This window comes from Mauremys reevesii, linkage group 6 (assembly GCF_016161935.1).
Source record: "Mauremys reevesii isolate NIE-2019 linkage group 6, ASM1616193v1, whole genome shotgun sequence".
Lineage (NCBI taxonomy): Eukaryota > Metazoa > Chordata > Testudines > Geoemydidae > Mauremys > Mauremys reevesii.
Genome location: NC_052628.1, coordinates 121190359 through 121261937, shown reverse-complemented (window position 1 = coordinate 121261937; position 71579 = coordinate 121190359). Strand labels below are relative to the sequence as shown.

Genomic DNA, 71579 nt, shown 5'->3' with positions numbered 1-71579 from the left:
GGCTTTGCACGGGCTGCCTAACGGGGCAAACTTGTTGTTTAAAGCTTCAAACGGTACAGACACTAGGGCAGGTCAGGCACTTCCCCTTGAGCCTCAGCCTGGATGGTCTCTGTGCTCAGAAGTGACCCGTGGTTCAGGGATCCCCCCCCCGCAGGACTGCATCAGCAGCCCTTACTGTGGAGAGTCCTCAGGGGCGGAACTGGCTTTCCCTTAACCTTTGCCCCCAGGTCATCTTTCCACACTTTTAAATAGCAACGGAAACTTTTCCTGGGTGGCACTTGGCCTCTCTAGGTTCTTATATGGCTCCCCCATCACTGGAATATCTGAGCACCTGCTAATCAGCAATGAATTTATCTTCACAGCACCCCCATGAGGCGAGGCAGGGAAGTATTATCATTGCCGTTTTACAGATGGGAAAACTGAGTCACGGACAGACTAAGCGACTTTTCCGAGGTCACCCAGGGCAGTCTGCACCCCTAGCCAGCCCCATAATCACACAGACCTCATTGCCCACTCCTTTCTGAAGGCCTTGGTTTGGATGCTGGTTGATTTGCTCCTTTCATTTTAAGGGGATGGTTTTCTACTGCTCTCAGGCAGCCTGCGGTGCCCCAACAACGTTCTGGGAACACATTACTGCAATCAATTTGGGGGCCTACCACTTTACAGAAGGCCTGGAATGCCAATTTAAACAAAGACACCACACAACCACTCACTGCCCATGCACTAGCGTGCGTGTGTTGGGGGAGGGTCATTGCATTTCTGTAACGCCAGTAATTGGCATTTTGCAATATGTGAAAGTTGCTGGTTTTCTTAAAGAACAAACACGGGCACAAAACACAACATAACTCATTTTAGCACATTCGATGCATGAAACAACGCTGAGCTGTCAGGACCTGTGCGCCAGGAGAAGGGAAATCCAGTGGCAGCTACACCAGAGCTGGGGGTCGGGGTGGGTTAATTCTTTTAAGGCACTGTTTGTCCTTTGGCTTTGCACAGACAAAATAATGGGGGAGGGGAGGGAAGTGAGCCGTAGTCAGGAAAACAACTTTTAATAGAAACACAGGTTTGGTTTCTGAATGTTTTGCCTGGGAAGTACTGGAAGGCCAAAGATAGTTAAAAAACTGCTGATCTAAGGATAATGTACAATATCAAACTAAGGTTAAAAAATTCAAGTAACCCATAGCCAGAGAGAGGGAGGGAGGACACATAACAGGCCTCCATTTGCTCCCATTGATCTCCCTGCTGCAAAACTTAGGCCCTGATCCTACCCACACATAGGCATGGCCTTAATTTTATGCACATGAGTAATTCCACTGATGACAACTGGATTAGCCAGGTGCATAAAATTAAGGATATACATAAGTGTTGACACAATTGGAATTGGGACCTTAGCTGGGTATATTCTATGCACAGCATAGTTATTGTTATTTTAACTTTTGCTTCTTGGAATCAAAGGCACCGACCAGCATCGGAGATCAATGGCTTACAAAATATTTCTGCATTTTTATTTATTTTTTTTAAAAAAAGCCAAGTCTTTTCAAGTCACAGGAAGGGAAAGAGGGGTTCTGGGAAAATTTTTCAAAAGTGCCACAAATCCCAACATCAAGGGGAGTTAGGCGTCTATCTCTGTGGATCTGGGGGTCTAAGTGATTTAGGAGCCCAAATCCTACTGAAAGTCAGTGGGACTTAGAGGCTTCAAAGGACAATATTTTCAGAAGTGCCTAAGACAAGAAGAGCGCAGCAGTTTGTTTCTTTCCTTGTAAATAGACACCAGCTCTCGGTCCCCCGGGCCTCAGCCTCGGATGGATCAGTTACAAGAAAAAAGAAACCACCACCCATCTACAAACACCTCTGAGCATCAAAAAGTTTGTCATGGAAAGGGTCAGAAATGGAACTGCTGTAAAATAGGTGGCACCACAACAATCCACGTTCTAAACACCTGCCCCTTGCCCCATGGGGCACAGAACATGCCGCAGCGCAGGCTAGACAATCACTCTATGTCTGAAATAGGCTGTAAACTCTTCAGGGCTGGGTCTCTGTCGTTGAACCTGCAACTGTAGTAAACTTGCAGAGTGACAAGTGATGAAATCAGCAACAACATTTGTACCCAAAACCTTAATTTCCCTGGTGGATGCAGCAGCAGAAGGTTCTTATCCTTAGGCTGGCAGCACCTGGGGGCAGAGGCTTCTTTCTGTGCAGTGTTTGTACAGCACCCAGCACCAGGGGCCATGACTGGCGTTGCTGCGCACCATGGCAAAACACAGAATACACAACAAGGACCATTTGCCAAGGTGTTCATAGAATATCAGGGTTGGAAGGGACCTCAGGAGGTATCTAGTCCAACCCCCTGCTCAAAGCAGGACCAACCCCAAATGCCCCCTCAAGGATTGAACTTGCAACTCTGGGTTTAGCAGGCCAATGCTGGAACCACTGAGCTATCCCTCCCCCACCCTGCTGTTGGTCTCAGCAATGGGAACAGGACCCCAGCGCATTTCAGGGGACGGTGCGCCAGTCGCTGGCCTTGGTGAAGGACCCCTGGCCCCCGGGGACACAGAGATGGGACCTGCCTTTCCAGAAGCAGCGGCTAATTCTGGGTGCCCAGGCTGCCACCCCGCCCAGGCGCTGCCCGGGCCTCCCAGCAGGGCCCGGGCTGCTCAGCACCGCTCAGGATCGAGCCCCGAGTCTGACCCCCAACCCCAGGCTGCCCCCGCAGAGTCCCACCGCCGGGAACCCGCCCGACCACCGGACCCGCCTGCTGCGAACGGGCCCGGCGGGCTCCCGGGGCGGCCGCACGTGGGGGGAGCCCAGCACCCGCCTGTCTCTGCGGCCCCCGCCCGGGGGGGGGGACCGGGCCCGGGCCCCGCCGCCTGCAGCCCCCGCTTACACGCCAGCCTGGCTCAGGGTCGCCAGCCCCTCGCGGGGGATCCGCCGGGTGACAAACACCTGCATCAGCCCGCAGCCGCCGCGCTGGCCCGCCCCGGCTTATCCTGGGCCGCGCCCCCCGCGTCCTCTCCCCGCCAGCGCCGCCTCCTTCCCCGCCTGCGTGGAGCCAGGAGCCGCCGGCGGGTGGTTTGGAGGGAGGGACCTTTGCCTCTGTCGGGATCGCGTGATGCGCGCTCGGATCACGGGCAGGAAGCGGCGAGGCTGGACGGGAGCAGCCCCCCGGGGAAGAGCTATTTGGGGGGGGGGGGCTTCCATCCAAATTCTCTTTGCTGTTGTTAAAGATCCCCCCTCCTCCCCCGAGAGGGGAAGCTCATTAAGATGCATCCCTGGTTCATAGTAAATGAAAGCGATGAGCCCGCCGAAGGCGTGGCTGGAAGGGTCTGACGCCCCGCTTCACAATGATCAAAGGAAGCGCCGTGGGACGCTGAGAACTGCAGGCTGGCGAGCCACGCATGGAGCGACTGCTCCAGCCTGTTTTAGGAAAGGGAAAGGAACAGCTGTTTACCTCCAACAATAACATTGTCGGATGCAGAAACCAAGTCATCAAGTGACAAGGAATCCCAGTTCGATTGCTCCAGAGTCCAGAGCATGCACTGATCGGCTCCGGGGTTCAAAAGGAATCTCCCACCACTACAAACGATTGGTCAGTTGAATAGGTACATTAAGGGTTAGTTGTTTGTTCCTTCCTCTGAAACATCAGGTATAGGCCAGAGACAGGTTATCAGACCACTTCTGTGCTTCACACTCTAAAGCTGCAAACAAGTCAAGAGGAGATATTTGCATTTCTTTATGCCATCCTTAGTTTCAGTAGCTCACTGGGAAAGCTGGCCCAGCTCTCCCTGCATGCAACAATGATGGGTCAGCAGGTGGTACCTTGGCAGAACACAGCAGGGATTTCTGAACCCTGCTTCTGGGGCAGTCCTGGGCAATGGTTCTGTGTGTGCATTAACTTGCATTTATGGTGTCTTTGCTCATATGTGAGCAGCATGTGCTTCTTCAGCTGGAGTTTGAACCATGGGATGCCTGCCAGAACAGTCATAGGCTGTCACAGGGTTGGAAGGGGCCTCAGGAGGTCATCTTGTCCAACCCCCTGCTCAAAGCAGAACCAATCCCCAGACAGATTTTTGCCTCAGATCCTTAAATGGCCCCCACAAGGATTGAATTTACAACCCTGGATTTAGCAGGCCAGTGCTCAAACCACTGAGCTATCCCTCCCCCTGGAACACCAAGTGATAGGAGCTAACTGACTAACTTCTGCCCTGAGCAACCCCACTGCTTACAGAGTGGGGGCCAGGGATACAAGGCAGGGTAGAATTTGCTTCTACACAACTATCTAACGGATGAATTCTGGTCTTAGCAGCAGCAAAATAACTGGAGTTGTCTCTAGTAGCTTCCATGGAGTTACTCTGGATTCACACTGTTGTCAGTGAGATCAGACTCGGTCCCCAGTGAACCTATTTAACTAACCAGCAAACAAACAAGTAACAACAAGTTTTGCAGGCGGCCATTGCCTCATGATGTAAGGCCTCGGTGAGAGAGGTCTGATTGGATCGCTGAGCTGCCAGCTTAGATCCTGCACAACATGGCCCAGTGCAGAGCCGGCTATTTCATGGACCATGTTGGCGCTATCCTATTGATCAGCTGGCACCTCCAAAATCACAGTCAGGAGCAGCATTTCAGTTGCCCATAGGGAAAGCAGAGCTCTGCACACCATCAATAAAGGGCAAAACAGCAGAAAGAAAATACATCTGGTTGGGGAGAGGCAGGGGGCGTGAAACCCCCCCAGCTGCTTTCAGCCCAGAGCTGTTTGAAGACACCAAAGCAGCGTGCCTTGAAAGTCAGTGAGGAGAGGATGCTGCTAAGAGAAGCAGGAGCTCCCTGGGGATTTCTCAGCTAACAGGGCCAGCCCTAGATAGATACCCTAATTGTGCAGCCACACTGTGGCAGGCCTTTGTTTTGTCAGCATTTGTCCCAGCATGCAATGTAGCTCATCCCCCTCTCGATGGCCTGACTCCCCCTCCTTTGAACTGCGCAGTCCCAGCCCCCTCCCAGGGGTTGAAATCTTCCCTGTCCGTCTGCTCCCTGCTTATGACACTACCACAGACATGACAAGTGCCCTGTCCCCCCCCCTCCTTCCCATCTCCCTAATGAGCATCCTCCTCCTGCCCAGTCCCAATCTGCCCGAGGCTCCCTCACACTTTCCTTTGCACCGGGCTCTGCAAAGCTGGCATGCGAACGTCATTGCTTCTCAGTGCCTAGGAGCTGCAATGCGCTCAGCACTGATAGCAAGGTGCGCCTGGGCCGGCGGGGCGTGAACACATGGCATTCAGGGATGGAGACCTTCACAAATGATTTCACTCATAAGAACATAAGAACAGCCATACTGGGTCAGACCAAAGGTCCATCTAGCCCAATATCCTGTCTTCCGACAGTGGCCAATGCCAGGTGCCCCAGAGGGAATGAACAGAACAGGGAATCATCAAGTGATCCATCCCGTCACTCATTCCCAGGTTTTGGCAAACAGAGGCTAGGGACACCATCCTGGCTAATAGCCATTGCTGGATCTATCTTCCATGAACTTATCGAGTTCTTTTTTTGAACCGTTATAGTCTTGGCCTTCACAACATCCTCTGGCAAGGAGTTCCAAGATTGACTGTGCATTTTGTGAAAAAAATACTTCCTTTTGTTTGTTTTAAACCTGCTGCCTATTCATTTAATTTGGTGACCCTGTAGTTCTTGTGTTATGAGAAGGAGTAAATAACACTTCCTTATTTACTTTCTCCGCACCAGTCATGATTTTATAGACCTCTATCATATCCCCCCATAGTCGTCTCTTTTCCAAGCTGACAAGTCCCAGTCTTATTAATATCTCCTCCTATGGAAGCTGTTCCATAACCCTAATCATTTTTGTTGCCCTTTTATGAACCTTTTCCAATTCCAATATATCTTTTTTGAGATGTGGCAACCACATCTGCACGCAGTATTCAAGATGTGGATATACCATGGATTTATATAGGGGCAATATGATATTTTCTGTCTTATTATCTATCCCTTTCTTAATGATTCCCCACATTCTGTTCGCATTTTTGACTGCCGCTGCACATTGAGTGGATGTTTTCAGAGAACTATCCACAATGACTCCAAGATCTCTTTCTTCAGTGGTAACAGCTAATTTAGACTCCCATCATTTTAGATGTATGTTTTCCAATGTGTATTACTTTGCACTTATCAGCAGTGAATTTCATCTGCCATTTTGTTGCCAAGTCACCCAGTTTTGTGAGATCCTTTTGTAGCTCTTCGCAGTCTGCCTGGGACTTAACTATCTTCAGTAGTTTTGTATCATCTGCAAATTTTGCAACCTCACTGTTTACCCCTTTTTCCAGATCATTTATGAATATGTTGAATAGGACTGGTCCCAGTACAGACCCCTGGGGGACACCACTATTTACCTCTCTCCATTCTGAAAACTGACCATTTATTCCTACCCTTTGTTTCCAATCTTTTAACCAGTTACCAATCCATGAGAGAACCTTCCCTCTTATCCTATGACAGCTTACTTTGGTTAAGAGCCTTTGGTGAGGGAACTTGTCAAAGCTTTCTGAAAATCTAAGTACACTAAATCCACTGGATCCCCCTTGTCCACATGCTTGTTGACCCCCTCAAAGAATTCTAGTAGATTGGTGAGGCATGATTTCCCTTTTAAAAACCATGTTTACTCTTCCCCAACAAATTATGTTCATCTATGTGTCTGACAATTTTGTTCTTTACTATAGTTTCAACCAGATTGCCCAGTACAGAAGTCAGGCTTACCGGCCTGTAATTGCCATGATCACCTCAGGAGCCCTTTTTAAAAATTGGCATCACATTAGCTATCCTCTAGTCATTTGGTACAGAAACTGATATAAATAGTAGGTTACAAACTACAGTTAGTAGTTCTGCAATTTCACATTTGAGTTCCTTTAGAACTCTTGAGTGAATACCATCTAGTTCTGGTGACTTATTATTGTTTAGTTTATTAATGGGTTCCAAAACCTCCTCTAATGACACCTCAATCTGCAACAGTTCCTTAGATTTGTCACCTAAACAGAATGGCTCAGGTTTGGGCAGAGGCAGCTCTAGCTTTTTTGCCGGCCCAAGCATGGCAGTCAGGCTGCCTTCGGCGGCTTGCCTGTGGGAGGTCCCCGGTCCCGCAGATTTGGTGGCTTGCCTGCGGGAGGTCTGCCGGTCCCGTGGCTTCGGCGTACCCGCCGCCGAATTGCCTCTGAATCCACAGGACCGACGGACCTCCCGCAGGCGCACCGCCGAAGGCAGCCTGACTGCCTCCCTTGCAGGGACCGGCAGGCTGCCCCCCGCGGCTTGCCGCCCCAGGCACGTGCTTGGAGTGCTGGTGCCTGGAGCCGCCACTGGGTTTGGGAATCTCCCACACATCCTCAGCCATGAAGACCGATGCAAAGAACTAATTTAGTTTCTCTGCAATGGTCTTATCGTCCTTGAGTGCTCCTTTAGCATCTCGATCCTTCAGTGGCCCCACTGGTTGTTTAGCAGGCTTCCTGCTTCTGATGTACTTAAAAAAATGTTTGCTATTACTTTTTGAGTCTTTGGCTAGCTGTTCTTCAAATTCTTTTTGTGGCCTTCCTAATTATATTTTTACACTTCATTTGCCAGAGTTTATGCTCCTTTCTATTTTCCTTAATAGGATTTAACTTCCACTTTTTAAAGGATGCCTTTTTGGCTCTCACTGCTTCTTTAACTTGGTTGTTTAGCCACAGTGGCTCTTTTTTGGTTCTCTTACTGTGTTTTTTAATTTGCTCGTATATAAGCATCCCCAGAATGAGATGTGTCTCTGAAGCTTAGCCAGCCTTATCCCACTCCTGAGCTATGTCCCCAGCAAACCTTCTGGCTCCCTTTGCTCCATCCCCCAGCAGAGTTCAGACTCTCTCCTGTGTTGACCTGTCTTTCTGCTGCTAGTTTCTCCCTCTCTCTAGCCTCAACAAGCTCCTACCAGACACCTGCCCATCCCACCGTGACCTGTCCTCGTCAGGGCCCAGACAGTGGAAGTAGTCTGTGAAGGTGCACCAAGACTAAGCTGTTGAGCATTTAATAAACATTTAATAAATCCACTGGACTTCTAGCTTTAGGCCAAGTGCTGTAGAAAGATGCATGTTGCTCTGCCTCTGATAATGTTCTTGCTACTACAAATGAACAATAGGCTACCAAAAATCCATAGCCTAATGGATGATGCTATAGTTATGCTGGGAGGTTGGGTGAAACCTCACTGAAGCTGGTGGAAGTAACCGTTGCCCTTCTTTCAGGATAAATGTAAGAAACAACGAAGCTCCTTTATGGAACCATGTTTCTGAAACAATAGGAGCCACCACCTAAAGCACAGGCACATGGCAAGACTTGAGTAGAAGCTGAGCCATATGGCTCAAGGGGTTTTCCCTAGAGACTGACATAGTGAATGCAGGGGTTGGGGCACAGGTTGGTGGAGGAAGGGAGGGAGGGTGTGTGTGTGCGTGCATGTGTGTGAGCGAGCGAGCGAGCGAAACAACCAACAGAAACACACAGAAAGACCAAAGAAGCTCCAGACACTGCCAGAGCAGTGGTAGCAAGATCAAGAGAAAAAGCTAAGAGAGAGCTTTTGGGCTGAGTGCTGACCAAAAGAGGCTTGTAACTGTGTCATGCTGTTTGATTCTTGCTGTGTTCAGGGAAACAGGACTTTGTATGTAAACAGGATTGCATCAGAGAAGCACCTGACTCCACCAGCAGTTTCTCCTCCTAATGGAAATAACCAACTAGACCCTGAAAACTAGCTAACTGCTTGAGTCAAAAAGAGGTAACACTATACATGCACCAATTTAACTAGTAGATGTCTCCATTGCACCCATCCCAGCCACTCTCTGTGGTTTGTCTCCTAGAACTGGTTGGAACATTTTTGACAACATGTAGCTGTTTCCATATAGCTTTTGTCAGAGGCAGTGGGTGAGACTCATGCTTTACAGCTGTGGTTTGCAAACATTTTTCATTTGTGGACCCCTACAAAATTTCATATGGAGGTTTCAACCAGAAAATGGACACTTTGACGCCATTCCAATAAGTAAAAAATGTCCAGAAGTTTTCATCCCAACGTAGAGACCAACTTTCAAACCTTGAAAGTTGCTTCAAAAGAGAATTGTCATCCTCCCACCAGCTCTCGTGTCTAAACTTTAGTGACCTAACATTTAATGTACTGATGGTGCGCAGACTGTGATGGACACAAACCAGGCAGGTGAATAATACATTATGTTGTCAGCAGGCAACACAGGCGAAAACACAGGTGAATCCAAATCAACCTGCCTTTGTCCAGAAAGAACCTACGAAGAGGGAATGCACCAATGAGTAATGAGCCAAATTCTGTGCTGATTTATACACCGCTGAAGTTAACAGGAAGTCAGCAACTGTAAATCTGCACAGAATTAGCATTAGGTCACCTCAGACATGGCTGGACGTTTTAAATAACGATCCAAGAACTGGGACGCGAAAATAAAAAATCCATCTTCTTTAGAAACTTCTTGCTAGTTCAGGCTGATCTGGGGTTAGGTTGCTAGCGTAGAAGCTGAGAGACTGAGGAGCATGTCTCTGCTGTGGGGAGGGGGCCTTGGATCAGGCACTTAGGATCTCTGTGTCTCTATTTCTTCAATGGGGATAATGGCACTGCCCTGTCCCCCAAGAGTGCTGTGAGGTTAGATCATTACAGATTGTGAGGTGCTCAGAGACTACAATGATGGGAGCTGGATGAGTCCCTTAAACAGATAGTGAGTCTCACTCCAAATATTCCAGGAGCTCCTTTGGGGTCAGGCTTTTCAGTGGCCGCTTTCCTTGCGTGAGCAGTTCTGTTGACGTCCAGGGAGATTCCTCTGGGTTAGCAAAATAGGCAAGAGCTCGGGCTTTCCAATAGAACCTCAGGAAGTGCAGCCAATTGGGTTTGGGCACTTAACTCCTTTGAATGTTCCAAGCTATATCTCTTCAGATAGGTTTCCTTTATGGTGGTGTGTAGAGGACACACACTGCATGCCCAGCTAGCACGGGTATAAACAGCAGTGTAGTTGGTGAAGCACTGTGCAGGTGAGTACAGATACGCCAGAAGAACCCTAGGGTTTTGGCCATAAGAGTTAGGGGACTTGTAAGGAATCTGAATCTCCCTACACGAGTGGTAAATTATTGAGACAACAGCCCATCGAAGGGTTTATCCTACTTGTGGACTGGTCAACAGTGGAACACATCCTGTTCCCTTACTCAAGTGAGTAGCCCCAGTGAAGACAGAGTGATCACTTGCACCAGGAAGGGGAAGCAGGAGTTGGCCACTGTGCTCTGCTTCCAAGCACATGGCTTAGGAATAGAGCGGGTTGACAAATTGATTTGCCTTGATTTAGCTGGTTGAGATGGGCTCTAGGTTCTCCTCTAGGATTCAGTAAAACTACAACTTGTCCAGTCCACCCTCACCTTAAAACTCCAGTGGAGGCATAGCCTGGATGTGCATGAGACATTCATTTTGCACACACACTGAAAGCCAGACTGGCCCACTCATTTTCACCACTTTACCCCTTACACTTATTTTCCAGCACACTGAAATCACACATGTAAGTTACACCACTGTCTAAAGTCATTGATGCATTTGCACCTCCCTCGCCCCCGCCCCTATGTGTTTCTCTTCCTCAGACAACACCATCATTTTAGTCCTTTTTACACGCTGTGACTGGGGAAAAAGAAGACCTAGTAATAATTTCCAGTCGGAGTATGATGAATCACATCTACTGTCAGTAAAATAAATATGCAGCCACTGAGAAAATACACATGGTGACTGGGGACAAATGAAGCACATAGTATGAAAAATAAAACCCTTGAGAATCTTACTCTTGATGCAGCAGATGTAACGTGCTGCACTGAAATAAGACACTAAGATACGAGGAAGAAAATAGAAGAGGTGGGTATAAAGATTTCATTTTGGTTAATTAGGAACTTCAAAACTTTTGCAGTTTGGCAACCATCTTTTTTAACACAGTAGAAATGGAAAGGTCTTTTCATATCGTTAATGGACAGTAGCTTTCAGAAGTTTCAGCGTAACAAGGAGAACATAATCTGAATTCACAAAGAAAATTAAACTAAAAAAAAAAAAGTACCAAGGTTGATAACAATGTTATACATTTTATTTCTGGGAACGTGCCCATTCTAAAAATGCAAATTTCCTGGAGATCTTCCCTGCTGATTGCCTAATGCACAATAAGACTACAGACAATTTTAATGAACCCTCTCCCCCTTAGCAAATGCCAAGTTAGCTTTAAGAAAAAAGGTCACATTCGAAAGCGATTGCTTATCTCTTGGTGACATTCACGTCCAGCAACGAGCAGAACATACTCGCTGTAACCAGCTGCTAATGTCGGGGGGTGGGGGAGGGGGCAGCACCCAACGCTGTGGGGAGACACGGCACAATATGTAATACATATGCTGAGCTGCAGCACATTGGTAATGGGAGGAGAGGGAGATGGGCTGCTGGCTCCCAAGAACTGGACACAGGATATCTGAGACATCAGTAGACCTGGCCTATTCTTTCTCTCGGTGAAGAAAACAATGGTGCTCTCGCCCTCCAACAGCTTGCCGTGGGACCTCCGCCAATCAAACAGCTCCAAGCAATGGCAGGCTGCATTCATCCAGGCCAGGGGCGGTTTGCAGGAGGGTGAGCACAAGGAGAGTAAGCGCTTTGCGTTCCCCCCCTCAGAGTGGCACCTCCTTGCCCATGGCTTTTCCCTGAAGGCCTGCCAGTAAATTGCTGGCAGCTAAGGCAGCCATGGCGTTCCGGGTAGCCACCGTAGCGCTGGCGATATGGGGGAGAATAACTGCAAACAGAAAGGGAACAAAGTTCAGAGAGATCATTTCTCGGTGCCGGGACCTGCAATCGCAATCAAAGGGCCTGCCCCGCTGTGAATTTATTTCACCCTCTCACCAGCATTCATCACCCACTGTGCAGATGTCCCCTGACAGCGCTGGCCCTGGCCATGGGAGAGGATCGGCTCCCGGGACAGGCTGCACTTTGCTCCTGAGCAACAGCCCATTGGGGACACCAGGATTCCATTGACGCTGGATCTTCTTAGGGCCCTGACCTGCACTGCTGAACTTTGCATGGGAATACACCAGGCTAAAATGATTCCAGGAGGACGTGTAAGGACAGGAGGGGGGAAATACAGATTGTTTGACAGAGGTGGGGAATTGTTCTCTTCACAGAGGCCTCTTCACCCCTTGTAACTGAGCTGGATTTGCGAGGGGGGGCTGCAAGCCCGGAGGATTGAAAGGGCACTGCCAGGAATGGCCAGCTTAAGACCAAACCTACTAGCTGTGTTTTGTCTGCATGCAAGTCACATCGACCCGCCGCTCTGCCTGCCTGCTCTGTCCGGGTGAGCTGGCAGGGGATTGAAATTTACACAAATCCTGCAGGGTTTTAAAAGGATTTTTAAAGTTAAGATGATGTTTTAGTCAAATCCTGCCGGATTCTTATAAATGTCACTCCCCTGGTGGCTCACAAGACCAGAACAGGCAAAGCGACTGGACGGATAAGAACATAAGAACAGCCTTACTGGGTCAGACCAGTATCCTGTCTTCTGACAGTGGCCAATGCCCGGTGCCCCAGAGGGAATGAACAGAACAGGGAATCATCAAGTGATCCATCCCCTTTCGCTCATTTCCAGCTTCTGGCAAACAGAGTCTAGGGACACCATCCCTGCCCATCCTGGCTAATAGCCACTGATGGACCTGTCCTCCATGAATTTATCTAGTTCTTTTTTGAACCCTGTTATGATCTTGGCCTTCACAACATCCCCTGGCAAGGAGTTCCCCAGTTTGACTGTGCGTTGTGTGAAGAAATACTTCCTTTTGTTTGTTTTAAACCTGCTGCCTATTAATTTCATTTGGTGACCCCTAGTTCTCATGCTATGAGAAGTAGTAAACAACACTTCCTTATCTACTTTCTCTACATCAGTCATGATTTTATAGACCTCAATCATTTCTCCTTTTAGCCATCTCTTTTCCAAGCTGAAAAGTCCCAGTCTTATTAATCTCTCCTCATACATTGGCCTCATTACCACTACAAAAATGATTTTTCCTCCCTTGGTATTCTACAGTTGATAATAGCCCACTTCCACTTTAATTATATTGCCTCGTTAGCACTGACCCCCCACTTGGTAAGGCAACTCCCATCTTTTCATGTACTGTGTATATATACCTGCCTACTGTATTTTCCACTACATGCATCTGATGAAGTGGGTTTTAGCCCATGAAAGCTTATGCCCAAATAAATGTATTAGTCTCTAAGGTGCCACAAGGACTCCTCGTTGTTTTTGCTGATACAGACTAACATGGCTACCACTCTGAAACCAGACTACAGTTAGTAGTTCTGCAATTTCACACTTGAGTTCCTTCAGACTCCTTCAGAACACCTGGTCCTGGTGACTTATTACTGTTTAATTTATCAATTTGTTCCCAAACCTCCTCTAATGACACCTCAATCTGGGACAGTTCCTCAGATCTGTCACCTAAAAAAAATGGCTCAGGTTTGGGAATCTCCCTCACATCCTGAGCCGTGAAGACCGATGCAAAGAACTCATTTAGTTTCTCTGCAATGGCCTTATCGTCCTTGAGTGCTCCTTTAGCACCTTGATCATCCAGTGGCCCTAGTGGTTGTTTAGCAGGCTTCCTGCTTCTGATGTACTTAACATTTTTTTTGCTATGGATGGTATAACATGCACAGGGACATTCCTGGGCCGCAGGCAGGTACACACGCCGGTTGGGCTGCACATGAGCCTGGCTCCTGGGGGTGTGCAGGGAAAGGAGACGGCCTGTGTGTTTATTTGTAATGCTCTTGGAAAGTGGCAGCCTAGGAGAATGCATGCCTCTGTTTAGCTACTGCCATGCCAGAAAAGGTTCCCATTCAGCTAGGAAGAGCTTTGAGTGAGTTCCATGGCCCAGCCTCTCCTTGGGCTCACTTCTGGGATGACCAGTGAAAATGCAAACTACTGCTCATTGTTATCATTATTTGTAATACTGTGGTGCCTAGGAGCCCAGCTGCAGACCAGGGCCCCACGGTGCTAGGTGCTGTACAAACACTACAAACACAGGACAAAAAGACAGTCTGTGCCCCAAGGAGCTGACACCTGGCGGTTTGGTATGATGTGAAGCTCTGTTCCCTGGACATGGCAAAGCTACTGCACTCTTTCTGCACAGGCCACCTAACTGTCACCATGTGGTAATGACTACCCAGCTGGGCTGGTTTTAAATTGGCAACTAAGGCCCAGCCTAGACTAAGGAAATAGGTCATCCTTGACACCGTGCGGGCCAATGCTTTTAGACATGACTTTACGCCTCATGTAGACAGAGTTCAACACCTTTAAAGATGGGTTGACAATAGCCAGTTCATGCTATTTGTCAAACATGATCTACAGACCCAGGGCCGGCTCTACTGTTTTCACTGCCCCAAGCAGCGTGCCGAATTGCTGCTGTGGACGGGGGGTCGGGAGGAGGAGTCCGGAGGGCGGCACGTGCATTTCTGCCGGAAGACAGAAGCTGCACCGCCGCGGACAGCTGAACATAGAACCTGCCGCCGAATTGCTGCCACCACGGAAACGCACCAGCTGCCCTAACGGCACACGGACTGCCCCCGCCATCTGCGGCGGCAATTTGGCACGCTGCTTGGGGGCAAAAACTCAGGGACTGCCGCCTCTTGCAGATTGCCGCCCCAAGCACCTGCTTGGAATGCTGGTGCCTGGAGCCGGCCCTGTACAGACCTGCCCGGCACAGATCCCACGGCTCGGTTTCCCACTGCCAGGCCAGACCCTAGCCCCCTGAATATTAGCAGACGGGGCGGTAGCTGTTATCGCTGTAGGTAAGTTCATGTAGCAGTTTCCCTTCTAACACGTATCTCCAGTCTCACGTATCTCACTCAGAACTTACTGAAGCTTCTGGCTTTGGGGCTACAATGTTTTAGGTTTGGTCTCTTCTTGCATGTGATTTTTTGTTTTGGTAGTTTGAGCAAACCCAGTTCAGCCATTTAAGGAGAGGAGTAAAGCAAATACATGTCCCCCACTGTAAAAATATCCTTGCCACCCTTTTCAGCAACGTTCCCACTGGAACATAGCGCAAAGGTGATGGAGCATAGGGCGGGGACTAGCTTCCTGTAAGTTGCCATGCGGGTTAGGGAGCGCTCTGGCACTCTTTGTATAACACTGTTTTGATGGCCTTGTTGTACAGCTCCTGAGGTTGGTGGGACCAGAGCTCTGGTGTGGGCCTTTTAAAGGCATGGGAGCTGTTTTTCTGGTGGTATCTTGCTAAATAGTTCCACAATATGGAATTTACACGTCATTATGAATTCTTTGCACTCCAGCAAATGTCTGCAGAGTGAAGCACTTGCTTTTGAATGGTTTTTTCCCTCTTTTTCCTCATCTTTTTTCTTTTAAAAACCCACCAGAAATTCCAGAGAAAAATATGTCACTGGAACACGAGGGTTGCCCCGCTGAGTCCTCCGACAGTCAAGGTGGTCCATGCAACCTTAATTGGAGAGGAAGTCTAGTCCAGCGGCTAGGGCCCTAGCTTGCACTTCTGGTAGACTTAAGTTCAATTCCTTGCTCTACCACAGATTTCTGGTCACTTAATCTCAGTTTCTCATCTTGACAATGGCACTTCCCTACCTCTGAGGGATGTTCTCACAATAAATACACTGAGGCTGGGGATTGGGGGATCTGTATCATAGCTAGTTAATTCAACCTCCTTGTGTGGATGCATTACAGCACATCGATAATGAATATAGGCTATGCAATTTGCCAAATAAATGCAATAGCCTAGAGCTTTAGATACACACTTTGTAGTGTTATGTTTTACTTTGTGTATGCCAGACAAGTGAGGCCCATGGACATACACAGCAAGCCATACTTACACATCCAGTATCTGTCTTAGAGCAAGGGTGAAAATGTACGGGCACATCTAAGCCACCAAATTTGTAGTTAACTGCAGGGGCGGCTCTAGGAATTGCGCCGCCCCAAGCAGGGCGGCATGCCGCTGGGGGCGCTCTGGCGGTCGCCAGTCCCGCGGCTCCGGTGGACCTCCTGCAGACGTGTCTGCGGAGGGTCCGCTGGTCCCGTGGCTCCGGTGGACCTCCCGCAGGCACGCCTGCGGATGTTCCACCAGAGCCGCGGGACCAGCGCACCCTCTGCAGGCACGCCTGTGGGAGGTCCACCGAAGCCGCCTGCCACCTTCCCGCGGCACGCCGCCCCAAGCGCGCGCTTGGCGCACTGGGGTCTGGAGCCGGCCCTGGTTAACTGCCTCCTTCCGTAATTTGCCCCTAAAGGACTTGCACTTCTGTTGATTGAAAAGAAAATACAGTACACTAGTATTGACCAAATGACTAAATTAGAGGGAAGGTCAAAGGATCAAATCCTCATGTGATGTAATTAGCTGAGGATCTGACCCTAAGTCAGTACTGATTTACTGGCCCTTTATGACAATGAAATTAGTGGTCATAGAAAAAGAATAGGGAAAATGATAAGATATACAAGGGTGTATATAGCACAAACATTGTGTATGATGTTGTACTTATTATTAAGAAATAATGTGATCATGGAAATCAAGACTGTTTTAATGCAGAGTTAAAGTTGTGTCTTTATCCATGCACCTTGGGGTAAACTGGTGCAGCACCATTGACTACAGTGGAGTTATACTGATTTATACCAGCTGAGGGTCTGACCTATTATTTTTTATTCCAGGATGCACATCTCTTAAAGGAGATTAATTGATATGCAGAATCCACAGGATTGTAAAGATCACTGGAAAAACAAACATGCAGAAATGAACCCCTGAGCCAGCTGGAAACTGGAATTTCTATTTTGTGGGAAATTCTGACATTTTGAAATTTGGTTTCATTCTGAATTGGTCAAAATTTAGAAATTCTGCCACAGAACAGAAATTAAAAAAAAATGTTAATTTGGAAACATCCAAACATTTTGTTTTGATAGTGTCAAAACATTATAATAACACAAAATATTAATTAGTATACATAGTAGTAATTATGAGCTACAAATCTAATATAATATTACAATTGTGATTTGAATATAATATAAAAGTTTCATGGAAATGGATCAAAACAATAAAGTCAAAATGAAACATTTTTACCTTGCTGAAATGAAACATTTTGACAATATTGAAATGAACTATAAAAAGTCTGAATTATTACTGTCAACTTCCTCCTGTTGTCAAAATTCACACGCTCTCCCAAAACATTTTCATATCAAGGCAGCTGCCTTGTCCGAAGGAATACTGTTCCATCGAAACAACTACAAACCAGCGCAGATATAGGCTGCCTGCTCTAGAAATCAGGCCATAGTTTTAAATTCCCAAATCACCATTTTCAGCCACCGCTCTTCAGGCGGCAGTAGCAGCTGTCAACACAGACTCACCACAGTTTTTAAGTTTAAAAAGAGGATGATCTGTAGGCAGAGGCTCGGGCTCTGTGACATCCAGACCAGCAGCTGCAATCTGACCATTGACCAATGCCTGGTACAGGTCTTCCTGGTTCACTACACCGCCCCTGTTGGGAAAAGAAAAACAAAGTATCTATCAACTTCTGGACATCTTCTCTGTGTAGCTGTTCTAGCAGCTAAGAGCCTTAGTTATCTGGTGAAAGCTTTAACAACGGGGTTGGATGAAGTTGGAGTGCACAGCAGGCTGATCTTAAAGGCTGCTTTATAATAAACTCTGAGGCCAGGGGCTTACAGTTCTGTCCTCCGGCACGATTCATACTGTATTATGTGTGGGATCAGCTTATCTAATGAGACCGAATCCTCTGGATGGGATTTGCCTGTGTCATGATACATCTCCCTCAATCAGCGTGTTGTCGGATTACACCAACGTAAGCCCTTTATTTTTAATAATTGCTTGAAAGTTGATTTTATTTTATTGAGCTGGGCTGCTGTCAGAGTTGGGAATATAAATCTTGTCTCCCTCTATGATCATGGAAGGATTTGTGTCAGAAGTTTATGTCCTCCAGTGTGACGTCTGTGTGTTTATCTTGCTGAGCCTTGGCTCTAAGCTGTTTCTTTCCCTCCTGTCCTACCTCACCTGCTGGTGTTGATAAAGATGGCAGTATCCTTCATTAGGGAGAAAAGACCGGTGCCACAGATGCCCTGTGTTTCAGGCGTTAAGGCACAGCACACAACGATGAAGTCCGAATGCCGAGCCAATTCCTCCAGTGGCACTATTCAGAAGAAAGCAGAAAGGCTGCAGAGATTAAAAAAAAAGGCACATACCATTGGAAAAAGCCTCGGATTTATCTTTGCGCTGCGTTGACCAGAGTCCACAGATAACAGACTGACCTAGAAAGAGGTTTCTGACCAGAGGAGCGAGGCTCCGGAACAGCCTTCCAATAGGAGCAGTGGGGCAGACAATCGAACTAGTTTTAAGATGGAGCTTGATAAGTTTGTAAATGGGATGATATACAGGGTTGCCGTCAGAGGGATTGGACTCGATGTTCCAGGAGGCCCCTTTCAATCCTATGGCCTTAGTCTGAATATTCTTGGGGGCCCAACATATTTGACGTTTACTGTAAATTCATGTAAACAATTTCCTCCAAGTGGGACTGGTTAGTCCAGTTTAAGGTAGTTATTGACCTCCTCCGAGTTCCACAGGCCTGCAGCTTTCTGACAAGCCCTCCCCATCTGCAATCAGCGTACCCAGAGGCGGTTTGTGGGGCCCTGGGCCAGAGCACATGGGGGCTCCTCCCCACCCCTTCGGCCTGCAGTCTCCCCCACTCCTCCCCCCTCAGTGGATGTGGCTAGTCAGCAGGTCACAGTTCAAAATGCCCAGCTGAGAATGGGCATGATGGCTAGTTTGGGAGACATACCTCGAGGTACAGAGCAAGTTACACCAATGAAATGCATTAAAAGTACATTTGCAGAAAGAGCCATTTTACTGTTTTAGATTCTGCAGTCACAGCAGTTGGGGGCAAACTCTTTCTGTGTGTATTGTCTGGATAATACGGCATGGGGGTGATTGGTCGCACTTAATTACATCTGTGCTCAGTGACTTCCCTGGGCTTTGAATCAACCATGTCATTTGCAATATGCTGACGTGACGGGCTACCCCTTGGAAATGATACAAAAAGGCTTGTGGCTAAATAAATAGGGAGGGAAAAGCTTTTAAACCAAACTGCTTCTCTGGAGTTAAGGGACGTCACCAGCTCTCATGGTTTGATCTCGAGTCTCCCAAAATTGAGTGTTTTTCTTAAAGCCCCAGCTCCTGGAGTCATGTGTTTCCATGAGAATCTCAGCTTTCATTTAAAAATGTTATAAAAAGCATATTTCCGGGTCTCACGAGTGTGGAAAAACATGAAAAGGCGAGAGACCCTTACAGGCTCAGAAACCACAACGCAAATAAAAGGAATCCGTTACTTATGATTTTTAAAATCTCATCATTTCTATGCCAATCTCATGTTTTTTTGGGGGGGAGGCCATGGCTTTAAATGGGGGTGTTCTGAAAGGATGGCTGGGGGAACCGCAGTCTACCTCTATTTTTAATCTAAACTAAAGCCACCACTGCACAGCCCATACACATGCAAGGCAGGAAGCTCCCTAGCCAGGTAGTTAGGAAAACATTCTTTCCAGCAGTTCAGGCTTTGCATTGGTGAGGTGGGATTCCAGCTGGACTTCTCCACTGTCTGAAAAACGGTCTGTTCCATCTTACCAAACTCGGCCGGGATCTTGGTGGCCATGTCAGGTCTCGGGCCAGTGTCGGCATAGAGGAATCTCTTGACTCCAAATGGCTTTAACCGGGCCGTGACAGCTGCTCCTAAAAAGTGGGAATTACAGCCATGAGTTCCACCTTATCGCTGCTCATCTGCTGTGCAAATTCTCCCCCTCTGCAGGAGAACCAGTGTGCAGGGTGCAGGAATCCCTAAGGTGAGTTTCCTTTACATCATCACGTTGTGGAGAGGGATTTTACTGCCCTGTGGGATAAGCAGGTGTCCACCTCCCTACACCTGTGAGGGGTCCCCCAAATCTGCATGGATCTCAGGACATCCATGGAGGCCCATGGCAGCAGTCCCTTCCAGAAACCACCCCTCAGCCCATTCCCAAGGGAAGAGGGACTTGCTGAGTGGAGAGGTCACTGTAGAACGACCGGGCCAGATTTACTGAACACAGGGGAATAATCTGTTCGGTGTCGAGATGGGATGATGCCATGAAGAACAGGCATCCACATGCCAGTCTGGGACCTCTTCTCGCCCAAGTGTTTTGGCTGAGGGGCTTTCTGCGGGACTGGTGGGAGATGAGAGCAAGCTGCTGAGCCCCTACCATAACTTCCAGCCCTGATTGCAAAGGACACTCCTGTGTCTTGTTTAGTAACCAACTGGATTTGGTTAGTGCTGTTATTAAATAGTCTGGCAAGTAACCATGCCCCAGGAAGTGCATCCATTGTCCTACTTTCTTGTGGTGATGGTAAAGAAACCTAATAACAATCGCCTTTCTTCCTCCATGCACTTTACAAACACCAACTCAGTCTCATGACAACCTGATGGGGTGCGTAAACAAACAGGATTAAGTCTGCTGTCCACAGTCCAGATGGGGAAACTGAGGCAAAGAGGCGACATTTTTAAACCTAGAGACACAACTCCATATTTAGGAACCTAAAAAGTGGCCCAATTTCAGAGATGCTGATCACCTGCTAATCCAATTGATGCCAATGTGCAAATACAGCAAATACTTTTATTGTAATCCTAACCTGCTCTACACTGTGCCGTGAGGGCAAAATTCACCCCTGTGGATTTAATAGCGCTTAAGTGGAATTTAGTGGGTTTTGAAAGGATTTTAGCAGATCGAGGGATGAAATAGCCACAGAGGCTAAAAGGTTTTCCACTGCCCAACACTTTATGTTGTCAATTAGAAGCAGAGCTGAGTGAATAATTGATGTTTTGGTCGGGGGATGGGGGATCTGAAAAAATTGGTTGGTTTCAAACCACAACTGAATTTTTTCAGTATTTCTCATTGTGGGGGGAAAAAAACCCTGAAAAAATAATTTTGGGGTCACCAAAACATTTTATTTGACTTGAAACAATTTTTTACCAGTTTTCCATTTCATTTTGGGTCATTTTCAGGTGCTTTGAATCTTCCTTTTTGTTTTTATTTAATTAGCTACATTTCTAAATGAAACATTGCTTCAAACAAAAAGTCAAAACGTGTTGTTTCAAAATGGTCAAAATGAACCATTTCAACTTTTTCAGGGGAAAAAAAAATCATTTATGGTTAAAACTATTTGCCAAATTTGACCACAATTCTCAAGTAGTTTCAGTGCCTCGTCAAAATTCATTTTCTGTGGCAAATGTATTATTTGCCAAGCAAATTTTACCCGGCTCTACTGACAAATGTGCAAAGTGTAGACTGCCACATAAGAATTCTTCATTCGTTTACACCAGCGGTACTGACATTTTACAGGTATAAATGAGGTCTTACGATGCGAGGTAGTAGACTATCAGACCTATATAAAATCAGTACTTGAAATCTAGATCTATCCACCACTGTCGCATTAGAAATGTATAAGCAACAAAGTGGAAGCACTTAATGGTGTTTTTATTAGAACTGATCCAAAAAGGAAAAATATTCATGAAAAGTTTTGTCAACAGGTTTCCTTCATTCTCAAATGTTGAACACATTTGAGGAGGAACATTGGAAGAGGAGAATTTTGCAAAATGTGCCAATTTTTTAAAAATTGGCAAATTCTAAAATGTTGGCCAGATCTACTTTTTTATATTCATGGCTATAAAAACAGAAATGTAAAAAAAAGCAACCTCATGATTTTTTAAATTGTTGACACTTTTCCAAAATACTCAGATTTTGACTCTAACTCTGTTTGATTTTTTTGGTCTCTTTTCATCCATTTGATTTTTTAGCAAAAGAAATCAAAATATAGACCATTTTGGCCAGCTCTGTATGAAAACTCTACACAGATTTTGCAACTTACCTATTCTTCCAAGTCCTAGAATCCCCACAGTGCTGTCTGTCAGACCATAGCCACACATCCACAGAGGCTTCCAGGTTCCCCAGCCACCGCTTTAAAATATCATTGGAAGCTATTTCAGGCATACACAGTACAGCATCCACCCTTCCCTGACACTTTGGAATGTGAGGCTGTTTCTATTTAGCTCTGGTTGATCATTTAACAGGAACTGCCAGACTGGGTCAGACCAAGGCTTGAATTAAGTCAGTAGTCCTGTCTCCAACACTGGCCAGGAGGAAGTTGCAAGAACGCCTATAGCAGGCAGCTATGGGATAACATACCCCCAGGGAAAGTTTCATCCTAACCCTCATTAATTAGTGGTTGATTTTTGCATTGAAGCAATAATAGTTTATATCCCCCACAAATCTTAGATTAGCCATTGTTGAGAGACAAGGTGGGGGAGGTATTATCTTTGATTGGACCAACTTCTATTGGTGAGAGAGACAAGCATTCTAGCTTACACAGAGCCCTACTTCAGTTCTATGTAAGCCTGAAAGCTTGTCTCTCTGACCAACAGAAGATGGTCCAATCAAAGATATTACCTCCCGCACCTTGTCTCACTAAGGTCCTGGGACTGACACAGCTACCAAAACACTGCATACATCATTAACTCGGAACAGTCTTGTTCTCCATATACATTGTGTGAATCCCATGCTGCTGATGTTGTTATTCAGACTAGCGGGATCAAAGCTAGCTTGGGTATGTGTACATGAGCTGAAGTCACACATCTGACTGCGGCGCAGTCAGGGTGGGCGTTAGCAAGTGCAGGGCACGATTCGAACAGTTTCAACGGGGCTCCAGCAGGAATGACTGAAAAAAAAATAACATAAAAAAACATGTGGGGCTTGTATTCACCGGGCGGCACTCCTAGTCTTCGGAGGCGGGTCCTTCACTCGCTCCGGGTCTTTGACGGCACTGAAGGACCTGCTGCTGAAGTGAACCCAAAGACCTGGGGCGAGTGAAGGTCCTGCCGATGAAGTGCTGCCGAAGACACAAAGAGCCGACAGGTGAGTAAAAATTAAAAAGGAGCCTCTAGAGAGGGAAGGGATTCTCGGCCACTTGCTCACCCTGGCGGCCCTGACCCTACACCTAGCTCCAAGTGCCCCTAAACATAGGAACCCTAAGCCTAGTCCCAAGTGCCCTACCCATAGGAACCCTAACCCTAGCTCCAAATGACATACCCTTAGGAACACTAAACCTAGGGCGGAAAGCCCTACACATAGGAACCCTAACCCTAGCTCCAAGTGCCCTACCCATAGGAACCCTAAACCTAACTCCAAGTGCTCTACCAATAGAAACCAAAACATTACGGTGGGGCGCCCTACACACAGGAACCCTAATCCTAGCTCCAAGTCCCTACTCTTAGGAACCCTAAGCCTAGTCCCAAGTGCCCTACCCATAGGAACCCTAACCCTAGCTCCAAATGACATACCCTTAAAAACCCTAACCCTAGGGAAGGAAGCCTTACCCATAGGAACCCTAAACCTAGGGCGGGATGCCCTACCCATAGGAACCCTAAGCCTCTCAACAAGTGCCATACCCATAGGAACCCTAACCCTAGCTAAAAGTGCCCTACCCATAGGAACCCTAATCCTAGCGGCAAGTGCCCTACCCATAAAAAACCTAAACTTAGCTGCAAGTGCCCTACCCATAGGAACCCTAAACCTAGGGCGGGAAGCCCTACCCATAGGAACCCTAACCCTAGCTCCAAGTGCCCTACCCAGAGAAACCCTAACCCTACGGCGGGGCACCCTACACACAGGAACCCTAATCCTTGCTCCAACTCCCAACTCTTAGGAACAGTAAGCCTAGCTCCAAGTGCCTTACCCATAGGAACCCTAGCCCTAGCTCCAAGTGCCCTATCCATAGGAACCCTAACCCTAGCTCCAAGAGCCCTACCCTGAGGAAGCCTAAACCTAGGGCGGGATGCCCTAACCATAGGAACCCTAACCCTAGCTGCAAGTACCCTACCCATAGGAACCCTAACCCTAGGGCGGGGAGCACTACCGATAGGAACCCTAACCCTAGCTCCAAGTGCCCTACCGATAGGAACCCTAACCCTAGCTCCAAGTGCCCTACCCATAGGAACCCTAAACCTAGGGCGGGATGCCCTACCCATAGGAACTCTAAGCCTAGCAACAAGTGCCCTACCCATAGGAACCCTAACCCTAGCTCCAAGTGCCTTACCCATAGGAACCCTAAACCTAGGGCGGGATGCCGTACCCATAGGAACCATAACCCTAGTTCCAAGAGTCCTACACATAGAAACCCCAATGCTACGGCAGGAAGCCCAACCAATAGGAACCCTAACCCTAGCTCCAAGTGACCTAACCTTAGGAACCCTAACCCTAGCTCCAAATGCCCTACCCTTAGGAACCCTAACCCTAGCTCCAAGTGACCTACCCTTAGGAACCCTAACACTAGGGCAGGAAGCCCAACCAATAGGAACCCTAACCCTAGCTCCAAGTGACCTACCCTTAGGAACCCTAACCCTAGCTCCAAATACCCTACCCTTAGGAACCCTAAACCTAGGGCGGGATGCCCTATCCATAGCAACTCTAATCCTAGCAACAAGTGCCCTACCCATAGGAAGCCTAACCCAAGCTACAACTGCTCTACCCTTAGTAACCCTAACACTAGGGCGGGAAGCGCTACCCATAGGAACCATAACCCTAGTTCCAAGAGTCCTACCCAGAGAAACCCTAACGCTAGGGCGGGGCGACCTACACACAGGAACCCTAAACCTAGCTCCAAGTGACCTACCATCTAGGAACCTTAACACTAGGGCAGGAAGCAAAACCGATAGGAATCCTAACCCTAGCTCCAAGTGCCATATAAATAGGAACCCTAACCCAAGTTCCAAATGCCCTACCCATAGGAATCCTAACCCTAGCACCAAGTGCCCTACCAATAGGAACCCTAAACCTAGCTCCAAGTGCACTACTCATAGGAACCCTAACCATAGCTCCAAGTGGCCTATCCTTAGGAATTCTAAACCTAGAGCGGGATGCTTTACCTATAGGAACTGTAAGCCTAGCAACAAGTGCCCTACACATAAGAACCCTAAACCTAGCTCCAAGTGCCCTACCCATACGAACCCTAAACCTAGGGCGTGAAGCCCTACCAATAGGAACCCTAACCCTAGCTGCAAGTGCCCTACCCAGAGAAACCCTAACCCTACGGCAGGGCGCTCTACACACAGGAACCCTAATCCTAGCTGCAACTCCCAACTCTTAGGAACCCTAATCCCCAGCTCCAAGTCCCCTACCCATAGGAACCCTAACCCTAGCTCCAAGTCCCCAACGCATAGGAACCCTAATCCCCAGCTACATGTTCCCTACCCATAGGGAGCCTAACCCTACCTCGAAGTCCCCTACCCATGGGAACCCTAACCCTAGGGCAGGAAGACCTACCCATAGGAACCCGAACCCTAGTGCGGGAAGACCTACCCTTAGGAACCCTAAACCTAGCTCCACGTTCCCTACCCATAGGAACCCTAACCCTAGCTCCATGTCCCCTACCCATAGGACCCCTAACCCAAGCCCCAAGTCCCCTACGCATACAAACCCTGACCCTATCTCCACGTTGCGTACCCATAGGAACCCTAACCCTAGCTCCAAGTCCCCTACCCATAGGAACCCTAACCCTAGCTCCACGTTCCCTACCAATAGGAACCCTAACCCTAGCTCCAAGTCACCTACCCCTAGGAACCCTAACCCTAGCTGCACGTTCCCTACCCATAGAAAGCTTAACCTTAGGGTGGGAAGACCTACCCATAGGAATCCTAACCCTAGCTCCACGTTCCCTACCCATAGGAACCGTAACCCTAGCTCCAAGTCCCCTACCCATAGGAACCCTAACCCTAGGGCTGGAAGACATAAGAACATAAGAACATAAGAAAGGCCGTACCGGGTCAGACCAAAGGTCCATCTAGCCCAGTATCTGTCTACCGACAGTGGCCAATGCCAGGTGCCCCAGAGGGAGTGAACCTAACAGGCAATGATCAAGTGATCTCTCTCCTGCCATCCATCTCCATTCTCTGACGAACAGAGGCTAGGGACACCATTCGTACCCATCCTGGCTAATAGCCATTTATGGACTTAGCCACCATGAATTTATCCAGTCCCCTTTTAAACATTGTTATAGTTCTAGCCTTCACAACCTCCTCAGGTAAGGAGTTCCACAAGTTGACTGTGCGCTGCGTGAAGAAGAACTTCCTTTTATTTGTTTTAAACCTGCTGCCTAATAATTTCATTTGGTGACAGCTAGTTCTTGTATTATGGGAATAAGTAAATAACTTTTCCTTATCCACTTCCTCAACATCACTCATGATTTCATATACCTCTATCATGTCCCCCCTTAGTCTTCTCTTTTCCAAGCTGAAGAGTCCTAGCCTCTTTAATCTTTCCTCGTATGCGACCCTCTCTAAACCCCTAATCATTTCAGTTGCCCTTTTCTGAACCTTTTCTAGTGCAAGAATATCTTTTTTGAGGTGAGGAGACCACATCTGTACACAGTATTCGAGATGTGGGTGTACCATGGATTTATATAAGACCTACACATAGGAACCATAATCCTAGCTCAAAGTCCCCTACCCCTAAGAACCCTAACGCTAGCTCCAAGTCCCCTACCCATAGGAACCCTAAACCTAGCTCAAAGTCCCCTAGCCATAGGAACCCTAACCCTAGCTCCAAGTCCCCTAACCATAGGAACCCTAACTCTAGCTCCACATTCCCTACCCATAGGAACCCTAACCCTAGCTACAAGTCTACTACCCATAGGAACCCTAACCGTAGCTCCAAGTCCCCTACCCATAGGAACCCTGACTCTAGGGGGGGAAGACCTACCCATAGGAACCCTAACCCTACCTCCACGATCCCTACCCATAGGAACCCTAACCCTAGCAACAAGTCCCCTACCCATAGGAACCCTAACCCTAGCAACAGGTCCCCTACCCATAGGAACCCTAACCCTAGCTCCAAGTCCCCTACCCAAAGGATCCCTAACCCTAGCCTTCAAGTCCCCTACCCATAGGAACCCTAAGCCTAGCTCCACGTTCCCTACTCACAGGAACCCTAACCCTAAGGCGGGAAGACGTACCCATAGGAACCCTAACCATAGCTCCAAGTCCCATACCCATAGGAACCCTAACCCTAACTCCAAGTCCCATACCCATAGTTTCCCTAACCCTAGCTCCAGGTTCCCTAATCATAAGAACCCTAACCCTAGCTCCCAGTCCACTACACATAGGAACCCTAACCCTAGCTCCATGTTCCCTACCCATAGGAACCCTAAACCTAGCTCCACGTTCCCTACCCAGAGGAACCCTAACCCATGCTCCAAGTCCCCTACCCATAGGAACCCTAACCCTAGCTCCAAGTGCCCTACTCATAGGAACCCAAACCCTAGCTCCAAATCCCCTACCCATAGGAACCCTAACCCTAGCTTCAAGTACCCTACCCATAGGAATCCTAACCGTAGTTCCACGTTCCCTACCCATAGGAACCCTAACACTAGCTCCACTTTCCCTATCCATAGGAACCCTCACCCTAGCTCCAAGTCTACTACCGAAAGGAACCCTAACCCGAGGACAGGAAGACCTACCCATAGGAACCCTAACCCTAGCTCCATGTCTCCTACCCATAGGAACCCCAACCCTAGGGCGGGAAGAGCTACCCATAGGAACCCTAACCCTAGCTCCACGTCCCCTACCCACAGGAACCATAACCCTAGCTCTAAGACCCTTACCCACAGGAACCCTAACCCTAGCTACACGTTCCCTAACCATAGAAACCCTAACCGTAGCTCCAAGTCCCCTACCCATAGGAACCCTGACTCTAGGGGGGGAAGACCTACCCATAGGAACCCTAACCCTACCTCCACGATCTCTACCCATAGGAACCCTAACCCTAGCAACAAGTCCCCTACCCATAGGAACCATAACCCTAGCTCTAAGACCCTTACCCACAGGAACCCTAACCCTAGCTACACGTTCCCTAACCATAGAAACCCTTACCCTAGGGCAGGAAGACCTACCCATAGGAACCCTAACCCTAGCTCCAAGTCCCCTACCCATAGGAACCCTAACCCTAGTGCGGGAAGACCTAAACTTAGGAACCCTAAACCTAGCTCCACATTCCCTACCCATAGGAACCCTAACCCTAGCTCTATGTTCCCTACCCATAGGAACCCTAACCCTAGCTGCACGTTCCCTACCCATAGAAACCTTAACCTAAGGGTGGGAAGACCTACCCATATGAATCCTAACCCTAGCTTAAGTTCCCTACCCATAGGAACCCTAACCCTAGGGCTGGAAGACCTACACATAGGAACCATAATACTAGCTCCAAGTCCCCTACCCATAGGAACCTTAACTCTACAGCGGGAAGACCTACCCATAGGAACCCTAACTGTAGTTCCAAGTCCCCTAACCATAGGAACCCTAAAGCTAGGGCGGGAAGACCTACCCATACGAAACCTAACCCTAGCACCAAGTCCCGTACCCATTGGAACCCTAACCCTAGGGAGGGAAGATGTACCCATAGGAACCCTAACCATAGCTTCGAGTCCCCTAACCATAGGAACCCTAACCCTATTTCCAAGCCCCTGACCCATAGGAACACTAACCCTACGGTGGGAAGGCCTACCCATAGGAACTCTAACCATAGCTACAAGTCCCCTGCCCATAGGAACCCTAACCCTAGTTTCGAGTCCCCTAACCTTAGGAACCCTAACCCTGTCTCCAAGCCCACGACCCATAGGAACCCTAACCGTAGGGCGGGAAGACCTACCCATTGGAACCCTAATCCTAGATCCACGTTCCCTACCCATAGGAACCGTCACCGTAGCTCCAAGTCCCCTACCCATAGGAACCCTAACCCTAGCTCCAAGTCTCCTACCCATAGGAACCCGAACTCTACGGCGGGAAGACCTACCCATAGGAACCCTAACTGTAGTTCCAAGTCCCCTAACCATAGGAACCCTAAAGCTAGGGCAGGAAGACCTACCCATAGGAACACTAACCCTAGCTCCAAGTGCCCTACCCATAGGAACCCTAACACTAGCTCCAAGTCCACTACGCATAGGAATCCTAACCCTAGCTCCAAGTCCCCTACCCATGGGATCCCTAACCCTAGCTCCAATTCCCCTGCCCATAGGAACCCTAATTCTAGGGCGGGAAGACCTACCCATAGGAACGCTAACCCTAGCTCCACGTTCCCTAACCTTGGGAACCCTAACCCTAGCTCCAAGACCCCTACCCAAAGGATCCCTAACCCTAGCTCGAAGTCCCCTACCCATAGGAAACCCTAACCCTAGGGCGGGAAGACCTACCCATAGGAACCCTAACCGTAGTTCCAAGTCCCCTACCCATAGGAAGCCTAAAGCTAGGGCGGGAAGACCTACCCATAAGAAACCTAACCCAAGCTCCTAGTCCCCTACCGATAGGAACCCTAAATCTGGGGCGGGTAGACCTACCCATAGGAACACTAACCCTAGCTCCAAGTTCCCTACCCATAGGGACCCTAACCCTAGCTCCAAGTCCCGTACCCAAAGGTTCCCTAACACTAGCTCCAAGTCCCCTACCCATAGGACACCTAACCCTAGGGCCGGAAGATCTAACTGTAGGAACCCTAACCCTAGCTCCAAGTCCACTACCCATAGGACACCTAACCCTAGCTCCAAGTCCCCTACCGATAGGAACCCTAACCATAGTTCCAACTCCCCTAACCACAGGAACCCTAAACCTAGGGCGGGAAGACCTACTCATAGGAACTCTAACCCTAGCTCCTAGTCCCCTGCCTACAGGAACCCTAACCCTAGCTCCAAGTCCCCTACCCATAGGATCCCTAACCCTAGGGATGGAAGATTTACCCATAGGAAACCTAACACTAGCTCCAAGTCCCCTACCCATAGGAACCCTAACCCTAGCTCTAAGTCCCCTACCCAGCGGAACCCTAACCCTAGCTCCAAGACCCTTACCCATAGGAACACTAACCCTTGGGCGGGAAGATCTACCCATAGGAACCCTAACCCTAGCTCCAAGTCCCCTACACTTAGGAACCCTAAACCTAGCTCCAAGTCCCCTACCGAAAGAATACCTAACCCTATCTCCAAGTCCTCTACCCATAGGAACCCTAACCCTAGAGTGGGAAGACTTACCCATAGGAACCCTAACCTTAGCTCCACATTCCCTACCCATAGGAACCCTAACCCTAGCTTCAAGTCCCGTACCCAAAGGATCCCTAACCCTAGCTCCAAGTCCCCTACCCATAGGAAACCCTAACCCTAGGGCGGGAAGACCTACCCATAGGAACCCTAACCATAGTTCCAAGTCCCCTACCCATAGGAAGCCTAAAGCTAGGGCGGGAAGACCTACCCATTCCATTACCCATAGGAATCCTAATCCTAGCTCCAAGTCCGCTACCCATAGGAATCCTAATCCTAGCTCCAAGTCCGCTACCCATAGGATCCCTAACCCTAGCACCACGTTCCCTACCCATATGAACCCTAACACTAGGGCAGGAAGACCTACCGATAGGAACCCTAACCCTAGCTCCACGTTCCCTACCCATAGGAACCCTAACACTAGCTGCAAGTCCTCTACCCATAGGAACCCTAACCCTAGCTCCACGTTCCCTAACCATAGGAACCCTAACCCTAGCTCCACATCCCCTACCCAGAGGAACCCTAAGCCTAGCTCCAAGTCCCCTACCCATAGGAACCCTAACCCTAGGTCGGGAAGACCTACCCATAGGAACCCTAACTCTAGCTCCAAGTACCCTACCCAAAGGATCCCTAACCCTAGCTCCAAGTCCCCTACCCATAGGAACCCTAACCCTAGCTCCACGTTCCCTAACCATAGGAACCCTAATCCTAGCTCCACGTTCCCTACCCAAAGGATCCCTAACCCTAGCTCGAAGTCCCCTACCCATAGGAAACCCTAACCCTAGGGCGGGAAGACCTACCCATAGGAACCCTAACCGTAGTTCCAAGTCCCCTACCCATAGGAAGCCTAAAGCTAGGGCGGGAAGACCTACCCATAGGAAACCTAACCCAAGCTCCTAGTCCCCTACCGATAGGAACCCTAAATCTGGGGCGGGTAGACCTACCCATAGGAACACTAACCCTAGCTCCAAGTTCCCTACCCATAGGGACCCTAACCCTAGCTCCAAGTCCCGTACCCAAAGGTTCCCTAACACTAGCTCCAAGTCCCCTACCCATAGGACACCTAACCCTAGGGCCGGAAGATCTAACTGTAGGAACCCTAACCCTAGCTCCAAGTCCACTACGTATAGGAACCCGTAACACTAGCTCCTTGTTCGCTACCCATAGGAACCATAAGCCTAGCTCCAAGCCGCTACCCATAGGAACCCTTAACCTAGCTCAAAGTCCCCTACCCATTGGATCCCTAACCTTAGCTCCAAGTCCCCTACCCATACAAACCCTAACCGTAGCTCCAAGTCCCCTACCCATTGGAACCCTAACCCTAGGGAGGGAAGATGTACCCATAGGAACCCTAACTGTAGTTCCAAGTCCCCTAACCATAGGAACCCTAAAGCTAGGGCGGGAAGACCTACCCATACGAAACCTAACCCTAGCACCAAGACCCCTAGCCATAGAAACCCTAACTCTAGGGTGGGAAGACCTATCAATAGGAACACTAATCCTAGCTCCAAGTCTCCTACCCATAGGAACCCGAACCCTAGGGTGGGAAGACCTACCCATAGGAACCCAAACTCTAGCTCCAAGTCCCCTACCCAAAGGAACCCTAACCCTAGCTCCACGTTCCTTACCCATAGGAATCCTAACCCTACAGCGGGAAGACCTACCCATAGGAACCCTAACACTAGCTCCAAGTCCACTACACATAGGAACCCTAACCCTAGCTCCATGTTCGCTACACATAGGAACCCTAACCCTAGCTCCAAGACCCTTACCCATAGGAACACTAACCCTTGGGTGGGAAGATCTACCCATAGGATCCCTAACCCTAGCTCCAAGTTCTTACCTATAGGAAACCTAACCCTAGGGCGGGTAGACCTACCCATAGGAACACTAACCCTAGCTCCAAGTCCCCTACACATAGGAACACTAACCCTAGCTCCAAGTCCCCTACCGAAAGAATACCTAACCCTAGTTCCAAGTCCTCTACCCATAGGAACCCTAACCCTAGGGCACGAAGACTTACCCACAGGAACCCTAACCTTAGCTCCACATTCCCTACCCATAGGAACCCTAACCCTAGCTTCAAGTCCCGTACCCAAAGGATCCCTAACACTAGCTCCATGTTCCCTACCCATAGGAACCCTAACCCTAGGGCAGGAACACCTAACCATAGGAACCCTAACCCTAGCTCCAATTCCCCTACCCATAGGAACCCTAATCCTAGGTCCGGAAGATCTAACTGTAGGAACCCTAACCCTAGCTCCAAGTCCACTACGTATAGGAACCCGTAACACTAGCTCCTTGTTCGCTACCCATAGGAACCCGAACCCTAGCTCCTTGTTCGCTACCCATAGGAACCCTAAGCCTAGCTACATGCCCCTACCCATAGGAACCCTTAACCTAGCTCCAAGTCTCCTACCCATAGGATCCCTAACCCTAGCTCCAAGTCCCCTACCCATAGGCACCCTATCCCTAGGGCTGGTAGACCTACCCATAGGACCACTAACCCTAGCTCCAAGTCCCCTACCCATAGGTACCCTAAACCTAGCTCCACATTCTCTACCCATAAGAACCCTAACACTAGGGCGGGAAGATCTACCGATAGGAACCCTAACTCTAGCTCTACGTTTCCTACCCATAGGAACCCTAACCGTAGCTCCAAGTCCCCTACCCATTGGAACCGTAACCCTAGGGAGGGAAGATGTACCCATAGGAACCCTAACCCTAGCTTCGAGTCCCCTAACCATAGGAACCCTAACCCTATTTCCAAGCCCCCGACCCATAGGAACACTAACCCTACGGCGGGAAGGCCTACCCATAGGAACTCTAACCATAGCTACAAGTCCCCTGCCCATAGGAAGCCTAACCCTAGCTTCAAGTCCCCTACCCATAGGAAGCCTAACTCTACGGCGGGAAGACCTACCCATAGGAACCCTAACCGTAGTTCCAAGTCCCCTCCCCATAGGAAGCCTAACTCTAGGGCGGGAAGACCTACCCATAGGAACAGTAATCCTAGCTCCAAGTCTCCTACCCATAGGAACTCGAACCCTAGGGCAGGAAGACCTACCCATAGGAACCCAAACTCTAGCTCCAAGTCCCCTACCCAAAGGAAACCTAACCTTAGCTACACGTTCCCTACCCATAGGAAACCTAACCCTATGGCGGGAAGACCGACCCATAGGAACCCTAACCCTAGCTCCAAGTCCCCTACCGATGGGATCCCTAACCCTAGTTCCAATTCCCCTGCCCATAGGAACCCTAATTCTAGGGCGGGAAGACCTATCCATAGGAACGCTAACCCTAGCTTCAAGTCCCCTACCCATAGGAAACCCTAACCCTAGGGCGGGAAGACCTACCCATAGGAACCCTAACCGTAGTTCCAAGTCCCCTACCCATAGGAAGCCTAAAGCTAGGGCAGGTAGACCTACCCATAGGAACCCTAACCCGAGCTCCAAGATCCCTACCCATAGGAAGCCTAAAGCTAGGGCGGATAGACCTACCCATAGGAACCCTAACCCTAGCTCTAAGTCCCCTACCGATAGGAACCCTAACCATAGTTCCAAGTCCCCTAACCATAGGAACCCTAAACCTAGGGAGGGAAGACCTACTCATAGGAACTCTAACCCTAGCTCCTAATCCCCTGCCTACAGGAACCCTAACCCTAGCTCCAAGAACCCTACACATTGGATCCCTAACACTAGGGCAGGAAGACCTACCCATAGGAACCCTAAACCTAGCTCCAAGTCCCCTACCCATAGGAACCCTAACCCTAGATCCACGTTCCCTAACCATAGGAACCCTAACCCTAGCTCCAATTCCCCTACCCATAGGAACCCTAACCCTAACTCCACCTTCCCTATCCACAGGAACCCTAACCCTAGCACCAAGTCTCCTACCTATAGGAACCCTAACCCTAGGGCAGCAAGACTTACCCATAGGAACTCTAACCCTAGCTCCGCGTTCCCTACCCATAGGAACCCTAACCCTAGGGCCGGAAGATCTAACCGTAGGAACCCTAACCCTAGCTGCTTGTTCGCTACCCATAGGAACCCTAACCCTAGCTCCTTGTTCACTACCCATAGGAACCCTAAGCCTAGCTCCAAGCCCCTACCCATAGGAACCCTAACCCTACGGCTGGTAGACCTACCCATAGGAACACTAACCCTAGCTCCAAGTCCCCTACCCATAGGAACCCTAAACCTAGCTCCACGTCCATTACCCATAGGAACCCTAACCCTAGGTCCACGTTCCCTACCCATAGGAAACCAAACCCTAGCTCCAAGTCACCTACCCAGCGGAACCCTAACCCTAGGGTGGGAAGACCTACCCATAGGAACCCTAACCCTAGCTCAAAGTCCCATACCAATAGGAACCCTAACCCTAGCTCCACGATCCCTACCCATAGGAACCCTAACCCTAACTCCACGTTCCCGACCCACAGGAACCCTAACCCTAGCTGCAAGTCCTCTACCCATAGGAACTCTAACCCTAGCTCCACATTCCCAACCCACAGGAACTTTAACCCTAGCTCTAAGTCCCGAACCATAGGAACCCTAACCCTAGGGCGGGAAGACCTACCCATAGGAACCCTAACCCTAGCTCCAAATCCCCTACCCATAGGAACCCTAACCCTAGCTCCAAGTCCCCTACCCATGGGAACCCTAACAGTAGGGAGGAAAGATCTACCCATAGGAGCCCTAACCCTAGTTCCAAGTCCCCTACCCATAGGAATCCTAACCCTAGGGCGGGAAGACCTACCCATAGGAACCCTAACCCTAGCTCCTAGTCCACTACCCATAGGAACCCTAAAACAAGCTCCAAGTCCCCTACGGATAAGAACCCTAACCCTAGGGTGGGAAGACCTACCCATATGAACCCTAACCCTAGCTCCATGTTCCCTACCCATAGGAACCCTAACCCTAGCTCCAAATCCCCTACCCATAGGATCCCTAACCCTAGCTCCACGTCCCCTACCCATAGGAACCCTAACCCTACCTAGAGGTCCCCTATCCATAGGAACCCTAGCCCTAGAACAGGAAGACCTACACATAGGAACCCTAACCTTAGCTCCAAGTACCCTTCCCATAGGAACCCTAACCCTAGCTGCAAGTCCTCTACCCATAGGAACTCTAACCCTAGCTCCACGTTCCTGACCCACAGTATCTCTAACCCTAGCTCTAAGTCCGGAAGCGTAGGAACCCTAACCCTACCTCTATGTTCCCTACCCACAGGAACCCTAACCCTAGCTCCAAGGCCCCTAGCCATAGGAACCCTAACCCTAGCTCCAAGGCCCCTAGCCATAGGAACCCTTACCCTAGCTCCACGTTCCCGATCCATAGGAACCCTTACCCTAGCTCTAAGTCCCCTAACCATAGTAACTCCAACCCTAGCTCCACGTTCCCGATCCATAGGAATCATAACCCTAGCTCCAAGTCCCAAACTGTAGGAACCCCAACCCTTGCTCCACGTTCCCTACCCATAGGAACTCTAACCCTAGCTCCAAGTCCCCTACCCATAGGAACCCTAACCCTAGCTCCAAGTCCCCTACCCATAGGAACCCTAACCCTAGCTCCACATTCCCGACCCACAGGAACTTTAAACCTAGCTCTAAGTCCCGAACCGTAGGAACCCTAACCCTAGCTCCACGTTCCCTACCCATAGGAACCCGAACCCTAGCTCCAAGTTCCCTACCCATAGGAACCCTAGCCCTAGAGTGGGAAGACCTACCCATAGGAACCCTAACCCTAGCTCCACGTTCCCTACCCATAGGAACCCTAACACTAGCTGCAAGTCCTCTACCCATAGGAACTCTAACCCTAGCTCCACGTTCCCGACCCACAGGAACCCTAACCCTAGCTCCAAATCCTCTACCCATAGGAACCCTAACCCTAGCTCCACGTTCCCTACCCATATGAACTCTAAGCCTAGGGCGGGAAGACCTACCGATAGGAACCCTAACCCTAGCTCCACGTTCCCTACCCATAGGAACCCTAACACTAGCTTCAAGTCCTCTACCCATAGGAACCCTAACCCTAGCTCCTTGTCCCCTACCCATAGGAACCCTAACCCTAGCTCCAAGTCCCCTACCCATAGGAACCCTAACCCTAGCTCCACGTTCCCTAACCATAGGAACCCTAATCCTAGCTCCACGTTCCCTACCCATAGGAACACTTACCCTAGCTCCACATCCCCTACCCAGAGGAACCCTAAGCCTAGCTCCAAGTCCCCTACCCATAGGAACCCTAACCCTAGGTCGGGAAGACCTACCCATAGGAACCCTAACCCTAGCTCCAAGTCCCCTACCCATAGGAACCCTAACCCTAGCTCCACGTTCCCAACCCGTAGGATCCCTAACCCTAGCTCTAAGTCCCGAACCATAGGAACGCTAACCCGTAGGTCCACGTTCCCTACCCATAGGAACCCTAACCCTAGCTCCAAGTCCCCTACCCATAGGAACGCTAACCCTAGCTCCACGTTCCGTACCCATAGGAACCCTATCCCTAGCTCCAAGTCCCCTATCCATAGGAACCCTATCCGTAGCTCCAAGTCCCCTATCCATAGGAACCCTAACCCTAGCTCCGAGTTCCCTACCCTTATGAACCCTAACCCTACGGCGGGAAGTCTTACCCATAGGAATCCTAACTCTAGCTCCACGTGCCCTACCCATAGGAACCCTAATCATAGGGCGGGTTGCCCTTCTCATAGGAACTCTATCCCTAGGGCGGGAAGCCATACCCATAGGAACCCTAACCCTATCTCCAAGTGCCGAACTCTTAGGAATCCTAACTCTAGGGTGTGCAGCCCTACCTATAGGAACCCGAACCCTAGCTCCAAGTGCCCTACCCATAGGAACCCTAACGCTCGGGCGCGGCGCCCTACCCAGAGGAATGGCGCAGTCATACCCATAGGCTATATTTTCTCATCTCAGGTCATGTGAAGTATCATCTATAAAACTGCTAATCACAGAGAGGAGAATATGCTCCTAAAATACTTGTCTAAGTCCCCAGCTTTTGGTTGTTTACTCATCAAAACATTGGTCTTTCACCTCCTACCAACCTACTCAACATAAACGTTTTTCACGAGGTAGTTTGAATAAAGACAAAAATAATTACTTCTTAGCTTCATGCGCAGCTTCTAACAGTCGACGGGAGGTTGCCAGAAGAAGAGCAACTGTCAGTTCAGCAACTGCTTCAGTCAATACGTCTGGTGTGTATCCTAATCTGATTCCTCTGCATCAAGGAACACAAATAACAAATACACCATCACATCACTGGAGTCTTCTCAGTGTAGAAACGGTCGCATCTGAAGTGTTTCCAGACGATTAGGATACGAAGGTTATGCCACATGTCCTCAGAAATAAATGTTTCTCTAGACTTACAGAAAGGTCTTGGATTGAAGCTATGATTAGAGCTGTGCCAAAGTTCAGTATGAAAACCCAGCACATCTTGTTGGGGGTTCGCGATGGACGGGAAACTCGCTGAAAGTCATTGAGCCTCTACATTGTATACAAAAATATTTTGGTGAACTTTGAGCATTATAGCTGGGATCACCACTGAGCCAAATTTTGGTATTCTTTTTTTCCAGGCCACACTTGAGACATCTCCAGGGGGCTGATTACCAGAGAGTGAGTGCTCCACGGTTTCTGAAAACTGATCCCTCCCCTCCCCCCAACGTGTCAAGACAGATACCCAAAATCATTAGCTGCTTCTGAAAATGGAGGCCTTCTAGTCATTCCACCTGAGGAGATTTCGGGGTTTAAATATAACTCAACACTGGGGTGAGGCATCTATTGACTCCTATTGACTCTGTTTCAGGAATTGGGTTTTTCCAGGGAACGTTGCAACTGCATTAAAAAAAAACCCTAAGAAGGGCCACTTGAGGCGATTGGGGATTGGCATCATGGCAGGGAAAAGGTGAGGCTAGGGATTCCAAACAGGGACGGGGTGGGTGGGGTGGCTGACTGTGAAGAAGCAGATGCTGTGCAGTTCTGTTTAAGATAATAGTATTAATGTGGCTCGTTGTTCATTTTTGTGCATTAGATAATCACACACTGACTGGTACTTTCTCTTGTAAAACACATTTGTTGCTCCTGCAAGGTGCCAGTCTATTTAACCTTCAAGAAGGGGCTGGAGCGCCTGGGGAACTAGCAGTGAATTCCCCTTCAGGAGATAGGAGAGGTCACAAAGACACGGAGGTCACCTAAGTATGAGAGACAAACAAACGAGAAAGGGGTCAGATCTGGGACTGAGGTTCTTCATTCTACAAAGACCAGGGACTGCACAGCTGCTCTCCTTGCTAACTTCCTATTGCTGACCTCGCTGAGACATCAGCCCCCAAACCCAGTACCTCCTTGGCTGTCTTGCTGACACGGCCAGGAAGAGTGGGGATGGTGATAGAAGTTAGTGCTAAACAAGAGGGTTTCCGTGATGTCTGCTTTGGCATCGTTTATAATCTTGATGGATAGCACCATGCTCCTAACAAAGAAGGGAGTGACTGGGATTCCAAAGTAACAAGGAGCTCCTGAGCCAGCCCAAGGGCAGACAGACCTTTAAACTACCCCCATTTCCCTTCTTGGGAGACGGGACTGTGGTGACTCTTGCATTTGTACAGCTTGTGACTAAACCACAACAGCACATTGTACCTCTTCTTCAGCTCCTCCAGAGACACGTGATCATAGCCCACTGACATCGTGCTGACCACCTGCAGGCTGGGCCCTGTGGTTGGAGGAGAGAACAAATGGATTGATGTTCACATCCAACCAGAGCTTGATTGTGTAACAACCTTGGCAGCCTCAGCTCCATGCTCGGTGAGAGCTAGGTGAGATCTACTACTGCACACATTCAATAGCTTGAGTCTTGAGAAAACTGAGTGGGGATCTGATAGTTTTCAGCTATGATAAGGGCGGTTGCAAAGAGGATGGGGATCAATTGTTCTCCATGTCCACTGAAGATAGGACAAGAAGCCATGGGCTTAATCTGCAGCAAAGGAGATTTAGGTTAGATACCAGGAAAAACTTTCTAACTCTAAGGGTAGTTCAGCTCAAGAGTAGTCCTCCAAGGGAGGCTGTGGCATCCCCATCACTGGACGTTTTGAAGAACAGGTGAGACAAACACCCGTTAGGACTGGTCTAGGTGTACTTGGTCCAGACTCAGAGCAAGGGGCTGGACTTGATGACTTCTTGAGGTCCTTTCCAGCCCTATAGTTCTGGTAACCTTCCATTACTCCTCCTGCAAACAACCACTACAGTGACCACTGGCTAGGGCATGGGTGCTTATCTTAGCTCCGTCGTACCCTCCCTGTCCCCTCGGCACACCATGTTCTGCAGATGGCTGTCTCACATTCCCACTGTGTTATACCTGTGCAGCGCTCCTCAGAGGATAAGCTGCATCAGATTCTTGCAACGGAGGATAAAAGCCTACTACTGCTACTTGCTAATGAATTTACTCCTTTAGCTCATAGCATTGGATTACAACAAGATCCTCATTCTTTAAGTGATTTTAAAAATAATTCTTCAGCTACCCAAACAGACCCCCGGCTACCCCCCGGTCAAATAGCAGGGTGCATGCAGAACCCTAATTCAAATCACAGAAATGGCCACTCAGAAAGAAACCTGCCTCATGGACTGATTCCAGCATAGATGCCTCTTTATCTGTACACACTGGGAAGTAGAAGGGCCCCTTCAAAGCCCATTTCAGCTGCTGAGCTTCCACACCTGACCATCAATAATGTAAAATGGGAACACGCTAGCATGAGTGGACATGAATGCATGATCATTTGGGGGCATCTCATACCGACAAGTTCAAAGTACTTCTGCAGCATTCAATGCCCTACCTGCTGCATCCAGCACTTCGGCATCTATCTTCTCTGTCAGGAGGCAATACAGACCTCGAATCCCAGCAACCTTCGCCAGGAGTTCCGAGCGTGGCACGGGCTCATCCGAATCCCACTGCTCAATGCTGCAGCTGCAAGAAGAGAGATGGGGAAAGGTATCAGGGCCGTGGCTGTGGCTTGTAAAGCCCACAAGGCTAGTCTGCTACAACCCTTACCAGGCAGCAAAGCCCCCTTGCTCTCCTGCTCTGATTGCAGCGCCAGACAATGTCTGGCTAGTCTCCCAACTACCCCTGTGAGCAAGATGCTAGAGGGAGACTGAGAGGAGACCTGGGTACTCACCTTGTTTAAAAATCAGAGCAGCTGGCTGGGCCCGCGGACTGGGCGAGGGTAACCTGCGGTGATGTTTTACTCTAGAACATCCTAGATCCAGGGGAGAGCAGGGCAGGAAGCAATGGCTCTTAGAGGCACAGCGTGTTCTCTGGCCTGCTCTTGGACCAGCGAGCTCTGTGCCAAGTTACAAAGGAGCCCTTTAGAAAGGAGAACGTGTCTCAGAAGTGCTAAGTATCTGTTTGGTGTGTGCTACTTGTGAATTATTTTTTCAGGGCAAGCAATATCTATTTCTCCAAACAGGATCAGAAAATGAAGAGAACCACTAAAATTAAAAGTCTGGGTTTATCAGATACCTAATTTGCACATGAGGCAATTCCAGAAGAGCTACCGTTACCACTGCAGTGTTTGGTGTCAAATCTTGAATGGTCTCTAGCGAAAGGCTTCCTGTCATTGTACTGTAACCAGTTCTATGGTCCTCCTGGGACAATTGTCCTCTCAGTTATTTGGGTGTAAATACAGCGTAACTCTACTAACTTCCTTGGGTTCGGTCCAGCATTCCAGCGGGACTGGAAGCAGAGTCTGTGTCCCTATGCGTTGAAAGAGGGACTTCATTCAGTAACACAAGTGGGAAAGGTATAAAAAGACAATGCTGTGGAGGGTGATGTCAGTTTTGCTGGGACGCTTCATATGGACAAACAGGATGAGCTCAGTGAAACTGAGATGTGTGGTCACTTTATGCATGTAAATCCATTAGCTTTGCTGGGGTTACTCCAGAATTACACCGGGTCCTGCTTTGAACAGGGGGTTGGACAAGATGACCTCCTGAGGTCCCTTCCAACCCTGATCTTCTATGATTCTGTCATTATTGTATTGTGCTTAACTGCTACAAGAATTGACTAACCCCACTCTCCATCTGAGAGGCCACATTCCTTCCTAGTGTGACTCCACAGGAGCCAGTGCACTTACTCCAGGGATGAGTTTGGCCCTTAATCCCTGCAGTAAGAGCAAGAATGCAGAACCCAGTTATCCTAGACAGAAGCATATTCCCCTCCTGGCTAGGTCACCGGCCCAGCCAGAGGCCAGGTTTTGAATTTAATTTTGTGTTGAGGGTTTGGTGCCTGTCATCAGTCTCAGTTTTGCATTGCTCAGTCATCTAGAGCATCATACCCCGCTCACAGCAGTTATTCGTTTCCTTTTGCAGGTGGCACCACCAGAGATTTTACATGTGGATCATAAATTGGCATCATTGTTTCAGGTTTTGTGACATTCGGAGTCTATTAAGCAGATGAAAGTCTGTGCTCACTGAAGTGCAAACACATGTATTTAGGCTGTTATAAAAATAATCTTGCAGTAACAGTCTAAGAATTCGAAGGTTTCCTGTAGGGGAGAAAACAACATATTTTCTCCATTAGGGATTTTAACCAGCCCAGTTTATTTAATCCTTCTTAAGGCATGGGATTTTGTAATTAGTTAGCTGCAACCAAAATCTTTGGGCAATTGTGTTCTAAGGAGCAGCATTTTAATTTTCCTTTATTAAAAGAGATAATGACTGTCTGCTTATTTTTAGTTTTAAAGCTTTGACAGGAGAAATTTCATAGTCAGACCAACCGGATGGGTGCAACTGAAGAAATCACTTAGCGTGCTTCTATTGCAGGGTGCTAAGGAGCTCCAGTCGAGGCCCAGGACCCCATTGTACAGGTGCTATACACTCACAAAAGCACAAGATGGTCCCTACCACCAATACCATGTCCTTTAGATTCTAGTGGTGTGATCTCATGGTGGATACTCATGGTTTGAGTCATTCCAGACTGCACATTAACCAGCGGCAGTGAACCGATTAACTCCCTATTTGCCAAAGTGAGTGATTGCACTAAAAGTGTGAGGAAACGCCTCTTTCTTTACGCAGGAGGGGGCTGTGGTAATGCCTGTTTGTGCGGGGTGGGGTGAATTCAAAACAGCACTGAAGACATACAGCCCAATTCTTCACTTTGCTCCATCATTCTTAGACCAGTGTAATTCCACCGAGACCAGTAGCGGCGCCAGCTTAAAACCAGGGTCACACCATAGGTATGGGAACTAGGGGTGTGGGGCGTGCTGCAGTACTCCCAGGTTTTGCACGGGGTTCCGGCCATCAGCCCCACACCTGGAGCTCCGCTCCTGGCCCCACGCCAGGGTCCCAGCTGCAGGACCCGCCCCCGGAGCTCTGCTCCCATCCCCAGCTGTGGTCCCAGCCTCAGCTGCCTTACCCCGTCCGCGTTCCCGTCCCCTCCTGGAGCCACGGCCCGGTCCTGGCCCCAGCTCTGGGGAGAGGCAGCACAGGGAGAGGCAGCACCCCCACTGAAAAAAGCGTTCCAGCACCACGGTCACACAGTGGTGACTTGGGCAAAAACTTTAGTTTGACCTTGATGGCCACCTGCTGCCTCTCTAGTTAGATCGCTACGGCCTCGTTAGCAACCAAAGCAGCGTATGGGAGAGGCAAGCTGTACAATGCCACGCAGACTCGTGACCCTGCCCCATTCACTATTAGCCTGGCACCAAGGAGGCCAGCGCTTCTGCCAAGGCCTGTGCCTCTAGCAAACCACCCCAGCTCTGTGGCAGTGTGGGGAGGGCCGAGCTGCTCTCTGATCTGTTAGGAGAAGGCCTGGGGTGAAGCCTGCCCCCTCCAAGGGAAGGAGTAGGAGGAATCTCTGCCAGGGAATTGTGCCAAACTTTCCTTTCCCCCCGTCCCCGTCTATGGTAAATCATACAGCATAGCAGGGCACGCCTGCCTTGCAGCAGTCCCTGCTGGCCACTTATCGCTCTGCCTGCCTCAGTTTTCCTCAGCCAGATTTCAGTCTCTCCCAGGGTTCACGTGGCTCTCAGATTTCAGTCTCCTGCCAGAGTCACAAATATGCAAACAACCGAAGAGTTCTTTCCCCACTGGGGCTCTTCCTAGCCCACCCTGAGGGCTCCATTTAAGTGTCAGGGAGCAGAGCACTGAGTCTCAGGCACGTTCTCAGGAGTCCTTCCCGGCCCTCCACAACCCACCCCCTGCAATTCCTCTACCCAACTGTCTTTTCTCAGCCCGGATGTCTCAGACTGTCAACTGACCCCAATTAATCCAGCACGTTTAGGCTGGGAGGCAGCTAATCTGGCATGGGCGGGGCTGACTGAACAGGACTGGCTGGCCTGCCTGAGGCCTCCTGGTCCTTGGAAGGGTAAGGCCGCCCCATTACAGGGCAATTCCCACCATTTCCATATATAGGCTAGCACTCATTAAAGTCGCTGGGAGCCTCTCTAGTGGCTTCAGAGGGATTTGGATTGGAGGGGATTTGCGGGGGGCGGGGGGAATCCATATCCATTTGTTTTAACTAAAAAATGAGGATTTCCTATGGGAAACTTTAAAACCGAATGAAAACGTACTTGACTTCAAAATGATTTGGTTTATAAAGCCCTCCAAAATTCTGTTCTTAAAAACCTTTTTGGGTGTTTTCCCCAGCAGTTTGGCCCCTTCCCCCCCCCCATTTCCAAGGGAAAAAAGGAGGGAAGTGGGGAGAAAACCCCCTTTTCACTCTTATCGTTTTTTAACTATAACAGTAAAGTGGCATGAAAAAGCAGGGGTTCTTTCCAACCTCTGGCAGTTGGAAAAGAGTGTTGGGAAGTGTGTGTGTGGGGGGGGCGCCCCTTAATTTTGAAATGAACAATTGGGTTTCGTTCCCAAAAATATTTCATTATGAAACACTTACGTCTAACAACATTTTATTTTCTGCAGAAAAATACATTTTGACAAAGCCCTATTTAGTCCCTTCCTCAGCTTGACATGGGTTAGAAATGGCTGACATCTCTCTCCTCCACAGGACAAACCATCAGGCAGGCTGGCACCTGCTTGGGACTGGGGCACCCCGGGCTGGGCAGCCCTACAGCCAGCTCAGGAGTGCAGGACATTGGCAGAGCCTGTGGGTTTGAGATGGCACCATGCCTGCCCTTATTATGCCTGTCTTGCCAGAACCGCGAGGCTCTGGCTCTCAGGAATGATAAGAAATTGCTTCATTTCCCCAAACATTCCCGAATAATGGTGCTAAACCCTAGAGCGCCTCTGGGGCAGGATGAGACGCAGCACACGGTATGTGATCGCAGTGATCAGCAGGGCCAGGGACTATTGAAGTTTACTCACATATCACAGATATTGCTCGTTCCAATGTCAATATCACTTACAATCTGGAACGGCTGCACAGATAGCTGTCTAGTGCCAACCAGGGCTGGACAATTCTACAGGGTCCCTGCAGTTCAGAGGGGGTGACAACAGGCCAAATTTGCACGTTTACTTAGAGGTTCAAGTTTTCCCATGCTCTCTCCCCAGGACTCCTTCCCATTGCCCTTAGCTCTCCTCTGGTGTGTGTGGAGGGAAGGGAGTGGCCTGATTTCAGCCTGACTCTCTTCTGAGGCACCTCGTCTGCTTTCTCCAGAGCACTGAGTAGGGCCATGACTGCTGCTATCCAGTCATGGGCTTGGGATGGGTCAGGCAATGGTTTGAACTCCCCAGAGGTCAGCAAGAGACCCAGAAATACTCCCCCTCCCACAGCCACTGATGCTCTAATAGCAAGCGCAGTAGCAGCCTCTGAAGTTTCATGTGCAGGTGTTAGTGACTCCACTGGCCACTCAGGGGTCTGCGGTGACATTCCTGGGTTTGGCTAGAACTACAAACAGTGCTCCTAACTCACTTAGGCAGTCTTGAAAATACCTCCCTTCACTGCTACCCTGTTCCCGGCTGAATTGTGCGGTGAGGTCTCTCTTTCTCCTTGCCGTTCAAACTCCATATAGATTGTACCCATAGATGTGAACAGGTCTGTTGTCAGAAGCATCTCACCACGTGTCCGCTACGGATGCACTTGTTCATACTCATTAAATAGCTCCTTTAGCTCACCGTGCCTAGTTCCAACAGAGCTGGTCAAACAAGGGTGACTTTTTTCAAGTTTAAAAAAAATTGAATTAAAAAACTTCTTTAAAACTTCAAATTTTCAAAACACTTCAACCAGCTCAGAAAAAAAAATTGATTTCCCACTTCTCCCCCCCCCCCGCCCGATTTTGTAACTCAAAAATTCCAACCAGCCTGGATTTCCATACTCCACTCACGTTTTGCATAGACAATGCTTTCTGGTGCCACGCAGGGCTGGAATTTCTAGCCTCAGGGCTGGTTTTTTGACATCTTTGTGCCTCATGCCGACCTGGCCCCGGAACAAGTGGACCCAGTCCAGTCACCATTCATGGCCTTCTGGGTTTTGACCCCACTGAAGGCTGAGTAACTGTACAGAGTTCGGAACTAACTCTTTGACTGTTTTATTATTTAACTTTCCCCTATTAGGCACTCGGCCTATTCATCCATTCAGCATCTAATTCCCACTTGGATCAAACGCTCTTTAATTAAGACTCGCTATTTTTTCTGCCCTCATTTAACCTGGTTTCTCAAAGCTCAATATTTTGTTTTAGAAAATCCAACAATATCTAATTTTTTCAGAGAGATTTGTCATGTAAAGTCAGGTGACTGTTGGTTCTAGGCTTCAAATGTATATTTGGTTAGAATATTAAAATTATATTTGCAATCATTTGGAACACTGTCTGATTTTTACATTGTAAAGTGACATTGTTGCAGAAGAGAGCTTTATAAATGCCTTGGCCTTTCATTGGCTTAAATGTAAGGAATTTTATTGAAATCTTACATTTTTGTACTGTTTTCCCCAGCACATCTAATAAAAACAACAGTAGTCACACATGTTGGGATGCCTGTGAATTCCAGCAGGCATCCTGGTTAAAGGCTACTGCTAAAGTCTATGGTAACATTTCCCTGGATTTCAATGGCAGAACAGTAGCTTTACAATGCAGGCGAATCATTGCCAAGGCAAACTGAGCTCCCAATAGCCACATTGCTATGAATTTTGAGATTCCATCTGTATCAAACCCAAACAGCAGCTTCGCAGTGAGATGTCCAAGCCCACGAAATGACTCTGTGTAATGAATTCATGGATGCCGAACAACTTCTCCCCTCACCTGGGGTGAAATCCTGGTCGCACTGAAGTCAATGGCAAAGCTTCCATTGACTTCAGTGGAGCCAGGATTTCAGCCTCAGAGTCTGCTTTCAAGCTAGTTGGGGGAGTCAGATGAGGGAGAGTCAGACGAACCTCAAGCATTCGAGAAATGCACCATGGACCTGTTGGAAATCTAGCACCTTCTCCTTCCTTGGAAGTTAATGATTCACTCAGTGCTACAGTCCACCTTCAACCCAGCTGGACTGACTTCAGAGACACTGACATACTGGGGCAGGGGGTTCCTTTCAGTTACTCCAGTTTTACGTTATTGTTACTCCACAGACTGCAACGTTTGACAATGGTGTGCGAGGCGTGGGCTTTACTCTGCCTTTCTTTTCCCAGGGGAGGCTTTGGATGGACATAAAAGGAATACTCACAGCCCTGACTGGCTCAGGATCTTCATCCCATCCGGTGGAATCCGCCGGGTCACATAGATTCTAGGTAACTGCTTCCCAGCTGCATTTGGTGCTTGTAATTTACACCAGCTGTGGAACTCTGGCACCAGCGTCGTCTTCAGCCGTCTCAAATGACCGAGCGTCCGCATTGCAGAGCAAAGGCACTGACAGCGTCCGAAAGCAGGCCTTTGGATGAGATATTTTTGTGCCAGTCAGTTCAGCGAGTTTGTGTGACCAGAGAGTGGGAGGTTGTGTGATAAGATCCCTTGGACCAATGAGTGGTGAGGCCGGGTTCTCTTTACTGAGCTGACCTGTCACAGCTTATGTTTGTGCACTCTTCTTTAATCTAGCAGTTTAAATAAGACAAGGACTGTGAGGAGGGAAAACCTGGTTAATAAGAAAACAGGGCTCACACCAACCTTTGTGACTTGGGGAAAAACATTGAACTTCTGCAGAACAACTGTTGGTTTATGTTTCCTGTTGCATTAAAAAGTTCTATTTGAAGCTGAGATCCCATAGATGTTTAAAAACAATTTGTTTTTGAATTGTGAAGTAACAAAGATTGAGACTGGGGGTCCCAAATATTTACGTGGGACTATGTCAAAAAATATACCGGGTGAGGCATTTTCTCAGCAGTTCCCAAACTGTGGGTCGCAACCCCAAATGGGCTCGCACCATCCGCAGATCCCACGGGTTAGATTCGGCCCATGAGATGATGCTGTTTGCCCCCAGATGTGTCCAGACCTGCTCCACGGATGCCATGCCAAGAGCACATGGTGCATGCGAAGTCACGTTGTGCAGAGGCTGACATTTTGTAAAGTTGTTTTTACACAGTCTCTGCTTCAGCCTCCAACAGCGAGTCTCACCCCGCAGTTATGAAGGAAAAACAATAGAGTAAGAAACCTGCTCACAAATATGATGAGGCTTCCTTTGCGCGTGGCTTCACCAGTGGGATTTTGTCAAGAATGAAGAAAGGCGGGAGTGCCTGATGTGTTGCAGTTAGCTAGCGGAAGCATGAAGCCTCATACTCTTAAATCACACTAGGAAACCCGTCACAAAGAACACCAAGGTCATTTTTACAGTTCTGGAAAGAACTTCCATGTCAACAAGTGCACTTCAAGAGATCCATGTCTGTCTCTGTCCACTCTTAAAATGTGACACCTCATTGCACAGGCCAAGAAGCTTCACACCATTGGAGAGACTTTGATTTTTCCAGCTGCAATTGATATGGTAAAGATAATGTGTGGGGAAACCGAGGCAAGCCAACTCAAAGCCACACCGCTCTCTGACACCACAGTGAAGCGAAGGATTGCGGCGATGGCAGCAGATCAGGACAATGCACTGGTGGAGCACCTGAAACCACCCGGATGCTTTTGCTCTTCAAGTTGGTGATGACGATATTCTGTTCTGCTGCCACTTCCTGAACATGAGATGGCACAAGGAATATTTGATGTGCCACGTGCAAGACAAAAATATCTCGTGTGATCGCAGAGTGGGCTTTTGTGTAGCTGGAGCGCTGCCTATGGCAGGCCACAGACCAGGTCTGTGTGCTTTGGTAAAGAAAGTTGCTCCATCTGCTGTGTGGACTCACTGTGTAAGCGGGGGAATGGTCCCGCTATTGTGGGGAACTTTCCTGGCTTCTGTGTACCCCGGTGAAGTGGGCTAGCGAAAGGATCTGAGTCCTCGCTCCCACTTCCTTTACCCAGAGGCCTCCCTGCCCTTGAGGACTCTCCTGTTTGGCAGAGTTCTCGTAGCCCCAACAAGACTGGGCCCAGGATTCCTGGGGGGCTCAACCCCCAACCCTGCTGTGGCCACCTAGGACAGGGGCTAAGGTGTCCCCACTCCGGGGTACCCTCTCTGCACTGGGCACCTCCCTGACCCACTGATTATTCCATACAATTTAAAGCAAATACAAGTTGTTTACTTAACAATCAATTTAAAGAAAAGAATAAGAATAAATGAAACACATCACCCTGCTCTGTGGCAGGGAACATTACAAACAATGTCTCTGGACATCAAAGCACTTTGCAGTCTGTTCCTTGTAGGCCCCAGGCCTCCTTCTCAGGCCCTGGCTGTGCTGCAGGGATGCTGTGGGTGGGACACTTGAAATGGTGGTGACCACACACCTCCGGGCTTTGGATGGTGGGATCCTTCTTCCCAGTGCCAGCCCCGGCAGAAGATCCTCCCAGCCTGGCCTGCATGGACCCTTGGCTGGAGTGTCTTTCTGCGCTGGGCCCTTTTACCAAGGTTCCCCCCCTTGGCTGGCCCCAGTTGCTCACCACACTCTGGCTCTCTGGCTGCAGCTCTGCTCCCAGCACAGGATCTGCTCTCCCTGGGATGTGCCTCTGGCTCTCTGGCTGCAGCTCCGCTCCCAGCACAGGATCTGCTCTCTCTGGGCTGTGCCTCTGGCTCTCTGGCTGCAGCTCCGCTCCCAGCACAGGATCTGCTCTCTCTGGGCTGTGCCTCTGGCTCTCTGGCTGCAGCTCCGCTCCCAGCACAGGATCTGCTCTCTCTGGGCTGTGCCTCTGGATCTGGCCTGGCTCTGTTCTCCAGCTCAGCTTGGGCCCCTGCTTCCTCCTTAGCTCGGCCCCACTCTGTCTGACTCCGGCACATTCCTGCTCACACACGGAGGACGGGACCCACACTGGCCTTCTGTCTCCCTGATTAGCCGGCCTGCCCTGTCAATCAGGCTGACCTGGAGCATTGGCCTCTTGCCATTGTTCCTGGGGACTGTCAGTCTCAGGGTCCTGATTTGCCATCAATCCCTCCCCTTTTAGTGCTGGGAGCTAGCAGCCAAAACACCCCCACTGAATGTTAGTAAGGGGGCAACAGTCCCCTTACATTCCCCCCTGCTAAAATTCTGCCACAGCCACAATAGTTACACCGGTACATCCAGGCCCCATAACAACAACATATATCCACATCATATTATATTAAAAACCCATTAACAATTACGAAAAGAACATTTAACATAGTTAACACTCCACATCTACTTCTTAATACTATACATAACAATATTCATCAACACACTACATAGAACCAATAAAATAAGTATCTCTAAGTCTAACAGGAAGTACACCTTTATTAGCCCTCTGGGACCTCCTTAAAACTGGTGGTTCGTTACCCATATTTTCTGTTTCCCTATCCTCGGGTAATACTGGGTCAGTTTGAGGGATCTGGCCATTCTCGTTAGGGTTTGGGTTTGCCCCACTCTGTCCCCCTCTGTATTTGGTTTGTGGGACTAGAACCATTTCCCAACTGGTTTCAGCCTCCTCAGAGTGTACTGATCTACGCCTCCTATGGTCCCTGTCTGGACTAAGAGTGCAATGTTTCAACTGGTCCCTGTGTACTACTCTCTCAGGACCTCCTCGTTCAGGCCGAATGGTGTAAACTGGTAGCTCGGGATTGGTGTGAGCAACTACAATGTGGGGCTTTGACTCCCACTTGTCCTGTATTTTATTACGCCCCCGGTGTCTATGGTTCTGAACTATTACACGGTCACCGGGACTGATGAGAGCACCACTGGACTTGCGATCATAAGTCCTTTTACTACTTTGGGCCGTGTCTTTAGATGTATTGAGAGAAACTTCACAGGCTATCTTCAGCCTGTCATGGTGATGACTTGGTCATCATAATTGGTCACCTCATCCTTAGAAAAGATTTCTTGATGTTTCTCTGACATGTGCAGGAATCAGCCCTTGGCGTGCCACGTGAACAGGAACTGGCAGTCTCCCATCACATCTTTCTGGAAGAAAGGTAACTCGTCCTCCCTTCTCCCTCATCATCTGCAGCTCATTTTCTGGTACACAGCGGTGTTCATCAAGGATCTTCCCTTTCCACGGAGGAATAATGGTCTTCTGTTTTCTGCCCACTTTAACATTTCCAATATGCCTCCTGGGGCCCAGGGAATGACTCTGCCTCTCCGCTCGAGCCAATACTCTACTCCGCACAGCATTCTTCGTATAGTGCTCGTGACAGTTCATCCTCCTGGTTCCTTCTCCTGGTAAGAGTAGCTCCTTCAGCTCACTGATGATGTTCATTCCTAGAATCCCTGGAACTTCTTCTCCCATATGGCTCCCTTTTGACGCTTTGTCTTTCAGGATGAAGATGCATTTTCCCGGCAGCGTTTGGCCCATATACTCTATGTCTGCTTCAAGGCACCCCGCCACTGGGATTGCCAGTCCATTAACAGCTGTTAGACGTACAAACCGTGTGCTGTGCATGGTCAGGTCCTTGTCCTTCAAATAGTTTTTAAAATGCGACTCTGTAATGGTGGTGACTTCGGAGCCAGTATCTACCAAACATCTGGTCTTCACCCCTGCTATATATACTTCAGCAGTTAGACAGTCTCCAAATGCTCGCTTACAGAAGTCGCTAGATATGCTGGCACTGACCACGTTCCTCTCACTGTATGCAGAGGGATTTTCCACCAAGGACAGGCCTAGGAATCCTTCTGCCACTGCTTGGCCTTCTACTCTAGATGGACCACTCGCTCCTGGTGCCCCATTGGTTTAGTGCCTGGGACTCTGTTCTCCTTCTCAGTGAACATTCTCGGCTAGTATGTCCTGGCCTGTCACAAGTGTAACAAATGTATCTTCCCAGCTCATCCTTCAGTGGGGCTCTTCTTGGGTCCTGGGGCCCTTGGATATCTTGGCATATTGGTGGGTTTTCCTTTCATCACCTCAGTCATTACTTTCAGCATCTCCCCTGTTGGACCGCCAGTTTTGGACAGCTTCACTTAAGCTTTCCAATGTTAGCTGTGTTTGGGGCAGGGCTTTTCCCAGCAGCTGCATTCACTAGGCCCCACTTCGTGTATGGGGTTACTCTTGGCTGTCTCTGCCACAGGAACTTCCTCTTCTTCTGACCACATAATGGCAGCCTGCATGAGTTCATAGAACTTCTTACTGGGCTCTTCCTTAAACCTCCTTTTCATTTCACGTCTGAGGAGTCATCACGAAGCCCCAACACCAGCTGCTCTTTCAGAACTGTATCTGGGTCTGGAACTCGTTGAGGTCTCGCCGCTCCACTTTGCTCATTCTCTCCTGGAGGTCATATGCATATGCCGGATAGTTTCACCAGGCTCCTGCTTTCTCTCAAAGAACTCCTTTAGTCGGGTTCCAATAGGCACCTTGTCTCCATACACTTCTAGGAGGAGTTCAAATACCTTTTCCACATCTTTCTTGTCTGCCACTGCCATGAACTTTACTGTGGCCTTGGCCTGGCCCTTGAGATGTTCCTCTATGAAGTCTACATGGTCTTCCACAGGTACTCTTAGCACGCTGCCCTCACAGACTTGACCCACTCTTCTACCGTAATGTCTCCTGGTCTTGTCGGGAAGCCACCAAACTCTGTGACCTTCCGCTCCCGTGGGACATAAATAGTAGCGGGTTTCTTAGCTTCTGCTGCCTGTTGGTCTATTACTGCCTTGGCCAGCGATAAGGCTTCTCTCTGTTCAGTTCTAGCTTGTTGTAATGCCTCCGCTTGGTCTGATAATCTGCGCTGAAGTTCAGCAAACTGGGTTCGTAGTTCTTCAATTCCAGCCATGGTAGAGTGCTCAACCAGGCCTGGACAGTGCTACTAGAACTCAACCAGTAAACCAATGGGGTGGACCCTGTGGATAGGATCCTGTTCGTGACGCCAATTATGTAAGCGGGGGAATGGTCCCGCTATTGTGGGGAACTTTCCTGGCTTCTGTGTACCCCGGTGAAGTGGGCTAGCGAAAGGATCTGAGTCCTTGCTCCCACTTCCTTTACCCAGAGGCCTCCCTGCCCTTGAGGACTCTCCTGTTTGGCAGAGTTCTCGTAGCCCCAACAAGACTGGGCCCAGGATTCCTGGGGGGCTCAACCCCCAACCCTGCTGTGGCCACCTAGGACAGGGGCTAAGGTGTCCCCACTCCGGGTACCCTCTCTGCACTGGGCACCTCCTGACCCACTGATTATTCCATACAATTTAAAGCAAATACAAGTTGTTTACTTAACAATCAATTTAAAGAAAAGAATAAGAATAAATGGAAACACATCACCCTGCTCTGTGGCAGGGAACATTACAAACAATGTCTCTGGACATCAAAGCACTTTGCAGTCTGTTCCTTGTAGGCCCCAGGCCTCCTTCTCAGGCCCTGGCTGTGCTGCAGGGATGCTGTGGGTGGGACACTTGAAATGGTGGTGACCACACACCTCCGGGCTTTGGATGGTGGGATCCTTCTTCCCAGTGCCAGCCCCCCGGCAGGTTAAGATCCTCCCAGCCTGGCCTGCATGGACCCTTGGCTGGAGTGTCTTTCTGCGCTGGGCCCTTGGTTCCCCCTTGGCTGGCCCCAGTTGCTCACCACACTCTGGCTCTCTGGCTGCAGCTCTGCTCCCAGCACAGGATCTGCTCTCCCTGGGATGTGCCTCTGGCTCTCTGGCTGCAGCTCCGCTCCCAGCACAGGATCTGCTCTCTCTGGGCTGTGCCTCTGGCTCTCTGGCTGCAGCTCCGCTCCCAGCACAGGATCTGCTCTCTCTGGGCTGTGCCTCTGGCTCTCTGGCTGCAGCTCCGCTCCCAGCACAGGATCTGCTCTCTCTGGGCTGTGCCTCTGGATCTGGCCTGGCTCTGTTCTCCAGCTCAGCTTGGGCCCCTGCTTCCTCCTTAGCTCGGCCCCACTCTGTCTGACTCCGGCACATTCCTGCTCACACACGGAGGACGGGACCCACACTGGCCTTCTGTCTCCCTGATTAGCCGGCCTGCCCTGTCAATCAGGCTGACCTGGAGCATTGGCCTCTTGCCATTGTTCCTGGGGACTGTCAGTCTCAGGGTCCTGATTTGCCATCAATCCCTCCCCTTTTAGTGCTGGGAGCTAGCAGCCAAAACACCCCCACTGAATGTTAGTAAGGGGGCAACAGTCCCCTTACAACTGCATGATTCACAGACAACACCTGGCAGCTAAAGCTCTGAGTCCAGGTCTCATCTATTGTGCACTACATGAAGACTCATCCTCTTCGCGTGCAGCTATTTGCAACAGTGTGTGGAAACCCAGGGTCCGTTCATCACCTGTTTTTGTTCCACACTGAAGCTCATTGGCCCTTGAAAGGAAAACTACTGGGATGATTTTCTGAACTGAGAGACGAGCTGGGTGCCTATGCAATGGATGGCACAAAGAGTGGATTCGCTGATTTCCTGTGTGACCAAAGGAAGATGTGCCGTCTTGCCTATGTCACAGGCATATTTGGGAAAGTGAATGAATGGAATACAGGTCTCCAAGGAAAGAACACCCACATCCATCAGCTGAGTGATTGAATCACAGGATTCACGAAGGAAATTGATTTCTGGAAGACTAATCGATTGAAGACAACAAATGAATCCTTCCTGCAGCTCTGCAAGTTCCTGGCTGACAATGAAATTATTCAGCCTCCCACGCAGGTGATGGCTGAGCATCTCCGCCACACAAAGGAACAGTTTGCATCCTTTTACTTTGACTTGGACATGATGACAAAATCTGATTGGGCGCGAAACCCCTTTCAGTGCGAGCCTGATGCCAAGGATTTGCCAGCAGCTGAAATTGAATAGTTCATCGAAATTTCCTGCGATCGATTCTTGTGAGGAACCTATGCCCAACTTTCTCTCCCAGAGTTCCGATGCCCTGTCAAGAACAAATGTCCTGCACACTCAACATGCGCCTTGAAACTGACGGGGCCATTTGTGAGTGTGTATTTGTGCGAAGCTGGATTCAGCGCACTTGGGTCCATCAGTATCAATCTACTGCTGACGTCGCATCAGAGATTAGATGTGCAATTTTTACCATGCCGCCGGACTTCGAGAAGCTGTGTCGCAACACACAAGTCCATGTGTCACATCAGGGAGCATTAAATAATGTATTTAATGTGTAAACGCCTTAGATTCCTTGATCGGTAGGTTGCTTTGTTGCTGTCTGGGGATCACAGGAAAGAAGTTAGTCTCAAAATGGGGACCTGCAGGCAAAAAGTTTGGGAACGCCTGTAATATCTTTTATTGGACCAACTTCTATTGGTGAAAGAGACAAGGGTTTGAGCTACACACGAATGCTTGTCCCTTCCACCAAAAGAATTTGGTCCAGTAAAAGACGTTACCTCACCCACCTTGTCGCGCTCATAGCCTGGGGCCAGCATGACTACAATAACTCTGCAGACAAAAAATATCCTAGCAGTTCAGAAAAATCCTGGGCCCGATTCACTACTATGCTGCTCTAATTTTAGGTAAGACTGATGTAAAACTGGAAAAATGCAGTGGTGGAATCAGACCCCTCCTCCCTCAGCTCTGGCATTTGGCTTCCATTCCTCCAGTCCTGAACCTCAGTTTGTTTCCTGGACTCTGCCCTCCCTGGACCCAGCTCTAACCACCAGGCCGCACTCTCACTTCCACAACTAGGCCCCTGTGGCCAGTGGGCTATAGTGACACACCAACTGCTGGTGATGCGGCAGCTGCATACGCTATTTCTCCTTTCTTCTCAAATGTCTCTGGAATTCTCTCTTCCTACTGTGGTGCCTGCATATGACTATAGCCTGCTTGGCTTCACTTGTTCCATCCTAGGAACACTATTTATTTTTGTCTTTGATTTGAATCTTCCCTTATTGTTTTTTCTCATGTGCCCTGTTACTTAGGAAGGGGGCTAGTACCTTTCCGCTCTCCTACAAATGATTCATTTGATCTTGCAATGTCAGATTAGAAATGACCAAGTGTATCTTCATCCATTTGTGTCTGTTCTCTCCCTCCTCCCCTTTTGATGATTTTCTGATTGTAGTTTGGTTGCCTGGCCTTTTGCTTCTTCTCTAATGTGGGTCATGTGATCATATTGTAGGGCCAACAGTTTATAACGTAGGAAGCTTCGAAACCAGATCTCAGAGCTTCAAGTCCTTGCTCAGCAGCTGACTGGCTAGCCCAGTTCTGTGCTTCACAAGGAAGTTTCAACCTGGTGGACTTACTTCATTAGCGTGTAGGTGATGCAGCTGTTCTGTGATCTCTGCCAGGACACTTGCCCGACTGGATTTGTGTTCTCATTGTGATTTCGCCTACTGCGAGTTTGTAGCTTGGTTTTAGTTCACTGAATCTGCTTTGACCTCACTCTGCTGTAAATCGGGAACAACTCCACTGAAGTCAATGTAGTAGCTACACTGATGTAGATGAGATGATCATTGGCCCCCACTGTAAGTGGCTGATCACAGGTGGGCACCTTCCCTTGTGTACGTTCCCTAACCCACCCTGCTTCACCCTGACGCAGGAATTGGAATGGTATTATTGAAAGTAGGTTTCGATCTGCCCAGAGCAGGAATGAACCTGATTTGTGCAGCAGCAAGGTGTGGAGCAGGGCAGACAATCACCGCACAGGGCAGGGAACATGCTCCGGGCTCAGCAACTCTGGGAGCTGGTCTCCGTGCTCATATGACCTTCTGCATGGATGCACGGTGCCCCAAAGGGGTGGAGCCTGGCCTCATGGCGCTGCAGCAAGATGAGCAGGTTTCTCAACTTCCACTCAGTTGATAATTTTCCATCCAAACTGTTTTTCAGCAGAAAACTGGAGTTTTCATCACATTACATTTTCCGTGGGATGTGTCTGCTCGCTGCGGAAAAATGACACGTCATCAAAAAACAGAGAGACCCTAAAACCTTTGAGATAAAAATGGATCTTTAGGGTTTCACATGAAAAATCAAAACTTTCTATGGTGTTAAAAAACATTTTCTGACCACTCTAGCGAAGCAAAGGCAGTAGGCCATGCAATTAAATGCAAAGGTTTATCTTCTGAGATCTTTCTTGTGTAACCCTCCTGTAGGGTGACCAGATGTCCCCATTTTATAGGGACAGTCCCAATTTTTGCGTCTTTTTCTTACATAGGCTCCTATTACCCCCCACTCCCTGTCCCAATTTTTCACTTTGCTGTCTGGTCACCCTACCCACCTGTGAAATCTGTGGCCATCTTTCTTGCATGTGGCTGAGGGCCAGATTCTCTGCTGCTGTAAATCAGCACCACTTCAATGGAGTAACACCAATTTATACCAGGAGAGGATCTGGCCCTAATTGTTTACGGGGCCAGGCAAACAATGTGAATCCCAAACAATCTTAATAGGGCAGCTCTTATGTCTTCAGAGCTCCCTCTTCTGGCTTTTTGTCAGCAAGCGTCTCTGTTGTTCTGCTGAAAGGAACTACTCAGCTGCTTTTTAAGATTTAGGGCATGTCTGCACTAGAGCTGGAGGTGTAATTTCCAGCTTGGAGAGCCAGACTTGTGTTTGCTTTGATTTAGCTCAGGGGGTTCTCAAGTTGGGGGTCGCGAGGTTATTATGTGAGGGGTCGTGAACTGTCAGTCTCCACCCCCAAGCCCCGCTTTGCCTCCAGCCTTTATAAGAGTGTTAAATATAAAAAATGTATTTTTTAATTTATTAGGGGGGGCGCACTCAGAGTCTCGCTGTGTGAAAGGGGTTGCCGGGATAAAAGTTTGAGAACCACTGATTTAGCTAGTCGCTAAAAATAGCATAGCCGTGATGGCCCAGGGGCCGGATGGGCGAGCCATCTCCAGTCTGAAGCCCAAGGTCTGGCTAGCCCTGTCCGCTGCCTGCACTGAGGGCTGGCTCTGGCTTTTTTTGCTGCCCCAAGCAAAAAAAAACAAAAAAACCCAATAACAAAACAAAACAAAAAACCAACCAGGGTGCAGGGAGACTGGAGCAGTGAACCAAAACCCCCCCCAAAAAACCCAGGGTGCAAACTTTCGGTGCCACTTACTTGGCAGCTCGTGGCTGCCTCCCCCGGCAGTAGATGATCACAATGGTCCCTTTTAGCCTGGGGATCTATGAACTAGCCCCCACTGTTCTAATTTATAGCTCAGACTCTGACAGTGGGTAAAGACCAAACAAGTGTTGGCTTTCCAAAAGGAATAAATATCCATGCCACGTGGCTAAGCGCTGTTTGCTGTGTAAAGTGCCAGTTGCAAAAAACAAGCATTCCTACTTTTAATGCCTTTTCAATATAAATGTAACGGTGCGGGCTGTGTTACCGCCCGCCACAGCGCGACAGAAGTAGATGGAACAAATGCAGCAGAAGAAAATAAGCCCTGGTTAACAATGGAGCATTTAAAGAAAGGAGAGAAAGGAAAGCAGATGGCATGAATATTAGTGCATGAAAATGACTAACACTGAGAATTTCCCAGTGTACTTCTCACTTGTTTCGCTTTGCTTCTATAATTAATTTATGGAAAGCGCCTAAATTGGGAATAAACACAATCTCACAAATCCCTTCTAATCTCTGCCTGTATTGATATGAAATGATACCCTCAAGGTATAGTTTCTTACCGTGATTAAACTGTTTTCTTTGTAAAGAATTAACACGGTCTGATTTATTTCTTTTACACAATAGCACAAAGCGTCAGTGGTCAGGGCTGAGCTCGGCAAGCTCCTGTCACCAGCTGCCTTGATGGGGGCATCGATGTGGTGGGCTGCTGGGTGGGGCAATATTTGTGTCTCGGATTCACATACCTGTTCGCAAAATGCGACACCGTGAGCAAAGCCACATAACGTGACAGCCCAGTTAGAGGCTGGCGTGTATGTGGACACTGCTTCATTTTTTAAAAGACATATTGGCCGTTTCCTCCAATCAAACATAAAAGCAGAGGCTTTGTCCCTAGAGTTAGGCTAGCGGCACCCTCTCCTTTAGATAGGTTACGAAGGGGGCAGCTGTACTGCAGGAACAAAGAGAGCTCTGAATTTGCTCCCACCCCGGGTTAGCAATATGGAGACATATGTACAGCAAGCTGTTCCATGGAGTTTTCAACACTAGAACTGGCCTGTAAAAACCTGGGCTGAGCCCTGTATCTGTCTGTTACATTTGCATTGGAGAGAGTTTATCTGATTGCTTCAGCTGATGCCTGCTGGGACACTTGCTGCTGACTCAGACCATATGTTCCCCCTGTGGAGGGGAAATGCATGAAGGGGGCAGATAACCACAAAAGGGCCTGATCCAAAGCCCACTGTGAGTCTTTCCATTGGCCTCAATGGGCTTTGGATCAGGCCTCAAACTGGCACCGTATGTTGCCCCGTAGCTTGCCACCCATTCCCCAGGGAAACAAAACTGGAGCAATCCACTGGGAAGGGCTATATGGACCCATGGATCCATCTTTGGGAAGATGCACAGCACAGGGGACCTTCACATGTACTAACTGGCTTGGCAGCAGCACTGCTAAGAAGGATCTGGGAGTTATAGTGGATCACCACCTCAGCAATGCCATGCTGGTGCAAACAAAGCAAATGCAATGTTAGGTTGCATTAACAGAGACATAGCGTGCAAGTCACAGAGGTGAGAGTACCACTGGGTAGACCTCAGCCACGGGAGCATATGACCCGGACCCACTGGGAGGTCTGTGGTCCCTCTGGGCTGGTCTAGGAAAAAAAAATATCGATATAAGACTTCAGCTCAGCAGCGCGTGCTGAAATGAAGTATCTTATATATATCGATAACGACCGTCCCTCCTCACGCGCGCGTCGATCGTGGCCGCTCTCCATCGGCCGCGCCGCGCCGTTCCGTTGGGCGGTGGAGTTCGAAATCGATAGAAGCGCGATCGGATATCGTATATGTGCTAGATGATAGCGATATCGATGAAAATCGAATCGTACCTACCGTCTGCGGCGGGTAGTGTAGACGTAGCCTCTGAAGGAAGAGCAATCAGCAAGAAGCAGCACTGGGCAAGGATGGATTTTTCTATAAAACTCTGCTCAGATCGTCTCTAGTTCAAAGAGGAATTAATGTAGGGAAGTTCTATGGCCTGGGTGATGGAGGAGGCCAGACTCACTAGGTGATCACAATGGTCCCGTTTGGCTTTACTATCCAGGAAGCTATTCCTTGTGACTGAAAGGTAGGGCTTGGGGCTGGATCCCACGGAAGGCACAAGAGAGCAGAGGTAGAGAAACAGGATTTTTATTATACTTCTTGTCACAGTGCGAAGTGGAAATCAAGCTGGGAGTTAGTGGATGACACATGCCATCCCTATGTTTTATCCATTGTAGATCATGCATGCATAACAAAAAGCTTTGCCTTGTTTCCTTCCGTGGCATCTTCTTGTAATGTCTGCGGGAGAAACATCACAGCGGTGAATGCAATCTCTCTCTCTCCCCTCGGATAGACAGGGACAGAGCTACTGGCTCCATCTGCGGGGTATACTGGCTAGCTAGCTGCGCTGTTGTTCAGATGAATGCTTTCCATTTTGTTGGCAGCTTGCTTGTGTTTTATGAAGTTCAAGAGTGAGTCAGGGGGCTCCCGGTGTTTTGCAGGGAGAGGTGGTAACTTTCCTCAGAATGTTGAGCCAGGCCTCTGTTTGCAATGTCATCGGGGGGCTGATTTAGATCTCAGCGGGAATGGAGTAGAAGCTCCTTCTGCTGCCACAGTGCCACTGGAACTAAGAATGACCTGCCAACATGTTAGTGGAGCATTAGGCAGCATTGGAATCTCAGTCTTGGGAATCTGGGCACCCCAGTCCCATTTGATTTGAATAGTAACCGGGGCCCAGAGCCACAAAAGTATTTAGGTACCAAACTCCCATTGAAATCGAAGTGTCCAAAAGCTTTACGTAGCTTTGAAAATCTCAGCCTAAACTTCTATTTCATGCAGGTTTTTATATCGCTCTCCAGGTTATAGCGACATTGACGAAGCTTTAGGTAACTGACTGCTGGGCCCTGGCATGCAATGGTTGAAAGTTAAACCGTGCCAGCAACAACTGCCATCACACCTCTTCTTTGCTGGCAGTCTTCATGAGGGTGACTTGACCGCTCCATACAGGACAGTTTATTTTTGAGAGCTTTGTGATAACATGCTCTGGACTGTGTCCGGCGGTTCAGCTATAATGCAGACAAGTGCTGGATACATACCCAGGCAGCTGATTCTGAGGACAGCCAAGCCCAAGGCGAGGGGATCCCAGGGCAGCGCACACTTAGCTTGGCTACAGGCCTCTTGGGTTTAAAGGGAATGTAAAGAAGCAGCTTCAAGTTCTGCAGCTGATTTTCATTTCTCTCAGTCACGCCATTCAAGTCCTATGGAGTTCCACCATAAACCTAGGAAAAAGGACAATCAGGTTCCTGGGCTGGCAATATTTTAATTCTCTCCCACGTGAGACTCGATTGCAGTGGGCAAACGTAGTGACTTCACCGGGGGGGCACATTCTTGTCCTGAAAAGGCTGAGCTAGAAACAACCAGCACCGTGAAAGAACATTCTGATACAGCTGAGCCCTGAATTCCAAGACCCAGCATAGCTGAAGAAAGTCATATTTATTTTGTATATTCAGACTAATTATTTTGTTATTGATGGCTGTGTTATGGGCAATTACTGATTACTTCATTCCACCAGATGATATATTTTGTTTATTGCATTATATTGTAGATAAATAAAAAGCTGTAAGTTCCAGACCACATACATGTTTTTAATAAGCCTAACCTAGAGGACTTCTGAATCCCCTAGCTACAGAATCATAGACAGGTAGGGCTGGAAGGGACCTCAGGAGATCACCCCCTTACATACGGTGGCAGGATTAAGAATACCTAGGCCATCCCTGACAAGTGTTTGTCTAACCGGTACTTAAAAATCACCAGTGATGGGGATTTCACAACTGCCCTGGGTAACTTCACTGTCCTTGTAGCTAGAAAGTTTTACCTGATGTCTAACCTAAATCTCCCTTGCTGCAAACTTAGTGGATTCCTTCTTGTCCTATCAGTGCTGGACACGGAGATCAATTGATCACCATCTTCTTTATAACAACGAGTACAGTCTGTTAGCTGTGTGGCTGCTCAGAAGTCTATAGATTCTGTTTTACTGACTTTTTCTCCCTTTCCAGATTGACTCAGCAGGTGTTAGGTTCATTTTTATGTTGCTTGGAACAGACCACTTCCATCTTTGTTTTTTTAGCATATAACAATCAAAGTAATTAAAACACTTTTGCAGATATTCTGTTCCCTTAAGTAATAAGTGGTTTTGAATGTTTTCTCTAATTAATTACACTATTAGTTAAATATGTATTTTGTATAACATGCATATTCACCCAACTACTTACTCAAACAGTTAAATGCATATTTAAATATGTATTATACACTTTAATGCATATTAATTATTTGGTAGCAAGAGAAAGCTCATTCTGAGATATTCTGTCTGGGGAATAGATATTTACGCATAAAGTATATTACGGACTTGTTATAGATAGCTGCTTCAGACTTCTTATGGTCTATCGTGCAAATAAATCCATATTTAGTATTGTGTTGATTTGTGCACCTCCACAACAACAGTGTTACAATGTGCAGTATATTGTGTGGTATAAAAAGAACGCACTGCACATGTGCCACACTCATTCCTTTTAAAGCCCTTTTAATTGACAAATATACAGTCACAGCTTAATAGCGCTATGGCCCGATCCAATGGCCATTGAAGTCAATGGGAGTAACATGTTAACACTTGATATTTAAACTCTTTAGGTTTCAGAGGAAATATGTGGCAGGATGTCCTAGTGGTTAATGCACTAGACTGGGACTCCAGAGATCTGGCTTCAGTCCTCTGCTCTGCCACAGACTTCCTGTGTGACCTGGGGCAAGTCACATCTCTCTGGCTTTGATTCTGTTAAGTATGTGCTTAAGTGCTCCTCTGGTCAGTGCCTAATGGAGCAATTAAAGAGGATAAGGACATTACGCAGAAACTAAATGATTTATTGGTACCAGACATTGCTACAGAGGAGATTGGGGTGATACTTATTGTTTCCAGGTAAAAAAGAGGTGCTGGAAGATCAGTCCATTAAAACCTCCTGGGCTAGAAGCTGTGCATCCAAGCGTTCTGAAGGAAACCCGAGTTGCCAAGTACAACATATGCCACCTCTCATTAAATCAGCGACAGCACTAATATCAGAGGACAGGAGGGGAACAAATGTTGCTCTATCCTTAAAAAGCTGCGAGGAGAGACCATGTGAATTACAGACCAGGGAGTCTTTCTGCCAGCGCTAGCTAAGCAGACTGAAACAATTAAAACCAGAATTCTGCAACACCTCGATGAATGTGAGGTAAGAATGAACCAGCCATCTTCTGGCCAGGAAAACCCCAGCTCCCTAACTTACGCCAGTTCTTTGCGCATGCCCACACAATCGTTAATAACGGGCGACATTGTTTATTTGGCCTTTCAAAAAGCCTGGGACAAAGGCTCGCCAGCGGCAGTTAAGCACGAAGCGGACGCGGGCTGAGAGGAAGCAGTCGTGGCTCAGAGCCTGCTGGGGCAGAGGACATAGGGTAGGAATGAGGGGTCAGCTTTTCAGCACGGCGATGCAGTAACGAGGGGGTGTCCCAGGGCTCCATGCTTAGTAAATGGAGTCGTGACCTGGAGAAAGGGGTGAGCTGGCGGTGGCAACATTTGGAGATGACAGATGATTTGGGGCCGTCAAGATAAGGACGGTGATCCTCTGAGGAACCAGGCAAAACCAGGTGAAAATTTCCCACCCCCAGGTTCTTCTCCCCATGTATTGAAACATGTGGCCTTCAAGCCATCATGGCCCTTTGTCTTACCTGCATCTCCTTCTGCAGTTCACAAGGGATCCTGCTCCCAGCTGGCTGCAGCTCAGAGGGGCGGGGAGGGAATGGGCACCTGAGTCCTTCCTGCCAGCTTTGGTGCTTTGCACATCCACTGCACAGGCTCCATCCCAGCCTCCGCCATCCTTGGTCTCTGCTGCTAAGCCTGAGAGATTAGGCCTCTTCACTCTCCTTGCTCCCCTGTCCCGGTCCCTGCTGCTGCCACCAGCCTCCCAGCAATGGAGTTAGAGGAGAATTTTTTCTAGCCCTTCCTCCCGCTTCTCTGCGGCTGCCAGGCGCCACAGGAGCAGGTGCAGGGCAGGAACTTCCCCTCCTTCCAGGGAACAGGTCGGGAGAGAGGGAAACGACCGAGTGGTGTGTGAGAGATTCCCACAGCGGTGAACCTCCCCCATCAACCAGTCTGTCTCCGTGCTTCAAGTTTCCCGCTGGAGCTTGGGTTGCTAGTTCGGTTGTCACGTTAGCTGCTGGCTTGCCCTGCTCCAGAACAGTCATCATACCACCAAGTCCTGCCAGTGTGACCACTGTGGAGGCCCGCTCCTGGCAGGAGATGCATGGCCACGTGCTTACCATGTGATGCTAGAGGCCACTGGAGCTGCCTCTGTAACAAAGAAATGAGGGCCTAAAAGTAGGCTCCTAAGCCCAAATTTAGGTTCCTAAATAAGTGGCCTTATTGTCCAAAGAGCTGCTCCCCCAGACTTTCCCTTGGAAGGTGTTGGCTGTTTAACGCTCCTGGGTAAGCCCTTCTAGGAGAAGGCTGAGGTCTAGTCCTCCTTCAAGCACTCTTCATCATGACAATCTGGCCCGTGTGCTAAACACCGCTTTGAAGGCACCTGGCCTCATCCAGCTCAAGCGGCTCATGGAACAGGCTGCAATCAGGAGCAGCTTAGCGCCATCCGTATTGATTTCCTATTGAAACTTAAACTTGCAAGCAGACAGGCTAGCTGTGCGAAGTGGTTTAGCAGGTCAGCTGTTCAGGGGGGGTGGGGAGGCAGTTCATTCACACAGGCCTTTCTCCCTTGGAGGTTTACCTGGCTGGCTGGTGTGCTTAGCTGTGCTTTGTAGGGCCATAGGAGCTGCCAGAGTGCATCAGACCACTGGTCTGAAGTCCAATGTCCTGACAGTGATCAGCACCAGTAGGAGTTTGTGGAATGACCTGTCCATCAGGAACGTTTCTTCCTATTCCCAGGTATTTAGGAGTTGATTTATGCCTTGAAACAGGAGGGTTTATATCACTTACAATTATATTTTAACTTAATACAACTGTGGATGGTTCTTATTCGTATAAGGGTCTAATTCTCTTTTTCATTGGGTGGCGAATTGTGATTACTGACTGGCTACGAATCGTGTACTCAGCTAGTCCATGCTATGAAATCCTAGTTTTGTTACTCTGTCCTGTCTCACTGCCCTTCTCCATCCCCCACTCGCTTTTTCCCTCTATCACTTATGTCTTGTCTTGTAGACATTCCTGGGGTAGGAATTGCCATTTGCTACATGTTTATATAGTGTCCACCACAATGATACCTGACTGAGGCCTTTAGGTGCTACTGAAATAGAAGTGATTAATAAGGTCCTGCTCAATTCGTGCCTTCCATAACATCTCGTGGCAATGAGTTACACAGGCTTGAGGCTTTAAAAAGCCACTTGCCCAGGTTCTGGAAAGCAAGGGGACCTACCCATGAGATTCCTGCATCCATAGACTTTGAGTGTCTTGCTCTGGGCTAGGAACAGTTCTGATGGGCTTGGCTGAATGAGGTGAAGTCTAGCTATGCCTGCTCTACATTTTTTAAACCGACCTAGAATTCAGTGCCAAGTATACTTAGTAGTCATGGCTCATGCTGATGGTGAGTAATTCCTGTCATAAAAATTATTACCGTAGTAATTTGTCATAGCTGAGCCTATTTAACGAGCAGGAGTCAAAGCCTTAACTTGAGACCAGATTGTTACTTATTCCCCGTTGAGCTTCTATTAAGCGGAGGTCTTGACTTGCCATCCTCTCTCTGGGAGCCCTGAGTCGCACTGCCAAGTCATGGCTGCCTATTTGCATGCAGGCACGACTGGTGTTTAGCTTTGTTGTTAACAATGGATCTGGCTGCGGTCTTTTTAGAAACAATGCACTTTTACTGTACAGTACCAGATTGTACATCAAAACTATTATTCCAACATCGCAGGCTTAATTATAAAAGTATAATTCAAATGACATTGGGGGTTTGCTGGAGTTAAATTTTAATGGCAAGCCAGTGCCCTTTTAATGGCATTTTAGACATTTAAATTGGGCATGATCCCTTTGGGAACAGTCATTTTATTCATGGAGATTATGTCTAATTTGAATATAAAAATACCACTCACAAGATACCGTATAGGCTATTTCTCACTTGCAGGAGCTCCACAGGCCAATCTTCACAACTGATTGGGCGTCAGTGGATTAAAAAAAAAATCTTACTCAAGCAAAGCACACTATAGAAATTTATGTGCTCATAAATATGCCCCCAAACCTTTCAGTTTGTGCCCTAAGCATCCTGGGTATGGCATGCAAATGAGAACACCAAGCAACTTACTTCGCTGTGAAGATGTCTGCTCTCCAGTATATACCTTGCATGTAGCTTTGAACATTGGTAAAACAACTAACGAGCTGTGGGAAGTAAACAACCTTACTCTAAAACTCCCATGCCAGTTCCTCAGCTGGTGTAGATCAGGGTTGCGCCTCTGAATGCAGTGCAGCTGGACCAGTTCATACCAGTTGAGAATCTAGCCCCAAGTTTTTCTATTGCAATCCCAAATCCTACTGTTGATCACTGACAATGTGTATAACACAAGTATATCTGCCAGTGCATCCCCTCGCTTATAGATATATGGCGCATCTATAAAATTTGTAGCAAATATCTAGGGCCTGATCTTGCAAACACTTGTGGAGTGAGTAACTTTACTCAGCGGACTAACTCCATGAAACTCATTGGGCCGACATGTGAGTAAAGTGTTTGAAGGACTGGCTCTGCCTTTGCATCTCTTTAGGTTGAAGCTTTCGATTGTCTATAAATACCCTGAATTTTGGAAGTGGTACAGTCCTACCAAGGGTTGTGTAATCCTTTCCTTGGTCCTGCTCCCGTTGAAGTCATTGAGAATGTTGCTACTGACTTGAACAACGCAATAAAGGAAATGGCTTGGGTCCCCTGGAGCCCCCGGTTGAGCTGCCACCCTACATCAAGCGCCGCCTATGAATCAATAACTGGCTGCGCGAGAGCTGCCTGGAAAGGAAACAGGCTTCTACCCATCCCCAGCCTTGTACCGAGGGCCCCTGCGCATGCCTGTTGCCCAGTTCTGACCCAGACCCCATGCAGATCGACATCACCAGGAGGCACTGTGCAGACCAAGAGCAGGAATACAGGTGCTGCATGGCCCCTGCCTGTACTGTGGAGAAGGTGGCCACTTCGCCTCAGGGTGCCCCATAAACCCAGATCCACTACGGTTACTGGAAACCACTCCATCCAGCTCTGGTAGAACGGTTGTGGCCGGACATAACCTGGAGAGCAATTTCCCATAAAAATCCTCTCACTACTCACATGTGCCTCTGCAAAGGTGGACGCCTGCCAACTGCACCTGCAATCCCCCCTCCAGCTCCGGGCCCCAGCCACAACTGAAGTAAGCTACACCCCGCTCGTTGATTGACTCTGGGGCGTCCAGCAACTTTATGGACTGGCCTTTGCCCAAGCCAACCACTAGCCCATCCAGAGGAAGTTTGTCCCAGAGCAGCGGGAGGCTATCAATGGCAGTATGCTGGCCTCCTGGCCCATTTCCCATGAGACAGCCTCTCTCTAGGTTGTGATCTGAGAACACCAGGAGATTATGCAGTTCGACCTGATCTCTTTGCCACTCTTTCACGCCAAACATTAAACAGTAATAAGTCACCAGGACCAGATAGCATTCACCCAAGAGTTCTGAAGGAACTCAAATGTGAAATTGCAGAACTACTAACTCTGGCATACAACCTAGCACTTAAATCAGGGGTAGGCAACTATGGCACCTATGGCAAGCTGATTTTCAGTGTCACTCACACTGCCCGGGTCCTGGCCACCAGTGCAGGGGGCTCTGCATTTTAATTTAATTTTAAATGAAGCGTCTTAAACATTTTAAAACCCTTATTTACTTTACATACAACAATAGTCTTGTTATATATTATAGACTTATAGAAAGAGACCTTCTAAAAATGTTAAAATGTATTGCTGGCACACAAAACCTTAAATCAGAGTGAATAAATGAAGACTTGGCACACCACTTCTAAAAGGTTGCCGACCCCTGACTTAAATAAACTTTTGATGAATGGAGGATGGCTAATGTGATACCAATTTTTCAAAAAGGATCCAGAGGTGATGCTGGGAATTAGAGGCCAGTAGGTCTAACTTTAGTATCAGGCAAACTGGTTGAAACTATAGTAAAGAACAGATTTACCAAACCCCTAAATGAACATGATTTGTTAGGGAAGAGTCAACACAACTTTTGTAAAGGGAAATCATGCCTCACCAATCTACTAGAATTCTTTGAGGGGCTCAACAAACATGGGGACAAGGGTGACCCAGTGAATATACTGTACTTGGATTTTCCGAAAGCAGTGAGGTGGCAAAATTTGCAGATGATACAAAACTACTCAAGGTAGTTAAGTCCCAGGCAGACTGCAAAGAGCTACAAAAGGATCTCACAAAACTGGGGGACTGGGCAACAAAATGGGAGATGAAATTCAGTGTTGATAAATGCAAAGTAATGCACATTGGAAAACCTAATCCCAGCTATACATCTAAAATGATGGGGTCTAAATTAGCTGTTACTACTGAAGAAAGAGATCTTGAAGTCACTGTGGATAGTTCTCTGAAATCATCCACTCAATGTGCAGCGGCAGTCAAAAAAGTGAACAGAATGTTGGGACTCATTAAGAAAGGGATAGATAATAAGACAGAAAATATCATATTGCCTCTATATAAATCCATGGTACGCTCATATCTTGAATACTGCATGCAGATGTGGTTGCTCCATCTCAAAAAAGATATATTGGAATTGGAAAAGGTTCAGAAAAGGGCAACAAAAATGATTAGGGGTATGGAACGGATGCTGTATGAGGAGAGATTAATAAGACTGGGACTTTTCAGCTAGGAAAAGAGATGACTAAGGGGGAATATGATAGAGGTCTATAAAATCTTGACTGGTGCAGGACTGCCCAGAGGATTCAGGGGGCCTGGGGTCTTCGGTGGCCGGGGTCCTTCTGCTCCGAGTCTTCGGGGCACTTCAGCGGTGGTCCCAGAGCGAATGAAGGAGATCCGGAGTGGAAGGAGCCCTCGCCGCCGAATTGTCGCCGAAGACCCAGAGTGGAAGGAGCCCTCGCCGCCGAATTGTCGCCGAAGACCCAGAGTGGAAGAAGCTCCGGGTCTTCGGCAGCGGGTCCTTCACTCACTCCAAGTGTGTTTGGCAGCACTGAAGGACCCGCTGAAAACTCTTGTGGGGGCCCCTGTGGGGCCCAGGGCCTGGGGCAAATTGCCCCACCCTCTGGTGTGCCCTGGACTGGTGTGGAGAACCAAGGGTTGCCCAATGAAATTAATAGGCAGCAGGTTTAAAACAAACAAAAGGAAGTATTTCTTCACACAATGCCCAGTTAACCTGTGGAACTCTTTGCCAGAGGATGTTGTGAAGGCCAAGACTATAACAGGGTTCAAAAAAGAGCTAGATAAATTCATGGAGGATAGGTCCATCAATGGCTATTAGCTAGGATGGGCAAGGATGGTGTCCCTAGCCTCTGTTTGCCAGAAGCTGGGAATGGGTGACAGGGGATGGATCACTTGATGATTGTCTGTTCTGTTCACTCCCTCTGGGGCACCTGACATTGGTCACTGTCGGAAGACAGGATATTAGGCTAGCAGGACCTTGGACCTTCTCATGTTCAAACTCACATAGCCCTGACTAGGCAGCAGTGGTTAAACAGGTGTATCCTAAGTAAAGGAATGTGTACTTACCTCAATACATATAAGTAGTAAACAGGACCCTTGAGACAGCAAGAGGACAAGGCTAATCTGCTTGTCAGCATACATAGGAGAGAAGAAAGAGCATGGGCCCACCTTCACTCCCAGACTCTACACCACCTTCAACATCCATGTCCCCTCTGTGAGTGCCACCAGTCCTATCCCCACAAACCCGGCCCGGGGACACCGGGGAGGCACCCGTGGGGAAGGTAACATGAGGCAAATCTGCAGCCAGACTAGGGCTGCTCGGTCAGCTGCCATGACTCACCCCTCCCTCAGAGCCTGCAGTGACTCATCCTCAGCTGCACTGACTCATTCTGTAAACAGAGCCTGCAGCCCTCGGCATTCTGCAACAACCTATCCATGGGCAGGGCCCGGCTCAGATGACCCCCAGGCACAGGTATTTCACTGACCCTGCCAGAGCTGGGAGTAATGCCTGGGCTGCACTAGAAAATTAGGTCAGCATAACTCCATCACTCAGGGCATAGTTAAACCAACCTCAACCCTCTGTAGGCAGCGCTAGGCTGACGCGACCTCCTCTCGGGGAGGCAGATTACCTGCGCTGACGGGAGAAGTGCTGCAGCTGTGCCACTAGAGCATTTTAAATGTAGACAAGCCCTTAGTCTGTGCAACGGGCACTACTCTGCCAGGAACTCTCCTACTGCCTGGCAGTGCTACAGGCTCCCTAAGCTTCCAGCTGGCCTTTGAGCCAGGTCCTGTCCCAGCCAAACCCGACCCTTGCTCCCGACTTGTCCGTGCCCATCTCTAACCCTGCTCCAGCCCTACCTGACTCCAACCCAGCTTCAACCATTAGCCTACGTCCAGGCTCTGACTCCGACCCTGTCTACTGACTCTGACCTCGGGTCTGACCCATGGCGTGTCCCCCAGCTCTGGTTTCAGCACTGCTTTTGGCCTGCTCCCAATGCTACAGCCAGTTTTGACCCTTGGGGACCTGTTCTCAACCCTGGCTCCAAGCCTGACCCCCTGGAATCCAAGCCTGACAAACAGAAGCATGATTAGGCCCTATGACTGATTTGCTAAGCATTAACGCATTTCCTTTCGCGTAGAATGCTGGTGTAATCATGCTTCGTTTTACTGGCTCCCGGGTTTGGGGTAGCTGTGCGACGTTTACAAAAAATATCGTACACTTTCAGCAAAGGTGTTTCCTTTGTGTAAGGGCTGACTGGAGGGGACCAATTCTGTCTCATGGCAACTTTTAAGGTTTCAGAACTTGTTTGTGTTCCCCACTGGCCTGGAAACAAAACCTTTCAAACCTTTTCACAACAATGGCCTTGTGTATGGCACACTCCATACCCTAGGGGCTAGGTCTGGCAGTGGGGAGAACCCCTGATCACTTCAAATCAGACAGAGCCATCCCTCAAACCCAGGCTAGTCCCTCTAGCCCTCAGCTATAGAGACTCTCCCGCTGTTGCTGCCTCTCTGTAAGGGACCAGGGCCTAGGCAGTCTGGCCTAGCAGTCACAGTTGGGCTGGTGTGCACAAGTCACCGAGCAGGGATGGGAGTAATCGCTAGGGCTGGGACCACTAAGCAAGAGACAGGGTCAGCGTGAGGCTGGGTTGGAGACTGGAGATGGGAAAGCGAGGCATGGTCTGGAGTCACAGCAGGCCAGAAATCTGCGTGGTTACCCAGACAACGGCCTGGGCCACCCTCCAGGGTTAAATAGTGCACATCGGCCAATCAGAGGCTGGCAGGGTGCTGCCATGCTGGAGCCTTTGGGAGGCTCTTCCTGCAGTGCCTAATCTCCAAAGGGCGCCTTGGTTGGGGCTATGCATGGCTGCTGCGGGTGCTGTGAGAACATCAGCTGTCCAGGCTCCGCAGAGCTGGGCTCTCGTCCCAGGGATCCTCATGCTATCAATCTGCCTGATGGAGATTTGTGGAAACCAACACGTCTCTGCCAATCACTTCAGCTTCGGAACAGCATATTTTGGCAAAAAATGTTCCGACCATCTCTAATGTTTATCTTTTTATTTTAGCTCGGTGACTGTATTTCACTCCCCTATGCTGGAAGGGAGACAATGCGTGAATATAATAGATACATGTATTGAGAACTGTCCGCGTGCTCAGTATGATACTGATCCCAGTAACTAAGATGCTGCTCCAAGGAGCTTATAACCTAAGGCCCAGATCCCCCAGGCAGTACACAATGGCAGACCTCTGGGCCTGGAGAACTCTGATGGGAGCCTTAGGCAGACAAACTACTTATGTCCACTCCGTGGTCATTCATTGCTTGATG

General features: G+C 48.8%; 2 protein-coding genes across 3 annotated transcripts in view; both read right to left on the bottom strand.

Moving 5' to 3' along the window:
• LOC120408765 (glyoxylate reductase/hydroxypyruvate reductase-like) overlaps positions 1 to 3038 on the bottom strand; it is a 12027-nt gene extending 8989 nt beyond the window's left edge. The window contains exon 1 of the mRNA XM_039545975.1: positions 2885 to 3038. Within this exon, the coding sequence (XP_039401909.1) occupies positions 2885 to 2949 (65 nt within the window). The 5' untranslated portion in view covers positions 2950 to 3038. The remainder of the gene's footprint in view (positions 1 to 2884) is intronic.
• Positions 3039 to 11157: 8119 nt separating this feature from the next.
• LOC120408683 (glyoxylate reductase/hydroxypyruvate reductase-like) lies at positions 11158 to 69416 on the bottom strand. 2 transcript variants are annotated; one of them, XM_039545855.1, is made up of 9 exons: positions 69320 to 69416; positions 40000 to 40130; positions 38810 to 38882; positions 37281 to 37397; positions 21967 to 22055; positions 19696 to 19800; positions 18076 to 18211; positions 17415 to 17545; positions 11158 to 11816 (listed from the first exon to the last, which is right to left on the bottom strand). In XM_039545855.1, exons 1-9 carry the CDS (start codon positions 69388 to 69390, stop codon positions 11695 to 11697), a joined length of 975 nt encoding a protein of 324 aa, XP_039401789.1. In that variant the 5' UTR covers positions 69391 to 69416; the 3' UTR covers positions 11158 to 11694. The 2 variants fall into 2 exon arrangements, with proteins under 2 accessions (XP_039401789.1, XP_039401788.1); XM_039545854.1 differs by lacking the exon at positions 69320 to 69416 and adding an exon at positions 46769 to 47009.
• Between the last annotated feature and the right edge of the window lie 2163 nt (positions 69417 to 71579).

Bases quoted from the DNA above. Each gene is read 5' to 3' on its own strand.
- LOC120408683 (XM_039545854.1), bottom strand. From the start codon at position 46,935: ATGCGGACGCTCGGTCATTTGAGACGGCTGAAGACGACGCTGGTGCCA. The intron at 37,398-38,809 runs GTACAATGTGCT...TCCTTGATGCAG, and splicing joins CTGGAGGAGCTGAAGAAGAG to AGGAATCAGATTAGGATACA. The intron at 17,546-18,075 runs GTGAGGTAGGAC...TTTTCCCAACAG, and splicing joins ATCTTTATCAACACCAGCAG to GGGCGGTGTAGTGAACCAGG.